Source organism: Narcine bancroftii, chromosome 6, assembly GCF_036971445.1.
Source record: "Narcine bancroftii isolate sNarBan1 chromosome 6, sNarBan1.hap1, whole genome shotgun sequence".
In the NCBI taxonomy this organism is placed as follows: Eukaryota; Metazoa; Chordata; class Chondrichthyes; order Torpediniformes; family Narcinidae; genus Narcine; species Narcine bancroftii.
The window spans coordinates 159,829,623-159,901,711 of record NC_091474.1 but is presented as its reverse complement, the minus strand read 5'-3'; the positions used below and the strand labels follow the sequence as shown (position 1 = coordinate 159,901,711).

Sequence of the window (72,089 nt, the reverse complement as noted above, 5' to 3'; positions counted from 1 at the left end):
CAAGCAGCGGCTTGGGAAATTATTTTCAAGTGGAAAGTTGATACTGTCCAAGTAGTTTTCAGCATTTGACTTTAAAGAATAGTGTGATACTTTGATTTTTCCCTCACCCCGATACCTGTCCTTGCTTTTCCTTCATTTAGTGTCTGATACAGGAACTGCAGGTTCCTTCATGCTGCTCCAGACATTTACCTATTTCCTTCTTCTAAGCTGCCATGACATCCCCCCACTACTCCACCCAGCACCTTGCCATACGCTACTTGCCAAGAAAGGAACTCACAGCTATCAAGATTTTCCGAGACCAATTTATTTAGTAGGAGCGACGATGCTTAAGTCATCATAAATGTTCAAATGATGACTCACAGCACATTTTCATTATTTTTAGACTCCAGTGCATAATTTCCTTCATTAATTTTAACACATGTTTACAGTTATACATTCCCTTGCAACAGTATTTTAAATTTAAATTGAGACATACAACCTGGCAACAGGCCCACAAGCCCATGCCACCCAAATACCCCAATTAAACTACAACTCCCATACATTTTGAAAGGGTGGGAGGAAACCCACACAGAGACAGAAAGAATTTACAAACACGGGATTCGAACCTGTGTTGCTGATGCAGTAATAGCATTATGCTAACTGCTATATTAACCACGCCACCATTTTTCGTAGACACAGATGATAATGTTGCACATGAAAGAAAATAAAGCAGCCCCTTGACTTAAATCAAGGCTAAGTATACTGAGCTCATGCCTTGATAGGTGTTACAAGCTGTTATAATTTTTATTGGACAATGACAAAATGGTTAAATAGGTTCTTTTGAGTTTGCATCTTATCCATCAACCTCATCCTAAACATTACTAGACAAATAGAAATAACCTTCAAGCAAATTAGCTAATGGAGTTAAATGATCACTATAAATGTGACAGTGTACCATGGTCAATGGGTCAAATATAAACAATGGATAACAATGTTATGTAACAGTACCTACTAAGGGGAGTGAAATAAACAGTCTACACACTGTAAGTAGCTTGCACTTCCAATGGTTTTATTTTAAAAAAACCCGCTCTGTGCCTTATAAGGCGGCCCATAAGTCCCGCCCATGCGCGGATGGTAATGTCATGATGCAGCTGAGCGTGCGTGCATGGCCTGTTTGAGCACAGGGGAAGATGTGCTCGATGGCACTATCTTGACACAGCTGCTCCACTGCTGCAACCATAACAGTGTGGAGCTGGTTCGCCTGAGTCTCGATGTGTGCTGCCACAGAAACCACCCCCACACCCCCCTCAGAACCGGTTCTAGAGTTCCGTTATCCCTGAGCATAGTAGGCCAGACATTGGGAGGTCGCCCCTGCCACCTGGGTTGCACTGGCATGACCGGCTGGCTGAGGTAGAGATGTGCAGGAACATCCAGTGTGAAAATTTTGCCTGTGCTGCTTAGAACTTTTTTTCGGGCCCTCATAGGGTCATTGGAGGAGGGAGGAATAGAGTCTGTGGTTGACAAAAACAAAGTCTGTGGTTATTAAGTCGTGAGGAATGGACGCAGACCAGCACCCTTGGAGTGAGGGTGGGTGAGTTGTGAAGTAGGCTAATCTGTCCCATAGTTTCTGGATTACTGCTCTCCCCTCAGCATCTGGGTCTTGGGAGAGTAGAAAGAATTCACCTGACAGGATTCATGGGGCGCCATACACCAATTCCGGGGAGGAGGCCTACAGATCCTCTTTGAGTGCAGTTCAGATGCCCAGGAGGACTGAAGGGAGCTCATCCATCCAGCTGGAGGTGGTTAAACAGGCTATAAGAGTAGACTTCAGGTTACAGTGGAAGCATTTGATGAGGCTATTGAATTGCGGGTGGTGCAGCTTAATGCCCAGGAGAATTGCTAGCTGTGTCCACAATGCCAATGTAAACTGTGCCCCTCTGTGGTAATATGAGCCGATATCCAAACCTCACAATCCAATGCGTAAGCAGTGCCCTGGCACAGAAATCAGTTGAAATGTCTTTTAATGGGATGGCTTCTGGCCATCTTGTGGTGCGGTCTACCACCGTTAACATGTACCAGGTGTCCTTCGGAGGGTCAGGGGTCTTGACATGTCAGTGGACAATGGAGGTCTGACACTGGGTGCAAATGCAGGCCAGTTGGACAACTTACTTTCTTACTCCGTGCCATTTGAACATCTCCGTCACCATACAGGTTGTGATCTTTATGGATAGGTTGGCGAAGTTATTGACGGCATGGAAAACCTGACCTGGCACATCAAAAGTTGTGGTATGACTGGGCGCGGTGAGCCAGTGGAAACATCGCACAGCAATGTGTCGGAGCTGCCTGTCAGGCTGATGTCTTCGAATGGCTGTTCGGAAAGCCTACATTTCCGCGTCCTCTTTTTGGGCTTGCGTCAGTTGGGAATAGCCCAGACAGGGGATGGTGGGTCAAAAGAGGGTGTGTTGGCCACAATGTTGTCCTTACCGGAGACATGCCAGAAGGCAGTGGTGAACTCCAATATGTATGATAGGTGGTGTTCCTAGTGCGCTGACCAGGGATCCTTGACCATAGAGAAGGCGTGCGTGAGGAGTCTGTGGTCAGTAAAAACTGTGAATGGCTTGCCCTCCAGAAAATAGTGGAAATGTCTAATGGCAAGGTAGAGTGCCAGGAGCTCCCTGACAAACATGCTGTATTTAAGCTCTGGGGTGGGGGGCGGTGCATAGATGCCGGCTGTAAAAGGCAAATGGCCTCCACTGACCATCAACAGACTGTTTGAGGATGTCCCTGATGGCTGTTGCTGATGTGTCAACAGTGAGGGCCATGAACACATCTGATCTGGGGTGAACCAACAAGATGGCATTGGCCAGAGCGTTCTTAGTTGCGGTGAAAGCCACGTTGGTCTCCTCTGTCCAAGCTAGGATCTTGCATTTGGCCGACAGCATGGTGAACAACGTAGATTAGAATGATTATTTTGATTGCATTTTTTAATAACTTACTAATTATTGCTAAGCCAAAATTTTACATAGAAGATAGGAGCAGGCGTAGGTCATTCGACCCTTCGAGCCTGCTCCGCCATTCAACGAGATCATGGCTGATCTTAAAGTTCAGTACCCCGTCCCCGCCTTCTCTCCCATTATTGATTGCAATGGACTCTGTGCCCATGATAAATGTCTGGTTAAAAACAAATTGTTTTGATTGAGATTAAGATTATTCGTAGTTGTTGTTTGATGCAAATTTAATTTGGTATTCAGCAAAGGATTTTGAAAGCAAAAGTGTTTGACATTTGGATTCCTCTTTGCTGCTTCAGTCCAGTCAGTGCACATAATTTTAGTAAACTTCTTTGCAGTCTCTTCCCATTTGATGTCCTGCTGCTCTGATAAGTTCAACTCATAATTTTCCAAAATTATTGGGCTTTGTTTGATTCCATAATATTTCCCTGCATTTTTCTGGTGGCACATTAAAATGACCATCAAAAAATAATTTTCAAATTTAATTTTCATCGATTAAATAAATATGAAATCATATTGCAAACATTGAAAAGCCTGTCAAAAGATGTGGGAAATTAATGACAACAAATTCTAAATTTACTCCTTCAATTAAACTCAAAGATGCAGCAAAGATTAAAAATAGAATTAAGCTTTCCAGAATAAGTTTTATTGATTTTCAAACTATAATGCTGCTTTTAATTTCTTTCGCATTAATTAGAACATTCTTAATAAATCAAGGTATCTTTCTTTCGCATGAGTGGCCAGATTATAAAGTTGTAATGGATCCATTAATATAGTTGTTCAAATGTTTGAATCTAAACTCGAAGTTCATCCGAGATGGTAATTATTAAAAAAACTTGGAGTCTGACTGCCAGAATGAGTCATAATTTTTGGCAAATGATTCTTTATTAAATGGAACAGGAATGGGAAGTTTTTGTCAATATCATCTTGTTGAGCACACATGAAGAATTTCTGTTCTATTTTTAAATCTCCAGGCATAAATATTGTTTTGAAGAAAATCCACAGGGCTTCAAATCTTTTGCAGATGCACACGAGTGTGGTTGAGTGATTTTGAAACTATTCATAATAGATCCACAATAGGAAAGAAGATATTGCTTCTTCTCATGTTTTTCCGATGGTTGAATCATCACCTTCTCTGAATTTGAACAGTAGGTGTTCTTGCCAATGTGTCAGTGGTAGTTTTGGAGAGAGCAGGTGTCAAGGGTTTCAGCAACATGTTCATTTATTCAAAGTACATATCCAGCTTTTTCTGAACAGTATCTATTTGAAGATAAAATTTTAAAGGTCATTTTAGAGATACAATGTAACAACTGAATCATTAAATTGATTACCTTAAACCTAGTTAAATCATAGGATATTATTTGACTGGATAATTACAATACATATGGTCTTGTAAATCAGATTAACTTCAAGAACGAATTTTGTGCTGCTTTTAAGCCTCTTAGATTTTGTCAAAAGGTCCTACATGACTGAAATGTGTTAACTACATAATAGATGCTGTAAATAAATGGCAACAATTTGCTTCCAAATCTCCTACATTTACAAATTGTACCAAAATTTAACACCATGCTTGAAGATACACAACAAAATAAATTGACAGCTTCCATCAGGTATAAAGTGCACATGATCTGAACCACAACTCATACTTGGCCAGCCTAGTAACAATGCAAAACATCCAAAAGTCACAGGGCAACAATATTTGTTTCTTTCTATCTTTGAAAATATTAGGATAGGGAACCTGTAAAAGAACTAGGGCGGGTTGGACAGAACATTGTTCATGGATAGGTACTATTTGGAGGTATATGGGTCAAATGCAACAAATTGGAACTAGCTCAGGTAGGCAACTTGCTTGTCATGGATAAGTTGGCTGAATAGGCCGGCTCTTATGCTATATAAATCTAAGGATATTTTAAGTGAGAAGACAGCAAGGGAGAGAGCTAAATGAGGAAATGTCCATTGGTGGATTAATAATAATAGTAATGCACAGGAGGCAAATTTTCATGTAACTAAATTTTCTATGCAAAATGTTGGGGTTGAAGAGATAGGAAGGGGTAAGACCAAAGAGAGGCTGAAAAACAAGGACCAGAATTTCTAATTTGAGCTCAACTTGGAGCCACTGTAAGTCTGTTGAATAATCAAAATCTGCATTATCACAAAGAACAATCAGGTTGGTTCCATTACAATGGGTTTGAAATTTAATCCATTCCGACCTCTGTTATTTTGAACCATATCAGCTATTTCCAGGTCAAACATCTTGATAAAATTTTTTAAATAAAATAATCATAAAGTTTGCTGTAGATAAACAGAGTGTCTAATTATTGGTCCTATCTGTTGTCTGTGGGAGCTGCTGGATTTTGAATGGTAAGTAATTGATAAGCATTTAGCTCCTATAATATATCAATATATCAGAGTCTATCATTTGGTACCTGTGGATAATTTCACACTGCATTTAGGGGCAACAATTCATTAAAGTTCTAAGATATATTTATCACTCATTTTGGAGTGTTTGGCATGAAACATTAATCTCCTCGAAGCCCTGACATCACTGACAGTACAACAGTTTGATAGTACTGGGCATTTTTTAAATATTTGTCTACTGGTTTTCCTTTCTAAATAAGAAAAATGTGACATTTGAAAATCAAACAAATTAGCCATGCATCATCCTAAAGTTGAAGCCATTTGACCAATTATGCAAATATGCAAGTGAAGATTTTTTGAAGATATAATTTTAGGCCAATATGTCACAAAGCACAATGTAATTAAAGCTATTTCTTTGAATAATATTGCAAGAATTTTAGGTATTTTTTAATGGAAAATTTTTAATGGAAAAGATATAATAAAAATGGTTTTGGTTCAAAGGTTCAATTTTTAAAATGTAATCTACATGATATACATCCCAAGAGTCACCATGAGCATTCCCCATCACCTAAAAATAGGAGAAAAAGAAGCAAGAACAAATCCCTTCAGAGACATATGTTTTTTTTTAAACACAGAAATCCCATGATATTTCCAGCAGACCCACCAAATTGTTGGCTTTGGTCATTCACACTGAAACAAGCAAAGCCTGCAATTTTTACACAGCAACCCAGCATTGTGGGAGCAAAAGAGGCGGGAGTTGTAACTCCACTGTGTTGACATCTACTGTGATGTATAACATACGCATCTGACATATCCTTTGAAATGAGATAAATTGGCAGTAGATCTTGATGCACTTATGGTATTAACTGTGAACATGTAAACCACCCTTCGAGTGCAGGCTAATTTTCTGTGCAAAATACATAATGTCATGATACATAGATGGAAGCAGAATCCATGCGAGCAACGTATTCGTGTGATCAGAAAGATATTGGAAGTGAATTTGAAGAGAAGCAGGGAGCAGTGTGAGGCAGAAATGCACGCAGACCTTAAATGCCATAGATGGAGACATTTCCTTCTAGTGAGTCAATTTACGCTGCTGTCAGATAGAAAAATGTGGAGGAGAGAGAGAGAGAAACCACAAGGGGCTGTGTTCTGGTCTAATGTCCCTAACAATTTTGATGAAGATGAGTGATGGAGTCATTTCCATATGTCTCGGAACACTTTTGACTTTGGATTGGAACTCATTGAGCCACACCTGAGGAACAAGACAACAAACTTGATGAATGAGGCCTAGTTCTGCATTTCCTGTTTGAAGTCTTTGAACATTTGTCCAAACCCTGTCATCTCCTCTGAATGGGCACGTCAATCAGCCTCATGTGCTCCACCTCCTGTGCCTTTCTCCTCATCCTCTCCTCATGGACCCTCTGAATCTCCTGCTGAATATGCTCCCTCTCCACATCGTCACGGTTTATTGAGTGCAATCTCCCTAATTTCCTGGGTCATGCTCTGTGCCCTGGAACCCTGGAAAGCAATGGAACGCAAGCTACATTACCAAGACCGCTCTTTATGGGCAGACAAACTTACAAAACACAAGACAAAATTTGTTGATCACAAGAAGAAATGTTTTTAATCTGCTTGTTTGAGAGGCACAGGTCCTGTATTGCAATGCTCTGTTTCCATGCCATTCGTGACCCCAGCATCGGGACTGGTGCTGGAGGAGGGGGATGCAGCTGGAACAATTTCAGGGGATGATGGATCCTGTCATGCATCTGAGTGCCTATGAATTAGTCTCCAGCACATTCACGGCCACAGACCTGTGTTGATCAAAGTTACATTTCCAACATTTTGTTCAACATGGACGCAAAATTATTGATATTCAGAACAATCAAAAAAATTAAAAGCTGTTATAAAAATAAATACAATTGAAATAAAACTTTCTGAATAATATTTCAGAGAGAAATTGTTATTCTACTATTCTAAAAAAGATGTTGTAGTATGCAAATGAATTCCCTGACGATAGAGCATTAAGCATGCTGTTTCATTTAAAAACAGATAAAATGTACTATTTTACCAATTAAGAAAAATTTTGGTCTGGAGATTTCAAAAACTATGTTTAACCAAGAATAAATTATAATTTCAAAATCACTTTGCAGTGAGAAATTGTGGTGATATTTGCCATTGGAGTATTGATACTTAACATACATGTGGAAACTAGTTTTGATAATAATGTGATAAATCTTTACGGAAATGGCCATAGGAGATAGAGCATAGATTCTTAAGGTGAGGTGGGGCTTAAGGATATTTTAGTAGGGCATAGGAATATTTTGGGAAATAATTATAATAAACTTGTTATGTTGGTGTGAAGGATATGACTTGACAACACTCTCAGGACAACACAATTGTGGTAACTTTCAAGTAAAATCACTTTGTTCTTTTTATTTTCATAATGTGTTTTTGCTCTTCCGATGTTTCTCTGTTCTGTCTCTTATTTTAACTGTTGATATCCTTGGTTAACATTATAATTATATTTTTTCTGACCGGCTTTATTATCATTTATTCCATATGACCTCATTGGCGACGAGGATTCCAAATTATCTCAACAATCCATACCCCTTTACTTTTTCAGTTCAGTAGTGAATGAGATCTGTATGTATTTTTGTGCACTAGCATATTGATGGGGTGGGGGGGAGTATGCCCCAGGTGCCAGCCCCTGAAGGGGATGCCAAAATTGGAAAACAATAGGGACTCCAGAAAGTAAAGAATGGGTTTTGATGCACTCTCTGTGAGAAAAAATGTCAGAAATTGTGCTAGTGTTTTTTTCATTTTTTTTTAGGGTCAGTGTTCATCCTCTGATTTGATCATTAATTTCATTACACTTTTCAATTCTAAGACATATAAAATATCTGTTTCAGGGAGCTCAAGCTGTTGTATATTTAAAATGAGCAGATCAAGCAAGCAAAAGGTTCGTCGATATTCAGTGGAGTTCTTGAAGTTTGGGTTTATACCTGCTGTACACGATGAACATGCACCTTTTTGCCTATTATGCCAACAGACTTTGACAAATGAATCAATGAAAGCAGGCCGGTGAAATTGGAATATTTTAAATCACTAAAAAAGAAGTTTAAATATAGATTTAAAAAAATCATTTAATTATTTGCTGCGAAAACTACAGCCCTGAATCATATCCTTGAAGCTACTAGCAAAATATAAGAAGAATCATATGATTGGGGATGAACTGATTAAACCCACAATATCATTGTTTCTAGAAGCAGTTCTGCAAAAGGATGACAAAAATCTCCAAGCAATGCCATTGAGTAATAGCACTGTCTACAATAGAATAGATGACATAGGTCTGGATGTTATAAAAAAAGCTTATTGAGAAATTGAAATCATGAAAGTTCTCATTACAACCAGATGAATCTACTGTTCGGGACAGTGAGGATCTATTATTGGCGTACGTGAAACATATTGATCAGGAAGAGTTTCAAGAGATGTTTTGTGAATCATTGGAAACAACCACTACTGAGGATGATATCGACAGCAAGCTCAAAAATTATTTTTTGAAAATGAAATGCCAAAAGGAAATACCTGCTATGATGATTTTTAAAAAATGTTTAAAATTAATGAAAGATGAAAATCCAAACATGTTGGTTGTGCATTGTGTTATCCACCAAGAAAACTTAGTTGCCAAGAAAGTTCCTCTTGTTCTACACAAGATACTGAATTCTGTGATCAAGTGTATCAATGCTAATCAAAGCTAATGCCAAATGTGAATGTCTGCTTAAGCAGTTTTGTGTCGATAAAAATGCAGAACATGTGAGATTATTGCTTCACAGTGAAGTAAGGTGGTTGTCAAAAGGAAACTGCTTCAAAGGTTTATGAAACTGTTTGATCTCCTCAGTAAATTTTTGAAAGACAAACCTGAAATGAAGCTCTTGCTAACGCAGATGGCAAAGCTTATATGAGTTATTTGAGGGACATTTTTGAGACACTCAGCACATTGAACAAGCAACTCCAAGTTGCAAATATGATGCTCGTTGATGCAAAAACAAAGATATTTGGATTCATGACACTTCTAGAATTATGCCAAAGAAATATTTCTACAAGAAATTTCAGTCAATTCTATTGGTTGAATAAATGTGAGGTAATTAATGCTGCTACAAAAGTCATTGCTGACCATTTGGAAATGTTGGTTACCGACTTCCATGATAGATTTTGAGATTTAAAGGCAATGGATTTTACCTCCTGGTTAACTCAGCTATTGCTGGTAGATTTATCTGAAGTCCCAGTGCAATATCAAGAGGAGTTATCTAAGTTGCAACATGATGAATCTGTGAAAACTCTGTTCAAAGAGAAAAGGAACCATGTAGTGTCTGTCTAATGAGATTGAAAAGAAACTTGTCTATTTTAGCAAGGGAACTATTGATACATTTTCCATCATTTTATTTAGTAGAATGTGCCTTCAGTGCAGTTAGTGATTATCTGCAAGCAAAGAGAACCCAACTGGAAATTACAAAATGTGGAGATTTAAGGTTGAAACTATCAAAATTAGTCCCATGAATCAACAAAATCTGCAGCTAGAATCAGGGACAAGCTTCCCACTGAAGTGACGGCAATTGTTGAATGTGTGTTTGAGATGGTTGACATATTGAAACAGTCGTTGAATATGAAATGTGTGTTCCAGTGTATTCCCGACCTTGCAGTAAATGATTTAATTAAAACTTCTTTTGAATATATAACATTTTTGCTCCACTAATGGTGGGGCATACATTTTTTTGAAAAATTAAAGTAGAGTCTACGGCAAAAAAGGTTGAGAACCACTGAGTTCGAGCAATGGACCTGGGTTTGAATACTATGCTGTCTGCGAGGAGTTTGTACATTCTCCCCGTCTGCCTGGGTTTCTCCAGGTGTTCTGGTTTCCACCTATCCTTCAAAACATACTGGGATTGTTGGTTAATTTGTGAATTGGGGCACAGGGTCGTAAGCCAGAAGGGCCTGTTACCATGCTGTATGTCTAAATTTAAGAATTACAGGATGATTTGTGATTGGTTAGTTAACCTATAGCAATAATTTGTAACAGAAATATATGCTGTTCAAAATATGATTTCCATCTTTATCCATGTTTTTGTTCTGTAACTATTTCCATTGTAAAAAATAAAAATGATCAGATTTAATCAGCAATAGTTTTAGACAACTGGAAGAGAAAAGTACAAGTTGTCCCCAACCTGCAGCAACAGCTTTATATTTATTCTGTGAGGCAAGAATCATATTATAAAGTGGCCTTTTATGGAGTAACATGAACAGTGCTATAGTCGTTTTGAAGGATGCTTGTCCAGATTTTTCAGTTAATATACTTTTTGGCTGCAAGAAACTTTTCATGGAGACGTTTGGTTTCAAATTTTCTGACACTTCGTCAAACTCACGTCAATGGTTGTGACTCAGTCAAACGAAGGAAATGCCAAGAATACTGCAAATGTTGGGTATGTTTCTGATTGCTTTCAGTGATTTTTAAAAAATGTTTTGTGATTGCTCTGTTCATATGCCAGTTTACTCAAAAAAGGAAGATCATTCATGATACATATTTCAAGCAGTTTAAAGATGCCAGGACTGCTAATTAATTATTTCAGTCCTTTCCTGGTCTTTTTTTTCGTAGCTTTGTTTTACTTCTAAATCGTTCATAAGGCAACAAACTTGCTTTTTTTGCACATTTTACATGCAAGTTCAAGGGCTCTAAACCACCTAGTTCACCAGAATGAGGTCTCAAAGTGAGGCAAAGGAGGGAATCACCCTTAATCTCCAAGCATAATAACTAAAAGGACATCAGTAACTGGGATGTATTTGAAGTGTTCTGTAACAATAATTACCCAATGTGCTGACATCATATGCTTGAAGAGACAAAATCAGTGAAATGCTGACCTACATAAATTCTACACTACCCCCCCCCCCCCAACCCCACCACGTGTTTTATGTATATTCTGCTATTACAGAGACAGTCAATTAACTGGTTTTCATCATTGCTTCCTTTCTGTGCTTTACCCTCTTGACTTGCGATTATTCCTTGATCTGGCAAATGTGTGACATTCCAACTCAACTTACTCTTTAGTAGTTGGCTTTGCAGGCACTTCTGGAATAAATTTTGACAACACATTTCTTCAATATGGGTCCCCCACTGCAACCATATGGTCAAACGAGAGACTTGAGATTTTTCTTCAAGTTACATAATGTATTGCTTAGTATGGCAATGTTACACTGTTCAACAATAGAATCTTTGTTCTTTTCTGTTGATCTTAATGATCTCACTTTCTTGTGCTGTCTGAATTGCTTCTCCTGACCTCTTCCCAAGGAATTGTTGTATTCCAAATCACAGTTTCACTTTCATTTCAATTGCTGCCTCTCCAACATGCCAAGGTGTCGTAAATTGAAGTTTGAAGTCTGTGGCACATCAATTGTTCTACAAGGGTGAATTCAGAGATAGAATGTGATCTTGTAACATACCTGAATTTTAAAAAATGACCAAAACAACAATTCTTGATTAAACTTGAACTGCTCTCTTGAATAATTCCTTAAGAATATGTAGGAACCTTTCCGCAACATCACAGGAGCCTGGATAGTAACAAGAAATGTTTGATATTATCGTACCTTCATACAGGAATTATGAGAATTTTGATTCTGCAAAAAATAAATCAATTGGAATGATTCAATTATACATTCTCACATGCACATGATCGCAATTCTAACTTCAATCCAATTAGAATAATGGTTATCATCACCTTTTCCACAAAATTTATTGGGTATTTCCTAAGTTGATCAGTTACCTTCACCACTTTGTTCTGGACTCTTGAATATTGACACTGAATCTCCATGATCTTTATCACTATTTGGTCAGTAATATAATGCTTTCATATTTCAAATTCCATACATTTGGAAAATAATTCATGTAGCATATTCTCAGGAAATTAGGAATGGCTATTCTTTGCTCCCGCTTCAGATAATTCTACCCTCTTTACTGATACTTATCATATCCAGTCTCCAAAGAGAACTCTCAAAGGCTTATTCCAGAAGTTGAGTTGTTTCAGCAATTTTTGCATTTGCTTCTGAATAGAACTTGTTCATGAGTTAAAAGGGAAAAATTGTGTTCCTTCTTACTGTATTAGAATCATTGTGAGGTAGCCTGGATAAAGCTTCTGCAATTATGAAGACAGAAACATGAACACTCTTTCTCTCTCCATAAATTTTGCCTGGCCTTCTGAGTATTTCCAGCACTTTTAATGCTTATTTTGTTGTGTTTTTGGGAAGATCAATACTCAGCTGGTGCATTCATTTTTTTTTCAGATTCAGATTTATTGTCAGAGTAACATACGTGACATCACATACTTGGTAGTGCAAAAATACTATACTCATCATACACACGGAAACAAATAATGAAAAATTAACCAACTGGTTGTGTAATACAGGGAGGAAAAAAAACTCCTTAAATGGGCCCTTAATTAAGTTTGCTGTTGAGCAGTCTGATTCTGGAGGGGTAGCAATTGTTCCTGTACCTGGTGATGTGAGTTTTGTGGCACCTATTCCTTTTTTCTTTATGTTAGTAGTGCGAATAGAGCATGTGCTGGGTGGTGTGGATCCTTGAAGATTACTGCTGCTCTCTGACAGCAGTGTTCCCTGTAGATGTTCTCAATAATGGGGAGGGTTTTGCCTGTGATATCCTGGCTGTGTCCACTTCCTTTTGCAGGGCTCGACACTCAGGGATATTGGTATCCCCATACCAGGCTGTGATGCAGCCAGTCTGTAAACTTCTACCACACATCTGTAGAAATTTGCCATGGTTTCTGATGTCATACCAAACCTCCGCAAACTCTTGAGGTTGTAGAGGCACTGATGTGCTTTCTTGACAATGCAATTAGTGTGTTGGATCCAGGAAAGATCCTCCAAGATAGTGATTCCCAAAGACTTAAATTTGCTCACCCTCTCCACCACTGATCCCCCAATGATCACCGGATTGTTTACCTCTGGTTTTCCTTTCTTGAAGTCAACAATCAGCTCTTTAGTTTTGGTGACATCAATGTTGGTGCACCATTCAGCCAGGTTTTCAATTTCCCTCCTGTAAGCTGACTCATTGCCCTTCCTTTATAGAATCCACTACCATGGTATCATTTGCAAATTTGTAGATGGCGTAGTGTCATACTGAACCACACTGAATTGTAGGTGTATAGCGAGTAGAGCAGGGGGCTGTGTAGAGCACTGTGGTGTTCTGGTACTGATGGGGATTGTGGAGATATTTTTACCAATCCTCACTGATTGTGGTCTAGAGGTGAGGAAATCCAGGATCCAATTCTTGGAGTTTACTGATCAATTTTGAGGGGATTATGGTTTTAAATGCTGAGTTGCATTCAATAAAGAGCATCCTGATGTCTGCATCTTTGCTATCCAGGTGTTCTAGTGCTTTGTCTAGAGCTAGTGAGATGGCATCTTAGCGATTGTCCGTGGGGTGATGAAACTCACGGTCTTGTTATCTACAGAGCTCTCAGAGCGGGCAGCATGGTTTGCACAGCAGTTAGAGCAATGCTATAAAAGTGGCAGCAACCTTGGTTTGTATCCCGCATTGTCCGTAAGGAGTCTGCATGTTCTCCCCATGTCTACGTGGTTCTCTCCAGGTGCTCCTGTTTCCTCCTACCCTTCAAAGAAGTACTGGGGTGCTAGGTCACTTAGGTAAAATAGGGTAGCATGGGCTTGTGGACCTAAAGGGCCTGTCACCATGATGTATGTCTATATAAAATAAATAACACATCAAACAATATTTCAAACACTTCCAATAAACTTTGCAAACCATTCCTTTTGATTGGAAAATATCTCACATGCTGTTAGATTTTCCCCAGATGCTTTGGTTTCCTCCTACATTCCAAAACATACAGGGTTGTAGGTTAATTCATGTGTAATTGGGAATCATGGGTTTAAATGACCAGAATCAGCTTCCACCTTGCTGTAAATAAAATGTAAAATAAAGTTAGATCCAGTAATAATGAAGGGCAAATGATTTATCTCCAAGAGAGCATAATGCCTGACAACTTGCAGGTGAAGCTCCACCACTGCTGCTGCTCTTGTCATTCGAGCTGGTAGAAGACACAAATTTGCAAGATCCTATTAGAGAATCTATGGCAAATTATGGCAGTAGGCCTGATTAAAGGTAGCCATGGTGGTCATTCCACTAGTGCAAGAGAAAGTAGCCATTGAGGAAGGTAGTGCTGCTATGTCCCACATGATGTTGATCTGCCTGTGAGTTGCTAGAGCAAGAGCAGTGGAGAGATTCATTGAGAAATCAAAAGGTGGGTGATTCATCATTAGAATGTTCAACTTTACTGTGCTCCTCCAGCCACAGGATTCATGTAACTTACAGACTTAGACTATTGATTATTAAATCAAACTCAGAATTGTATCTTAACTCTTTCTTGAAATTATCAATAATGATTGCCAATTTAGTAATGGTCTGAACACAAAGCTTTCCAAAACCTATGAAAATTTCAAAGCATTGTCCATCAAACTGACAGTCTAAGCCAGCACAAAGCTTGGAATGGAAGTGGCTGATCAGAAAATCTTTAAAAAATTAGAGGAGATATGTACAAATTTGGCAAAGTCCCAATAATATTAATATTTGTCAGTAGGTGGACAGCAAGAGGAGAGGAAACTACTTTGTGACTGAAGGACAAAATTATGGAGAATTATCAGCCAGATTCTTATTCTGTGATGTGATGTGGTGTAGTTTCATAAATATAAGAAATTTTAATAGTCATACCAGCTAAAGAAAGAATTGGATGGATAGCACAGAACATGGGATAGTTTCTTAATAGAAACTGATTGAAATTGAAATAAATTTTGCAGTGGATAAGAAAGGAATTGTTCCAGAGATATTGAAACCAGATGGAAGTACAGGTCGAATATCCTTTATCTGAAATCCTGATTCCTGAAAAGATCCAAAATTACAAGTGGGAAGTTTCACTCCTGACCTCACTTGGTCAAACCTTAAGTGTCTTGATAAGCCTAAGAGCAGGGCAGTTAGATCTGTGTGGTGACTGATAGTGGACTATCGATGGGAGAGCAGGGTGGTGGGCTGTCGGGGGAGCAGGGTGGTGGGATCAGTATGTGGACTGAGAAGATAGTGGGCTGTGCGTGTGTGTGTGTGTTGGGGGGTGGAACAACTCAACCTGTAATTCTATAATTAACCTGATACCACAAATATACTTAAAAATTAGGGAAAACAGTTAGCATCACGATGAGTGCTACACTATTACAGCCTCAGCGATACGGGTTCAAATCCGGCACTGTCTGTAAAGAGTTTTTACCTTCTCCTGTGCCTGCATGGATTTCCTCTGCATGCTCTGGTTTCTTCCTACCCTTCAAAATGTATGTGGATTGTAGGTTAATTGGTGTACTTGGGTGGCATGGGCTCATGGGCTGGAAGAGCCCGATACCATGCTGTATCTCTAAAAATACAAGGAAACTGAAAAGTTGAGCAGTCAATTGCTGTGAATAAGAATGGGCCTGATAAAGATATACATTTTTAAGAATAGAAAGGACATGGAATGAGACAAAGCTATTTGTCTGAATATATATCATGAGACAAAAGCTAGACCTCATTCTAAGCTTCTTCCACATCCTAAGTGAAATAAACAAGCATCCAAGGGATAACACTACAAGATTTCTCTGACCCTCTTGGACCATCCAAACAGAACAAAAGAATGAATATAATCTTATTAACCTCATTTCTAATAGCTCCATGGTCACCAAAACTACTTGATCACTAGAATTTACTTATGTTTTTCAATCAAATTGCTGAACAAGTTCACGTTCAGAGTTCTAGTTTCTCCATACAAAATACTACTAAATAGACCAGAGGAATGAGGAGCACCCTTCCTCTTGCTGTTCTACCACATTTGAAGTCATAGGTGCTAGTCTCATAGAATCTAGGTGAAGCAAAACAAAACACAAGTTTGCAACATGTTTACCATCTTCTCATCCACTCAATTGTCAAGAGGTTTACAGATTTGTGCTCTCTTTGTTCTTAGGTAAAGACCAGATTAGAAAAAGTGGCATATGAAAAACAATTTTAAAACTTTTTTTGCATTGCATTAAGTTTGCTTAGTTTAATTTCTTTTTTTCTCCAATAATTCCCTTCTGCCAGCTTATTTTTCAAAGGTTCATTTCAGTAGGTCAAATTTGAAGGAATAATAGAACTCTATACAGTGTGGAAGAACTGAGAGATATTGAGGTCATTGCACAGTTTGATAGCAAGAAGGTGCATCATGTGTTGGCCTTCATTAACTGTGGAATCGAGTTCAAGAACAGTGAGGGAATATTGCAGTTATACAAGATCTTAGTTAGACCTCATGTTAATTTCTGTTCACCTCACTAAGGAAGGATGTAGATGTTATCGAGACGATGCAGAGAAGATTTATGAGGATCTTCCTGGATTGGAGAGCATGCCTTGAGCAACTTTTCACCTTGAAATGATGGAAGATGAGGGATGACCTGATAGAGGTGACTAAGATGATGGGGGGAATATATCATGTGGATGGCCAGAGGCTTTTCCCAGGGCTGAAATGGCAAACACGGGGGTGCATAGAAGTAAGTAGAGGGAGGGTACAAGAGGAACACTTTTCACACAGACAGTAATGGATGCGTGGAATGCACTGCTGGCAACAATGGTGAAGGTAGGTAAAAGAGGATATTTTAAGAGACTACACTGAACAACACATTGAGGATTATAATAGACAACGTCAAGCTGAACACAAAGATAATTTCAGATTTGCTGAATCACACAGGAAGTTGGACAAATATTAGATTAACTTGTAAGGTCAGGAAGCATTTTATTGTCATTTTACACCATACTGCAAAGCAGTGCTACAGAATTAAAACGAGACAACATTCTCAAGACCACAGTGATTTTAAAAAGCCACTTGACAAAACAGTGCTACAAACAATTTTTCAGAAACAATGCCACAAGTAAAGACTGGTTACAAACTAGATGCTAAAAATGTCTGCCAGTTCAAGTGGAGAAGAACATTCCCCAAACCTGAGGGGCCACCGCAGGTTGCTAGTCGCACAACCTTCCAGGGTTAGGTTACCGAGCTCTCCAGGACAAGATGTTAAATGTCCACCAGCATTTGGGGAAAACAAATGATTTCATAGTCATAGTTCACAGAGCTCCAAAAAGCTCCAACACTGTCCATCACAAAGGACAATGCATCTCTAGACCTCCGTCCTGGCACAGCTCCAGTCACAACTGGACACTATCTCCCAACTTTGCTGCTCCATTCTATCCACTCGACCCCAAGCAGCGGACTCGCCCAACATTGACCCAAAGAGTCTGAAAAGCTGCAAGGTCACAATAATATAAAGCTGCTCCACCTCTTCCTTAACCTCCTTTCTTAAATGGACAGGTCCTCCATAACTTTACAGCAATAGCTTGAGTCAGCTCCTGTTCAGCTCATCCCATTTGCAATCCTGGACTCACTGTGATCTAGAGTCCAACTTAATCGAATCAAAAGTTGTACATAGCACCAGTTTGAGAGTTCCAGCAAACATAGTCCAGAGCAGCTGCTGCGGGCTGTACTCACGCTGCCATCTTCTTTCCTTTTATTGAATTTAGTATGCTGACACAATGTGGTAGTTCAACTGATCTAATAATGTTTTGCCACTAATTTTTGTTTGTACTCCACATCTGATGCCTCTTGTGCCAACATTGATGGATTCCAGTTGCCCTGATACTGCTTTTCCATGGTCACAATGTCCTGGTGAAACCATTCACCATATTTGTCAATGACTGTACCAAGATCAGTAGGGACAAAGTCGAAATGCAAATTCAGAAAGTGAATTTTCATTGTCATGATCGCACTTCATGGTGTTGCATGCTTGAAGTAGATATGAAATCACAAAAATAGGTTACATCTAAAAAATGGTACGTGATGGGAAAATTTTAATTTGGTTTTCGTGATCAGCAGCCCATAATCCATAAAATACACTCAAAAGTGTTCAGGAAGAAACATCTTCGTCCTGTGCTATTAGCTCCATGGAACTGAGAAACATTGAGGATTATGCAGTAGGCTAGCTGTAAGAGTATGTTATTAGGTCACCACAAGGGATGAAGGCACAGTACTATGTTGCATATTCTACGTTCTAAGCGTAAACGCACCATGCAGATTCCTGTCACATTACAGGAAGGTTCGCTCAAAGTAGTACAGTGAAAAATCATAAAGATGGTGGTGGGTTTGGAGAATTTTAGCTAGGATTTGTCCAATACTAATAATTTATTTTAAGAGAAGGCAGATTATAAGAGTGTGATGCAAGTGTGACTACAATGGTGTGTCAGACAAAATGCAAACCAAAAAAGATGAAAGAGACTACAGATGCTGGAAATTGGAGTGAAAATATAAAACTGGAAGAACACAGTGGATCAAACAACATCTATGGAGGGTATAATGTCTCAGTCGAGATCCTGCATCAGACTCACGCAAACACAAAATGAAAATACTTGTTAAAAACTTGCAAATGCAAATAGATACAGAATTAATCCTAATTACTTTCATCAATCCCACGGGCTTTGAAAGATGCCTGTGCTTAATTTAGCCTGCTGCTTTAAAAGTCCTCACGTGCTTCAAATAGAAAAATCATCTAACTTGGCTCCAAGATGAGAGTTTCATTGCCTTTTGTTGATTTAAATTTCTAAACTACAAAGTCCCTGTGAAATTTTGGCTCCAAGTCAGAAAGAAAATAACTTTTTGACACTTGGAAGTGTGATGTCTAGATTGTAACTTCTGGAATGTGCTTTCTGGCATGATTTTGAACATTTTTATTTAGTTGCACATCAACAGCAGTCTTCAACTTATGAACACCCGACTAATGGACACCACAACATACAAACAAGCTTCCGAAATGTTCTTAATTTCAGAAGTCCAACCTGCACACAAATATTTGTTCTTATGAACAGCAGAACTCTCTCAACTTTTAGTTATTACTATTTCTTATCAGTCTTATTGGCTTTAGGACAAAATTGACTTCAGAATGTCTTTGAAAACCAATATTTTTACCTGGGGCTGGCCTGAATCTAGATTACAGATATAGATATTTAAAAGTTGTTTATTGATTAAGTGCTCATGTTTGCCTACATCAAAACACACATTATGTCCAAGTATGCTTTGATATCAAGCAGCTGATCACAATCAGAAAGCCAAAATATAGATTGAGATGAGAGTCAATGATCATGTTTTTTTTTAAACTTTATTTAAAATAAAACCACTTAGCAAAAATATTACAATATTTTAAACTTACGTCTTTGTTGCTTATTATATTAAAATATTAGCCTTTGAGACTATAATTAGTGTTTATCTGAACAACAACTGGAATAAAGAGCAAATGTCTAAAAAGGGAGAAGGATGAAACAGAAAATACTGGAATTATTCAGCAGGTTAGCAACATTGGTGGGAAGAGATGAAATTAACATTCCAAATCAGCGAGTTTTCAGATTCGGTCTGACCTGCTGAGCATTTCTAGTATTTACTGCATTTACTTCAGGTTTTTTTTGCATTTCAGCTACTGAGAAGTTGTCCAAGCATGACAATTCAAAAAGCTGATTAGTATGAAAGCACATTGTCATGGCTTTAAAATGCCATTAAATTGCATTGAATTGTCAATATTTGAAGATATAAATAAATCTTGGAAACTTTGACAGACAGTGAAGCTAAATGGATCATTGTTATGTGTTCAAAGTTTCCAAAAGGGTCGAAAGTCTTCTTTTCATGGTGGACACAGTCACTCCCAAATGCATGGTCGGGCTGTTGCAGCTGTCCTGTGAATCAGAACATCAACAGAATTTCTGGGGGTGGATCACAAGTTGTTCCCCCAGACCTCCCTTTGGCCTTCTGGCTGCTTGAAAAGATTTTGACAATCAGAACAAATATAAATACCAATCAAGTCAACATTTCCAGAAATTAATTTAAATTTCAAGGAATTAATTTTAAAAATAGATACAAAACATTAAGCTTTACATATGTTTAAAACTTGGATCATATCATCCATCCTTGGCATGAAGCTGAGATACCAGAGTAAATAGCATTTTGGCTACACAGTGATGTTCTGCTGCTGGGCTCACCAATTGATTCAATCTTCTGTGTGGCAATGTGCAGGTGCATAACCTGGGGTCAAACTGACCTGCAAATAGGACTCTGCTGGCAAGTTATCATAGAATCTCTACAGTGAAGTTTGCTGGCCACATCTGTAATTGCTATTTACACATCTACGCTCATGAATCTAAACTAAATGCAACAACCCTGATCCTCGTATTTGGGTGCTGTCTTCACAAATTGTGTAATTATAATTCACATATTGAAAATAACTGTCCCTTTCTTCAAGCACACATTGTTCCCTTGCTCATCTGATGGTGGAAAGAGTACGGCATGTGTTTTGCATTTGCATGTACTGCTGTTATTATTGTATTGTGATCTATCAGACCAGATGATGATTTCTGGGGACTTGGTGTTCCATTAATTTCCTTTACTTCAGATTATGTTTGCCTGATCGGAGATCTATTCACCCTAGATATTCAAATTGCAATGCTGTAAGAGTAGTAGTGGTTAACAAGAATATGATTGCTTGAGTGAACAGATATTTGGGGAACAGAAAGTATCAGAAAAGGAACAAAAACAGATTGCTTTGTGTAATACCATGGGATGCAAGAACCTGATGACAAGAATAAGTTCAGAGTCCGTTTCATATTCAGTACGGCCAAGTGACCCAATTCCTTGAATTTATTGTTTCCTTCAAATCACAAAATCAATCTGTATGTAGATGACTTGACTCGTGGTGTCTCATTTACAACAGATATTGCATATTGTATCACGCTGGACATTTGTTTAGCCAGACTCCCCATCGATAAATTGTCTTTTAGATATGATCATACCTATTATAGAAAGAACTGATTTTTATGGACATTTCTGTGACATATTTAAAATCTTACCTACAAAGCTCACTTTAAGTACCAGAATCTCATTCATTGAGAATTATTTTCATTAGCATTTTGGATCCATCTGTGTAACATTAACCAGGCAAAGGCTGGAAGAAACAGGGTAGCAGGCATGACAGGCAATTTAATAAAGAAACATAAGATTATGAGAAGCATAGGCAGGGTAGATTTCTTTTTACTAGAGAGTGGTGAGTGCCCAGAATGCATTGCCATAGGTGGTACTATAGGGCCACTTAAAAGACTCAGGCACCTACAAGTTCGAAATATAACAGGTTATGTGCTGTGAAGTTGAGAAGGGTTAGATTGAGGATGCAATAGGTTTGTGAAGAGTTAGATTGGCATTGGAAGGGCCTGTACTGTGCTGTACAGTACTATGTTCACATCTCCCTGGCACTGGCAAGCCAAATATAAATTTATTTCAGGCTTTTGCTTCTTCTCTGAATTTTTTTATTGAACAATAAACATCCAAAAAAAAAAAGGGTGCCATGAGTTTTTTAAGTCTGGTGGGCTTGATGGAGCAGAGTTGAGAGAGATAGAGAGATCAACTAGTAAATTAAACAATAAACTACTGTTTTGCTTGGTTTCCACTGAGGCAATCCCAATTGTGACCAGCATTAGACAGCTGTTCAATGAACAAAACTTCTATAAATACACAAACAGTTAACTGAGAATGTAAAAGTGTTATTAAAACATGCCAAGATTTTCACTGGAGGTTTAATTTTATTTCATTCCTAATGAATTTCCCTTTGAAAATTTACTGAGTGCAACTTTAACACCACTTGAAGAATTTTAGGTATAGCCCAAGAACAAGCTTTAGAAATGAGGGAGACTTTAGGCTTCAGGTTTGGGACAGCTGGGCCTCCCTAAGATTTTGAAATATTATTCAATTTCATTATTTATTAATATTTGTTTGAGTTGTGTGTAGTTTATGATATGCTTATATTCAGCAAAGTCCAGTTGAGATTCGATGGTGCACTGGATTAGAAAGCCGCAGGTATCTTAATTGTATTAAAATCCAAGGTGATGTGATGAAACTTTACCCTTTACTTCCAGCAAGTCCTATAGAAAACAGGTTTGGACCATCTCAGTCCACTTGTTAATGATTAAAGGTCTACAGAAAAAATACACCAATGCTGGAGAAACTCAGCAGGTCATACTGTGCCTTTATGTAGCAAAGGGGTAGATACATCACCAACATTTTGGGCTTAAGCCCTTCATCAAGATGTGAGGGAACATGAGAGATGTCTGAACAAAAGGGGGAAGGAGGGAGGGGGTATGGTGAGGGTGGAACATGATAGGTGGGGGGGGGGAGGAATCCAGGCCAGGATATGATGCAGGGTCCTTTGGTGATGTGCAATGAAAGGACATTGGAAATATTTGCAGTGTTATGAGCCCAGAGAACCTCAAAACCCAGCAGCAATAGATATTCACCAAGACAAATTGTTACTGAAACAAAACTTGCTTTTAATCATCTTAAAACATGAAAACAACAGCACAGATCCCAAACATGTCCACATAACCTCCCAATACTAGCTTTACCTCCCGAATTTTGGCAGAATTAGTTGGAGTCAAAAATTCCTTGAAACTTCAAGGGTTAAAAACTTAAATATTATGTTTATGTGGTGAAACAGAATAGATAGCGAGATGACCTGACCTATCATTTTAATTTTCCATTAAAATAACTGAAGCAAGAACAGTCTGAGCATTCTGCTGCCTCTTCAACTTGCCATGCATTGGTGATCAATAGTGAAATATTTATCTGCAGATAACGCAAGGAAAACTAAAACATACTTTGGAACAGTAGTTTTAATCTGAGCCAGTTCAATGTAATTGCTGGAAAACTCCAGAAATAAATGAGCTTTTTAAAAGGATCTATTTTTCCTATATTTACAGATCAGAATAATTTTCTGAAACTCATGATAAATAATTTAGAGTAATAATTTTTTTTAAATGTTCTAAGAATGTTAGTACTGAGTGTATTTAAAATAAATTTCAATGTGACTAGCATTCAACTAAGAATGCAAATTAAGGGGTAATTTCAGATTGAAGAGATGAAATTTTCTAAAAAATGCAGCCAACCTTATATGCGGGGTAGGAGGTAGAGAGTTAATGACAGTTTACACACAATTAAAGAATACACTCACTTGTTTATTTCAGCACAAAATGGTCAACTTCTTTATTCTCTTCAAACACAACTCTGCATTTTTCAACTCCCCAAACACCACCCAGATAAACCCTTATGAATTTCTCATTGACTCTCATTCTCCTCCTCCTGCATCCGAGATCAACCCCCTGTAGGTTGATTGCTTAATTAACCTGTGCATGCACACTATTACTCCTGTGTGTCACTTCAGATAACCGGCACTGCTCTCAACGCAGATAAGTACGCAACCCCTCCCCCATCACCTCAAAGCCACGGAAGGTGACTGAATGGATCTGCTATGTAATGGTCTGGAGGGCTGACAGTCCACTCCCGATCTCATACGATACTGCGACAGGTGATATACGGTCCAACTGGCAGGGATACGAGTGGTCCATCCTCTGACTCTGGCCCTGACACAGAATACGGACCGTCGATTTATGCTGGCTTCAACCTGTCGATGGAAATTTGTCAGCTTTTCCATTCCTGTTGATCTCAAAAATCTTTGGGTGGTGTCATAACACCTGCAAAGGGCCATCATAAACTTGCTGAAGTGGTTTGCGAACAGCATCATGCCAAAGGAACATGAATACAGCGTTGTAATACATTTGGTACATACACTGCAGGTGATGCCTGCCACATAGGAGTAGGTTGGAGTAACCTCATGCTTTCATGAAGATGATCAATATAACTCCAGATCATGGAGCGGTGCCGCTGGACTCGGATTCACAAACTTCCCTGGCAAGATTAATGTAGTGCCATATAGTAGCTCTGCCACTGAACATCCAAGATCTACCTTAACAACATTACTCACTCCAAGAACCACCATGGTTTGCTCCACGTAGATGCATCACTACCTGCTATTAATGCTTCCTTTAATTATCAATGGAAATGCTCGATGAGGCTATTGGCCTGCAGATGGAAAGTTGCAGTGTGGATATGGGTAGTGCCCAAAAGATCAATGAGAGCTCAGAGCAACACCAACTCGAATGGAGACCCTTAGTCCATTGTAATAATGCCCAGAAGACAGAAAGATGGAATCCAACATTTCATGAAAACGTGAGCGATCATCTCCACAGAGATGTCAGTGATAGGATTGGCCTCCTGCCACCTGGTAGTCCAGTCCTCACATGTGAGCAGGTAAGTACATCCCCAGGATGACAGAAGTGGGCCTACCAAGTCAAGGTGCACATGGTGGAAACGGGAATCTGGAACAACAAATTCCCCCATCTTGGATTTCATGTGTCTGCCGACATTACAGCGTTGACACAGCAAGAAGGTCCTTGCCCATAATCTAACATTCCATTTAGCATGAGGCCAGGTAAAATGTTCCATAACTAATTTGACTGATGCTCTTCTAACAGGATGTGATAGATTATGAAGAGACTCAAAAATTCCCTTCTTTGCAGCCGGCATAAAAGGTCTAGGCCTTCCTGTGGAAAAATCACAGACTAACATTTCACCCGATTCATCCACGCTCACATCTTGAAGATGGAGACCAGATCTGGTGATACTGGATAAGATCAGGATTAATGCGCTGTGCACGAGTCAAGGGGGTGAAATTGATGCCCGTAGTCGTATGTAAGGCGTCAGTGTCGAGCATGGACAGGGTGTTGGCCATGGGACTCGCTTTCTCTCAGATGTGCCACATGTCCGATGAGAACTGTAAGATGAAGTCCAAGTGCCAAATTTCTCAGGGCAAGAGGAGATGCATACTTCTACTCATGGTACGCATAAGAGGCTGTACAAATGGTGAAAAGACAACCTTCCAACAAAAAGTGGAAATGTTTCACTATGAGATAAATGGCTAATAGTTCTCGATTAAATGGACTATAAACAATACATTACCTGAGCCGGTAACAGCTTGCCAATAGACTTCTTGTCTGACAGATGCATCTGTGGTAAGAGGGAGCTTTTGATGTACAAGCATTAAGGCATTCAAAAGCGCAGTCTTCACATCATTGAAAGCATGTAGGGTATTGTCTCCTGTTGTCAAGGTCATTTGGACGTTCAGTAAGGAGTAATAGAGATGCTGCGGCATTCAGGACAAAACGGCAATAAAAATTCATTCTGCCTAAGAAGTGTTACAACTGGCCAAGCGTAATAGATGTAGAAAATTCTCAAATTTCTCACACTTTCAATTAATCAGACAAAATACTATGCTGCATAACTCTATGTCCCCAAAATATAAGATTAGCAGCTCCAAAAATGCATTTACTGAGATTAATTACAATGCCAAACTCATCAAGCCTCTGAATGAGATGGCACTACGTCATCCACACTCGCAACAAGAATATCATTGATGTAAACAAATACAAAATCAAGGCCAATGACTACAAGATCCATAAACCACTGGAACGTCTGAGCTGCACTCCATAGACCAAATGGCATTCGCAGAAGTTCAAATGTGCTGTAAGGGGGCAATTACTGCCGTCTTCACAACATCAGGAGGCTCAACTGGAATATGATAGTAAGCACGTTCTAGATCTATTTTCACATACACATTTGCCCTGGAGGTTTGCTGAAATGTCTTGTAAATTGGGAATGTTGTATTGGTCAGGGCAAAATAATCACCACAAGGCCGTCAATCCCCAGGAGATTTTTTTTGGAACCATATGCAACAGTTAACCCCCCAGCAGCTATCAGATCTGCGGACTATTCCCAACTCTTGCATGTGGTTGAATTCCACTTTTGCAGTTTTTACGACAGTCCAGGGTTACCAGTGGAGGAACCCACTGGTGGGTTATTGTATGTTTAATATCTGTATGACAATATAAATGGGGTCACTTGGTGTGAAAAACACGAGAGCAAGGCTCACAAAGAGTAGGGACCAAGTTGAAGAGTCATCAGGTGGCTGACAACACTGGAGGGAAGACAAATTCAGCTCTCTTCATACAAGAGCTGCAATTCACAACACAGTGATTTCAAATCCACCAACAATTTTTCAAATGCTCCCAAAATGGAATTTTCCACATTTGCAACTGTGAAAACCCACGAAAAGAGTTTGTTAAGACCAAAATCCAGCATGAGAGACCTCTAGCCATATGTTTGAAAAATTAGAATCATTTGCGGCTGAAAGAACACATGACATATTAAGGTGTCCGCGTTCCTCAGAGATTGGAGGGATCACAGGACTATCTGCACTGGAATCAACAAGAAATTGAACACCTGAGAGATAGTCTTTGAGAAAGAGATGGCAGCCGTTGTGACCATAGGCAGCTGTTGCCTCTACTGCCAGCCTGGCCATTTATCACCCTTAATGGGGCTATTAGCACAGACTATCAGTGTGGTATCTCATAGCCACTAGCCACTGCACAAAGATGAATATGAAAAGGTTTCAGTTCATAATTCATAAACAGCGGAGACCCTTTAAAATGCAGGGTCCGTAGCATACACTACATTAATCTGGCCCGGGTGGAGAGAGATGGGTCTGTCCAATCCACCCAATTAACCTATCAACTCTGTGCATTTTGGAGGGTGGAAGCAAACTGGAGCACATGGAAAAAAAAGCCCACGCAAGTCATGGGAGGATATTCAAACAGTGCTATATTTGATCCTGGGTTGTTGGTATTATAATAGCACTAAATCATCCTGCCAAGGTTCGATTTTGAAAGTGGCCTTTATTTCAGTAATAGAATCAGAATTTATTGTCATTACCAAATCATGAAATTCATTGTTTGAAGCAGCATTGTTACTGCAAATATTTCCCTAAACATTAAAAATAAATGAATTGTTGCAAAAATAAGAGAAAGTGAATTACTGTTTGTGGTTCATTGACCATTCAGAAATCTGATGCCAGAGGGGAAGAAGCTATACTTGTGCCACTGGGTGTTCATTTTTGAGCTCATGTACCTCCTTTCCGATGGTAGCAGAATGAAGAGGGTACGGCCTGGGTGGTAAGGGTCCTTGGGGATAGAGGCTGCTTTAAGACACCACCTCTTGTAGATATACTCAATGGAGTGGAGACTGACACCCATGATGGCATTAGCCAAGTTCACATCTCTGTAGTTTTTTCCTGTCCTGTACATTGGCACCTCCATACAGTGATGCATCTAGTCAGAATGCTCTCCATCGTGCTCCTGTAGAAATTTGCAAGGGTCTTTGGTGACATGTCAAATCTCCTCAAACTCTTCGGAAAGTACAGCCACTGGCAAGCTTTCTTTGTGATTGCATTGAAATGGAGGCCCCAGAACAGATCCTCAGAGATGTTGATACCCTGGAACTTAAAGCTCTTAACCCTTTCCATTGCTCAATGAGGACTAATTTGTGTTCTCCTGATTTCCCCTTCCTGAAAACCACAATCAGCTACTCGGATTTGCTAACGTTGAGTGCAAGCTTGTTGTTGTGTCACTACTCAACTAGCTGATCTATCTCCCTCCTGAATGCTGCCTCATTGGCACCTGTGACCAACTATGCTTCTCAAATGTTTACCAAGTGTAGTACAGGAAATGTCAATCAATTTGCTCTTCTTTCATTTAAAGTTCTCCTTTCTTCAAGATCAGAATCAGTTCATCTTCATGCAATACTATTTAATTTCCTTGGCTCCTGGATGGAATAAATTGATATTTGGTTGTAGTATTTGCCTAAAGTCTGTTGTCAATTCGAACAGGTGAAGTGAACCAAGGCTAAGTTACCTGACAGGCTTTGCAGATGTTTCCAGTGAATTAATAGCAATTAATTGTTGAGATCACTGTGAAAGAAGATAATAATCAAACAACCTCATCAGTCATTTAATATCTACCTTTCAGAAAGGCTTCCCTTTTGATATTACCTTCTTCTAACCCATGTTCCTGTCATGAAATCAGGACTATTGGCAAAATCCCACTTATAAGCATTGATGCACTCATTTGAGGTCTAGGAAATTAAATGGCACTGCATGCAGAAGAAATGAAACATCCCATTAATAACCAACAGACTTCGTTATTTCCTTTTGGAATGCAATTAACCTCTAACACTGATGGGATTGACCAACTTAAAATTGCATTAAGCTCAAGACTTTGCACAATATTGTTGCTGTGATTCCTATTACGTCAGATTAATGGAAGTTTAAGCATAATGATTTGAAGCAAAGTATAAAATATGAACCTAATTTCACATGTTAGCCTGCCTATCAATTGCCAAAAACAAGATAAAAACACATTTATTTGGATTCCAGCTGAATCCAAGTGAGATTGATGGCCAAATAATTATTTCATTCTTATGATCTTTCATCCTCAGACCACAGCTGAAATTAAATTGTCTTCTGCTTCCAAAGTCAATAATCTTCAACTAACCTATTGAAGAATTAATAGCAGAAAATGGCCATTGGCCCTCAAATGCCTGCTCCAGCATTCAATAAAAAAAATAAAACAATAGTTCTGAATGCATATTTATGTGAACAATATTATTGAAAATACTTCTAGAAAGTTATGATTCCAAAGTAAAGAAACCAAGTGATCATCCCTTTTCATGAATTAAATATATTGAGAAAAGCATGAAGCAAGGTATTTGCATTCATACCTCAAGTAGTTCTCCACCCATTATTCAAAATTCAGTGCTCAGCATTAATTTTCAGGCAGGCTGGGAACAGCATTTTATATTTTCTGGGCCCAGTGATCACTTGGAAGGTCCATATTAACTGCTGTTAAAGCAAGTGATTGTTGGCCATTGCAGAGGGCATTTAACATATTGGTGAATCTGGAGTCACACAAGACAGACATTGCAAGAATGGCCTGAATGAAATTAATGAAATAGGTGAGTCTTCAACAACAATCCAACGTTCTGCTGTCATCATTACCAACAAATTCAAAATCTTTTGCAAGAGCATGTTTTGCCAACTTTTTCCGCGTCACAATCCATTGATTGCATTGTGATTCCTTCAGTAACTTGTTCCAAATTAACATGTTTAATATATCAAATGAGAATGTAACCTAAACAGATTATCATGTTAATCTACATATCAGAGCCAAGTATAATCCACCCTCAGTCACTGTACGCAAATACACACTTGCCAGCACAAAGACTCATTGTACAACAATCAACAATTCCAAAACCCAAGAGCCATGACGCCAACCATAAAACTGCCAGAGCTAGTGGGATTAGCTATCATAACACAAAATGAGAATTGAATTGGGAAAGGTGCAGCTATCCAATACCTTCAGCATTTTGAACTAAGTTAATAGATAATCCATTTGTTAAATATTGTATGAAAACTTGGGCACAGTTTAGAAAACATTTTGCATTTCATAATTTCTCTCTTTAAAGCCCAATCCTATCCAATCACTTTTTCAGCCTTCTTTACATGATGCTATATTTCAAAGATGGTACAGAGAGATTATTCAGAGTTTTAAAGATCCGGTCATTGATGGATATTTTGCATCATTTGAGCAGATTTCTGCTAAATTTAACCTGCACAAATCTCAATTTTTTAGATACTTGCAAGTCGGCATTTTCATGAATCACAACTCTTATTTTTCAAGAGAGTCTAAATTAAATTTTGTTGGAGTTTTTTTAGCTTAATGTCTTCTTGTAAAGGATTAATATATGTTATTAATGAAAAATTGTTATGTTTAAATCAGCCTTCTTTAGCTAAAATTAAAAATGCTTAGGAACAGGATTTAAATTTGTCTATATCAGATGTGGATTGGGACATCATTCTTCAGTTGGTTAATAGCTCTTTGTTTTTAGTCCATGGTTTATTATAATTTAAAGTGGTGCACAGAACACATTTGTCTAAGGCCAAATTGTCTCATTTTTATTCTGATAAAAGTCCCTGTTGTGACAGGTGTAAGAGCAGAGAAGCATATTTAATTCAAATGCTCTGGACTTGTCCTAATCTAGAAAAATACTGAAGAGAGATTTTCCATACTTTTTCAAAAATTTTTCGTATCAATTTAATACCAAACTCTTTGGTCACCCTCTTTAGAACAATGGGACGGAATGATCTTTTTTTGTCTTTGGTTCAGTCATGCTATCTTTTTTGTCTTTTTTTGTCGAGGAGAGTGATTTTACTTAAATGGAAGGATGCTGCCCTGACTACTCGTGATATCATGTCCTGTTAGAATATGGAAAAGATTCAATATTCAGATACAAGATTTCAGACTCACTTTCTTGCTTTATAATTTTACTTCAATGTAATTAAATTCTCTGACTTGTATCTTTACCATTTTCACTTTTTTATACCTTTGTTTTTCTTTTATTGCTAATCATATAGAGCATCTGGCAACGTTGTTAGGCCGGAGTTTTGTGTTTTTCTCCTTTTTACTTTTTTCCTTTTTTTTTATTTGTTCCATTTTTCTTCTCTTTTTTCTCTTTCTTTTTTTCCTCATACTTTTTGTTATTAGCTTTATTAAATAAAAATATATGGTACTTGGAATATGAATTAGGGATATGATTTTCAACTTACATATGTTTTTGATATATTGAAAATTTTAATGATTTTGTGTAACAATCTTTATCATTTTGTCAAATTGTATTATTCATACAAGTTCTTTATTAAAATCAATATTTTAAAAAGAAAAAAAAAATTTGGACAGATTTAAGAATAGGAAGTGGTTAGAAGGATATGCAGGTAAATGAGACAAGCCAGAATCCCAACTTGGACAGCATGGATGAGTTGGGCTAAAGGACCAGTACTGTACTGTATAACTATATGATATATTTATTCTTGCAATGAACTATAGAAATGTAGAATGCTAACTTTTCTAACACAGTAATTATAAACTTGAAAGCAATAAAATTTAATGTGATAGTTATTACAAAGATCTCTCAAAATGGCAAAAATTGAGGGGAAAAATTTAAAATCTGCTCATTTTCTCACTTTCCCATTCTCTAGTGAATCACTCAGGGTTTAGGTATAATCTGACAGTTCTTATGGATACTTATTTTTCCTGAATACCAGTCTCCCAAAAATTTTGAAATTTTTTTAGAACTTGCCACAAAAGTGATTGGTACACTTAAGATACATGCTACATTATATTTGATGACACCTGTTATGTCAAGGAACAGTCAAATGTTCAGCCAGCTCTGCTCAAATCCCATCATCACATAAAAACCTACTTCACTAAAACAACAACCTTTTGACTTTTTTATTTCCACTTACAACTAAGCTTGTTGGAATGTGCTTTGTTGCAAATCCCTTGCACAACTTTAATTGCATTAACTTACTTTTCTCTTTAGTATAAATATAGAGTGATTCTTGAATAGCAATCAATCTAAAACATCACATTTGTACTATTTTAATACCAACAAAAACTAAAATGATCTAAGTGCCCTGTCTTACCACCCTTAAGTGCTCTAAATCTGTAATTTTCCTTTTCTGTTATGAAGCCAATTTGGTTGGCAGTACACTCAGTGGAATGTCTTGGTAATCATTCTCTATTTTTGTCACACATGTCCCTATTTGGTTAAAGAATGATTTCCTAATTGATGCATTTTCCCAAATAACATAACATAGAAATCTGCCATAAGAGTCTGATATTGGCCCAATCATTTGTTGAAATGCTTACAATCACCACTTTATATAGTTAGAATACTGTTTAATCAACTATCAATGCACAAATTGAAGTGAAGCAACTGGAAACTCAGCATTACATTTTCAGCTTGATTGGACATATTCTGAAAGGTGACCACTCAATAGACTTTTGGCTTCTCTGGTATATAGGAACCTAAACCACAAACACCAAATGCAGTCTTCTTAGTAAGATACTGCAAACTAGAGCAACAATAGCTCACTTTTCCAAGGCTCACAATGTTTACTGTGACAATTACTTTTCTCTGTCGCTCACCTCATGCAAGTCCTAAGACTGAATATTGCTCAAGTGATCATCTGTTGGAAGTTGCTGACCCCAAACTCTGGCTCCTCGCATAAAGACATCTCCCAGTAACAGGAATCAAGTGGTGGAATCTTGAAATTACAAACTAAAAACAATAACCATAAAGACACCACATCAATGCCTCTATTGTTGGAGTCTGAGGAGATTTCGCATGATGTCAACTATTCCATCAAGCATCTTCAGGTGCGCTGTGGAAACTATGCACCTTCCAATGTACATCATAACTGTTTGGGTTGTCATGGTACCAATGGCATACAGTAGGTAGGAAAAGGGAAGAGGTCCTGATTAGAGGGAGTAAGGAAGGGGGTTGAGAAGCATAACTACAAATATAATAATCTCTGGATTATTGTCTGTGCCAAGACACAGTGAGTATCGGAATAGAATGAGGTGGAGGATAAAATGAATGGCTGAGGGATTGGAGCAGGGGCCAGGAATTCAGATTTCTAGATGATTGGGACTTCTTTTGGGGCATTTGGGACCTGTACAAAAAGGTTGGGTTGCACTTGAATCCCAAGGGGACCAATATCCTGGCAGGGAGGTTTACTCAGGCTACTGGGGATAGTTTAAACTAGAATTGTTGGTGGGGGGGGGGGGTGTGGGACCCAAACTGAAGAGACTGGGGAAGAGGAGGTTGTTTCACAAATAGAGAAAGCTTGGAGACAGAATGTGATGGAGGATAGGCAGATGATAGAGAAGTGAGGGAGGATAGGTAGATGATAGAGAAGTGACACACATAGACCCAGAAGATTTGAGATGTGTCTATTTAATGCAAGGTGTATTGTGAACAAAGCAGATGAGTTCAAATCATGGATTAATACTTGGAGCTATGATGAGGTGGCCATTACGGAGACTTGGATGGCTCAGGGACACGATTGGTTACTTCATGTACCACGTTTTAGAAGTTTCAGAAATGACAGGGAGGGAGGCACAAGAGGTGGTGGCGTGGCACCATTGATCAGAGATAGTGTCACACCTGCAGAAAAGGTGGACAATTCCTAATGTTGGGATTTTCTACAGAGTCTCTGTGGCTGGAGCCTTATGAAAACAGGTTGAGTGAACTTGGCCTTTTCTCTTTGGAACAGCAGAGGATGAAAGGTGACCAAATTGAGGTGCATAAGATGATGAGAGGCAGAGGCTTTTTCCGAGGGCTAAAATAGTTGCCACAAGGGGACACAGGTTTAAGGTGCTGTGGAGTAGGTACAGAGGAGATGGCAGGGGTACTTTTTTTAAAAAATATAGAAACGCAAAGAGTTGTGGGTGCGTGGAATAGCCCATCAGCAATGGTAGTGGAGGCAGATATGTTAGGGTCCTTTAAGACACTTTTGGATAGGTTCATGGAGCTTAGAAAAATAGAGGGCTATGAGAAAGCCTTGTAATTTCTAAGGGAGGGTCATGATCAGCACAGGTTTGTGGGCTGAAGGGCCTGTATTGTCCTTTATGTTTTCTATGTTCTATGTTATCACATTTATTCCTCATACTCCTTTCAGTGCTAACCAAACAAGGCCTCAAAATCTGTGTTTCAAAACAGAGTCTCATTTGCATTCCTCCCTAATTCAATTTTCAGCATAACCTTAAACTAAGGTACAAATTGTTGTTTTGGAGTGCGATAGTAAAGTCATTGATTCAATTGCAATTCTGGAACATTTAGACTGCATGCATTGTGCAGAAATCTCTTTCCTGATCCATGTCACTTTCAAATACAAATGCAACTCATCGTACATTTCAGTATTGTCTCCTCACAATAGACATGTCATCAGTGATTTTCTTAGGAGTTATTAGTAAAATTTCCAAAGTCCAAGTGCCCACAGAGGGATTATCTAATGTAACTTCTGATATAAATGGTTCACTGTGCCTCACCGTAAACCTTGGATTGAACATCAGACCTTTGTAGTACAATGACACACCATTCTCCAGTCCATTAGAAATACATTTATTGTATAACCTGTTGGGTTTCCGTGTTGAAAAGAGAACACCAAATTATTTTAAAATAAAGCAAGGGGACTGGAACACTTGATCGATCAATCAGCTAATTCTTTTATATGGTCTCAAAGTGTTAGATCATGAGTCAGAGTACATTTAATGCTTTAACTACAACTACTTATTTGAAATATAGGTGCAGATTTTCACCTCATTTACAAGACCATAACCCATCGAGTCTATTCCACTATTTTTATCATGGCTGATGTATTTTTTTTTCTTTCAAATCCATTCCCCTGCCTTCTCCTCATAACCTATGATGCTTTATTAATCCCTTACTAACATTGAAAGGCCCAAGAAATTTAGTGAGAAATCTTAGCTCCAGAAAGTTAATAATAGTACATGGGGAAATCTCTACAAATCTCAATATGAGTGAAGATTGTTTTGACAACTGTCAGTAATTTGGGCAAGGGGTCCAATTTCATATTAGGAAATCACAACATATACTTGAAATAATTTGAAAGCCTTTTCCAACTAGAATTGTAACTCAAAACATTAAGTAAATAAGTAAGTAAATAATCCAACTGGAAAATTACATATGATTCATAGCCAGTCGAGGCTGAAATGCCTCCTGACAAGTACAACCACATCCATTTTGGGTTTAGTTAACAGTTTTTGATATTGTGGGCAATTGAATAGGAAAGAACTAAACATAAATAGTGCAAAAATGTTTAAACCCTTCCGTAGATTTATGGAATAATAATAAGAGATTGCAATCTTATGTAAATGGTTCAGGAATTTTTGATGCAGCTAGCAGTTGTTTCCACCACAAATACTTCACATAAACCACTGGTTTTATTCACATTTGTCGTGGTAAGAACAGATGGCTCTGAAATATAGGGGTGCATGGCTTCTCCTTGTAATTAGACCAGTAGTTCTCAACCTTTTTCTTTCCACTCACATACCACTTTAAGTAATCCCTATGCCACAGGTGCTCTGTAAGGGTTTGCTTCAGGTGCTTTGTGGGTGGAAAGAAAAAGTTTGAAAACCACTGTTTTAATTATACTAATTGGCTCGTTATGTGCATGGTTTGATAACTCCAAAGGAAATGGGCCAAAGACCATTTTTCCCAACCAAAATATTTCAGCAACATTTGGGTCTAGAGCAGTAGTTTTCAACCTTCCCTTCCCACTCACGTACCACCTTAAGCAATTCCTTACAGATCACAGGGCCCCAATGGCATAGGGATTACTTAAAGTGGTATGTGAGTGGAAAGAGAAAGGATTTAAACCACTGAGTTAGACCCTAGGTAGCATCAGCTGAGAGTTGATATGCAGCAAACTGGAGGAACAACACCTCATCTTCCATCTGGGCACCATCCAACTGGATGGTATTAACATTGACTTCACCAGTTTCCATTAGCCCTCTGCCTTCTTTTACCCCCTGTGGCCTTTACACGAGCTCTCTCTCTCTCTCTTTCCTTTACTTCCTGTCTCCTTTCCAAAATCAATTTGCACCTCTCCTTTTATCATATCATCATCAATTAACACCTTTTCTTGGTCTGCACTCCTCCTCCAGTCAGCCTTCAGTCTTTATTCTTACACCTTCTACTCTTTGCTTATTCCTTGAAGAAGGGCTCAGCCCTGAAATGTCGGTAATATATATTTTCCTCCTAAATATGCTGCAAGACTGGCTGAGTTCCTCCAAAATTTCTCATCACATTCGGGATTAGTTCAACAGATTGGCGAGGGATGGATAAAGTAAAAGAGAAAAGTATGGATAGAGCAAAAGCAAAAGTTAAAAATGAGAAAGGCAAGAGTAGAGTATAAAAGTCAAATGCAAAAGGTAAAGATTACCAAATTTTAAAAGCATAATAATATAAGGGCTATTTATCTAAATGGTCATAGTATTTGAAAAAAGGACAGTGAACTTGTGGCATAAAGGGTTTATCAAAATGTGAGAGGATTGGGTATGAAATCACCAGGGGCATAAGGTAATATGGAAGGACATGCAGAAAAATAAGGGTAGTGGGTTAACACTCTTAAGGATGAGATCAGGAAAATAGTAGCCACTTTCAGGTGGCCACAATACCTGACTGTAAAGCAGCCTATTGTAATCCTCTGCGGCAGTCGGATGGTTACCTGAAAGTGGAGAACCTGGCCAAGAGGTTTACCTACCTAAGCCTTCTTCTGTAAGTATAATATCCTGCTCAGAGAATCCCCCGTTGCACCTGAAAGCAGCATCAAGCAAAGCTCCTAGCAGTTTTCAGGTGCCTAGCGGGGGGAGGGCTGACGACAGTCAGCTGGCGACCCAACTCCGCTCTGCCTGACAGTCCCCCAGCAGGGGACTGTGGGGCTAGGGTGGCCGGCGGGGGACTGCAGGCCTGGGAGGGGACAGTGGAAGGGAAATGTCAACCTCCAAGGATTCACTTCAGCACAAAAAACAAGATCACAGATTTCCGTCACAGTTCAGCAGTCGGACGCTGACCTCTCCATCAGGCAGCAGCGATGGATTGTTTGAAAATTAGGTTTTAAAATAGTGCAGTTCAGAGCAGGTTCAGGCACCTCAGCCCCCACATCACAGCCGAACACAATGGACAGTTGAAGCCTCTAGTCCCCCACCGGCCAGCCCAGCCCCGCAGTCCCCCGCCAGGAGGGCTGTCAGGCAGTGGGGAGACGGGCTATCAGGCAGCAGGGAGGTGGGCTGTCAGACGGCTGCCCCTGTCCAGACTCAGGAGCCAGCGTTTGCTCTGCAGCCCCTCTCCCTGCTTCAGACCTTTCAGGTGGCAGAACACCTCCTTCAGCACGGCCACCTCAATGTCCCTTCGCAGACACCCGCAGCCTGCTCTGGAGCCAAATTCTCCAGGTGATTCCACCTGAAAGCAGCTAGTGAGAGATGAGCTAAGATCTAAGGAGCGAAATATTGAATTCATCTGGGTAAAGATTAGGAATAGTAAAGGGAAAAAAAAAATCACTGGTGAGAGTTGTTTACAGACCATCCAATCATAAGATTACAGTGGCACAAGCAATAAACCAAGATATATCAGAAGCAGGTAAGTATAGAACAGCAGTTATCATGGGGGACTTTAACATGCACATAGACCGGGAGAATCAGGTTAGTTGAAGAAACCTTGAGGAGGACTTCATAGAATGCATATCTGATGGGTTTCTTTTTTTAAGTTTGTTTAATTTAATTTTTACAGGTACAAAGTAATTACAATATATCCTAGAGTAAAAATGAGAATCACAACTAATGATAGACAGACAGAATTCAATATTATGTCTCTTGTTCCTGCAGAAAAATAAGAAAAACTATAACTAATTAATCCTAAATCTATAGCCCTGAAACTAAAACCACCAAAATAATGGTACGTTGGTGAATTGTCTTATATGCAAATAAGCAAGTTCAGAAGATATTATAAATGTTTTGTATGTAATATACAAAATAGTAAACCATTGTATTATTCATTAAACATTTAAAAACTCCATAAAAGTGTGCCTCATTTTATCAAATTTAACCACTTTTCAAAACATTGTCTAATTTTTTTCGAGGTTGATGGCTTTTTTGAACAGCATGTTACTGAACCTACAAGGAAACATGTTGTCTTGGATCTGGTCCTGTGCCATGAGACAGGTAAAATTAGCAATCTTGTAGTTAGGGATTCTCTTGGAAACAGTGATCATAGTATGATTCAGTTTCTCATATAAATGGAAAGCACAATAGTTCATGCCTAAACAAAGGAAACTACAAGGGGATGAGGGAGGAGTTGGCCAAGGTAGGCGAGGAACAAAGTAGGTTGGCTAAGTAACAGTAGAAGCTTTTCAAAGAGATTTTCACAGTGCTCAACAAAAGTATATTCCAGTTAAAAGCAAGGCCATGAAGGGCGAAGGCAGCCAACCCTAGATAACTAAAGAAATAAAGGAAGGCTTCAAATTAAAAGCACATGCGTACAAAGTTGCCAAGAGTGGTGGGACAACTAGAAGATTGGGAAAACTTTAAAAAGCAACAAAGGACCATGAAGCAAGCAGTAAGGAGAGAGAAGGTAGACAATGAGAAAAGATTAAGACAAAACATTAAAACAGACAAAAAAAATTTTATAATTATAGAAAGTGCAAAAGGATGGCTCAATGAAAGTTGGTCGCCTGGAAGATGAGAAGGGGGAATTGATATTGGAATAGAGTAAATGGCTGAGGCTTTGAATGACTATTTTGTGTCAGTCTTCATGGTGGAGGACATGTCAAACATGCCAAAGACAGATGTTATGGATGTGATGGGAGGTGAGGACTTGAATGTAATAGCTATCACTAAAGAGGAAATACTCATAAAATTTGAGGGTCTAAAGATAAAGTCTCTTGTTTCTGATGAATGCATCCCAGGGTACTGAAAGAAATGATAATCAAGGCTTTGGTGATAATTTACCAAACTTCTCTGGACTCTGCACAGGTCCTGGTTGATTGGAAAATGTTGAATGTCATAGCACTATACAAAAAAGGATGTAGGCAAAAGGTAGGGAACCATAGGCCAGTTAGTTTAACATCTGTAGTTGGGAAAATGCTTGAAACAATCATAAAAGAAATAACAATGAATCTAAAGCGAAATGGATCCATCAGGCAGATTCAGGCATGGATTCAGCAAAGGTACATCCTGTTTGACAAATTTACTGAAATTCTTTGAGGATAGAACAGGTGTGGTAGAAAGAGGGAAGCAATGTACCTGGAGTTCCAGAAGACGTTAAATAAGGTGGCACATAAAAAAACATACAGAAGATAAGAATACATAGAGTTGGGGGTGATGTATTACCATGGATGGAGGATTGATTAGCCAATAAAAAGCAGAGAGAGGGATATAGAGTTTTCTTCTAGTTGGCAAACAGTGGTGAGCAGTGTGCAGCAGGGGTTGGTGCTGGGCCCCTAACTGTTCATGATCTGCATAAATGGTCTGGAAGAGGGGACAGAGTGTAATGTATCTAAGTTTGCTCATGACATTAAATTGAATGGAAAAGCAAATTATTCAGAGGATCTGGAGAGTCTACAGAGATATGGATAGGTTAAGTGAGTGGGCAAGGGTCTGGCAGATGGAGTACAATGTTGGCAAATATGATGTTATCCACTTTAGAAGGAAAAATAGAAGATCAGAATATTATTTAAATGGCAAACAATTGTAGCATACTGCCATGCAGAAGCATTTGCGGATGCTTGTGCATTAATTGCATAAGGTTGGCTTGCAGGTGCAGCAGGCTACCAAGGCAGAAAATGGAATATTAGCCTTCATGGCTGGGGCTATTGAATTTAAGGGCAGGGAGGTTAGGCTGCAAGTGTACAAGGCAGTGGTGAGAAAGCATCTGGAGTACTGCGTGCAGTTCTGGTCTCCTTACTTGAGGAAGGATAGACAGGATTTGGAGGCAGTGGAGAGGAGGTTTATCAGGTTGATTCCAGATATCAAGAGGTTAGCCTATGAGTCAACTGGGATTGTACTCACTGGAATTTAGAAGAATGAGAGGGGATATTATAGAAACATATATAATTATGAAAGGCATAGATAAGGTAGTGGTAGACAGGTTGTTTCCATTGATAGTGGAAACCAGAATGAGGAGGCATAGCTTCAAGATTCAGGGTCGTAGATTTAAGACAGAGATGAGGATGAAATGCTTTTCCAGAGGGTGGTGAATCTGTAGAATTTGTTGTCAAATGAAGCAGTGGAGGCTTCTTCAGTAAATATATTTAAGACAAGCTTGGATAGATTTTTTTACATAGTAAGGAAATTAAGGGATATGGGGAAAAAGGCAGTTAGGTGGAGATAAGCCTATCATCAGATCGATGAGCTCATTGAATGGCAGATCAGGCTTGATGGCCTACTGCTGCTCTTGCTCCTGTTTCTCCTATCTGCAGACTCTCTGGGAACTGTGCAGAACTGAACAGTTTGTGAACAGGAAAGGACTGAATAGTATAATTCTTTATTGATCTTTTAAAAAAAATTGTATTTTTATTTTAAAAATATTTTGTTCTTTTTTTATTTAAAAATAGATTCCTCATCCCTCTCACAAACTCAGAACAAAATAATTAAACAATCACTGACAGGTTGCACCTGGATCGGGAGATAACAACAAGAAATAAACTGAAATGGGCATTACATAGTTTCTTTACATTCATTATTTTTCTTTAAAATTGTAACAATATCATGTCTTTGCTTCTCACTGTGACATTTCAGCATATAAGCCATGGGTTGCAGTTTCGGTTCAACATTTTTTATACATTTTGAAGAGAAGAGAAGATGAAGAACACCACCTGTAAACCAACCTTGCACATCTCCAGAGATAGATCAGGGTCTAAAGTAGCTACATAATATATTGGAGGCCAAAGGTAAAAAGCCAGCAATTGCTATTTATTATCACTACAGGTAAAAAAAAATGGAACAAATTTCTGCAAGATGAATTTGAGGAATTATAGGAGAACAATTTAAAAAATGACCTCAAGAAGTAGTAATCTCCAGATTACTCTCATGACAGTAAGAGGAGAATAAATCAATGAGTGGGTGGCTGGAAAAATGGTGTAAGAGAGTGAAATTTAAATCTTAAAGACAATGACATTTATACTTGTATTAGGTGGTCGAAATTAATAACAAACTGAAGATTAGATGCATTCAGAAACCAAAACCAGAAAAGGAAGACTAATCATTCAAGAAGGAGAAAAAAACTCACAATGAGAGCTCCTTTTAGTACTCAAATTTGTCAAAAAAAGGATAAAGTGAGCATATACCTGGACAATGAAGCCTGATATAAAGTTGCATGGAACAAGGAAATATCAGAGTTGTTTAACAGATATTTAATATCAATCATTACAATGGAAGATAAAATGAAAATCCCATTAATACTAAAAAAAATACTTTGGGGGCAGAGGATTAAATACCATCATAACTGGAATATAAGGCACACTAATGGAACTAAAGGTTGACAAGTCCTTAGGTAATGATCACTTGAAACCTAAGATCCTAAAAAAAATAAACTACAGAGATAGTAGATGCACTGATTGCAAGCCGACGACAATCCTTGGCATTTGTAGAGGTAATTTTTGGAAAACAGCCAGTGTGACACCGTTATTCAGAAAAGAATAGGAAGCCTAAAGTGGGTAAACTTTGGTCAATTAGCCTAATTCTACTACTGGAAAAATGTTAGTATCAATTATTGAGGAAGTAAGAGTAGAATATTCAGAAAGTCACAATCTAATCAAGCAGAAATAGCATGGCATCAAGAAAGGGAAATTTAGAGCTCTGGCAGAAAGTATCAGCTGGAATGGATGGAGAAAAACCAGTAGAACAAATGTCTGAATTTCTAAACAGCACTTCACAAGTTTCCACAAAAAGTTTATTTACAAGACAAAGACTGGCTAACTCGTAGAAAGCAAGAAGAAATTATATGTGGTTCATTTTCAGGATGGCAAGAAATAACCTGTGGGATTTGTTGCATAAAATATATATTGATGATTCAGAGGAAGAAAATGAATGTACTGCGGCCAAATTTATGGATGCAAAATTAGGTGGGGCACTTACACAAAATATTAGCAGAGGTGAAGGGATAATAAAGACAACATTGTCCGGAATTAAATCACTCCGAATGACATCACATTAATGTCAGAAGCTGATGGGCTGCAGCAACTGCTGATTTATTACTTACCAATCAAGATAGAGAATTAAATATAAGGAAGTACATTTAAATGGAGATTACAAAGTCTGTATAGATGTATTATTTTTCTTTAAACTAAAAATGTGAACTCTCAAATTTAAACCATGAATGTAAAATTTAAATACAAAGTAAGAATAATTCATTCAAGGGAAGTGTGTTTCCGAATAGAGAAGCAATGTCAGGTTTAGAACAGGGGGATGAAACTGAACATCATTGCTGAGAAATCCCAGACACGTGTGAACATCAAGATGCTTCTTGTGTTCAGGTGAATCATGGATGAAGAGAAGTCTTTCAATGATGAAACACAAGCTCAGGATACAAGGAATGTGGGCCAGCTTGAAACATTTTAGATTGCTCAATGGTATACTGCAAGAGTTCATATTGCAACCAGAGTGACCTCAGGGTAAACGAGGGACAAATCTGGAAGGACAAGAAGAGATAGGGAGTGTAGGAACCCTTCATAGTTTGCACCATTCTCAAACAGGTACTCAATGTGAGCAGTGGGCTGGAGTGAAGACAGCTGAGGAATATATTCCAGAGCATGGCACCTTGGGACAAGAAATGAGCAATGGAGGAGGCAAAGTATAGGCATAGGAGATTCCATCATTCAGAAGGCCATCCTGTCTACCTGCAGCCACCAATGAATCCCACATGGTGTACCAAGTACAAAGGTAAAGGACGAATCAGAACACACGGCTTATGTTGGTACCAATGAGAGAAGAAAGGCAACACATACAGAGGCTAGGGAAGATGTTTAAAAGTGCAGTCTCAAAGGTAGAAAATGCTAGTTTTGTCCAACACCTCAGCAAGAATCAAAATAGAAAGCCAGAACATATGAATCCATGGCTAAAGGAATTGTGCAGGAATGGTGGTGAAGAGAAATGGCCATTGCATGAAGGAGCACAATTCTGGGATAGAAGAGACCAGTCCAAGTTGGATTTGATCTGTTCTAGTGTCACCAGTGTCCATTCCATATGAGATCACCAATATGGTTGGGGAGGATTTAAAGTAAATTGGAAGAGTGATGGATGCCAATGAGCGATAGCGAAGGAATGGGAATGGCACCATGGTGAGGGAGTAGCACAACAGAGGGAGCAGTCAGCATAGCGGTTAGCGCAATGCTGTTCCAGTGCCAGCGATTGGGACTGGGGGTTGAATCCTGCGCTGCCGGTAAAGAGTTTGTACATTCTCCCTACATCCATGTGGGTTTTCCCTCAGGGCTCTGCTTTCCTCCAGCCCTTTAAAAAAACACATTCCGAGGGTATAGTTCAATAGGGTGTAATTGGGCGGGTGTGGCACAACAGAGGGAGTGGCCATAGGCTCAGTCCTTACCTGCTGCAGTCGCGGGGGTCAGCAGTATCCTCTGGGTTTCCATTGACCTCTTCCAGTTGGTGTATGTATGATGGTCAACACCATTTAAGGAGCCAGAGCATGACAGCATATACGGGTTGGTTCACCCCTGACAGCGGCAGCGTCAGCCAGGGGTCGGTGTGTCAGCCAATACGCATGCACCATGGAGCTTGATGATGCACGCACACTCGGATCAGCCTTGGCAGTGCAGCGGTTAGAGCCGGGGCCAGTGCACCACATCAAGGAGTGTGCACAGAAGTTATGCACATGCTTAAAGTGAGGTCCCACAGTCAGTGTTGGCAGTTGGAAACCAGAAGGTGAGTAAGTTAGGAGTTGACTGCTTCCAGAATTGTTTAAGTATCTTTTAGGCCTTGTTAACTTTTATATGAATGTTTTGTTGTTAAAAATCTACCTCGTGGAATATCAGAAAAGAAGATTAACAATAAAGGATTTAAATACAACTGAAGTTGTACTGGAAATGATTGAAAATGTATTGCAGGCAACCCCCTAACTTAGCCTCCAAATGACTATATAAGTGAACAGGAAGGAAGTTGCTACAGAGGGAGTGCACAACAGAGGGAATAGCAGATAATACTAGAGCATGAAATTGTCCAGATCAGGTGAGACCTAGGTGAGAATACAAGAAATAGGGTCCATTTGGAATGAATGTGTGTAAATCCACAAAGTGTGATGAGTTCGGCTGGCGACCTGCAGGTACAGCAGACAGATGGGCAGATAATGCAGTGAGAATAACTGAAACATGAATCAAAGAAAGGAAGGGATTTAGTACATATTCCATATAAGGTGCTTGGAGAAGATGGGGAAGAGAGAAAAGGAAGCAAGGTGGCAATACTGATTGTGAAAGTTATCATGTTGGAGAGAAATGTCCTCAAAGGATAAATAATAAAATCTATTTTGTAGCAGGTAAGAAGCAAGGCAATAGTGATCACATTACCGGACATACTTTGTCGGTCACCAAATTGTAAGAAGGAGAAGCAATTTGTGGTTTCATGTGTCAAAAAGCATGCAATTCCACTATTGATCCCCTTTACCTGATGTGTCCCACAGTACCCTGTCCGAGACGCAAGCGTCAGAGGTTGATGAAGGCTCAGCAGTTGAAGAACATGATGATGTTGCTGGACAGGGAGGATGGAGAGAGGGATCGCCTACGTGTGCTGAGATGCAGCTGAATCAAGAGAGAGCAATGCTTGCCGATCTGAGGGAGGAGGAGGATACAGCACAGAGGATGGATGTTGCCAAGCAGGTGTAGGCAGTGTCTGGGTTGTCATCTGAGCTGCAGGAACTCATTGCTGTAATGGACAGGCAGTCCACCATTTTCAAGAACATGGTCACTCAATTCGACAATGCCTACCCCCCTCAGCAACTGTACCCGCAGCACTATAGTTTCCCTTATACCATGTACCTACCCCCTGCCATATCATTCCACACAGGCATGTTATGGTCATGGCCACATGGAGAGGAGTAAGATAGAGGAGTTATTTCACGAGTCTCCCCCACCCCCCCCCCCACCCACCTTTGCTTGGTTCTGACTTAAATACAGAAGAGAGTAATGTTTACGCTGCTCAGTCATTTGCCACTTTGTTTTTAATGTGCATCATTTTTTGGAATTAAACACTGATTTGTACAAAGTGCTGTGCATTATTTAATGGATTAACGCACTGCTGAGTGCAACATGATGGGAACGGTTTGTGTGTTAGCTATTTGCACTGTGTATATGTTCTTTCGCTGATTTTTAGCTAGGAAGTAGTTATTCGTCATGATACGCATGATGTTCACAAACGATTGAAGAAAGCAGCATGTGTCAAATTGTTGCCATGTCGTATCTTTAACATAATAATCTAACTCTAAGATTTAACAGACCATACATGTGCCATAGAAAACAATTTTTATTAAACTTCCAAAAGGTCATACACTGTCTTGTGTTTTACTTCTTTCACACTGTTTGCTTTACAAGATTACAAGAACAGATAAGACAGCATGCCGTAGGCTTATGTCACGGCATCTGGGATAGGGGAGAAACAAGCGGGGATGGTGGGTTTGGTGGGTGGGAGGGACATACCCCGTTGATACTGTGATGGATTATGTTGTGTTTGTATTATATATAGATATGTTTTTGGGAGATAAACTGGGGCAGGTTTTGTAGAGTAGGTCACAAACAAATACTCTAAAACCGATCATTTAAAATACTGGAGTTCGGCTCATGCTAGACATGTTGGTGCCCAGAGCCTTTGCAAAAGCTTTGGAAAGTGCCCAAGAGACTTCACTAATGGATTGTTGTTTACGAAAAGGCAACAGGTGAAATAACTTGTCGGTGCCACAGACTGTCTGGAGTGGAACTTGCTGTTTTAGGAGGGTCATGTGGTTTTGTAAGTAGAGAGAGAGAGAGGAATTCAGTTCTACAGTCTGACATTCAGCAGCAGAAGCTGGGACTGAAACAGGACAAGCTGGCAAGCTTGTGAAAACCCCATTTGGAAGATGCTGTGTGACTGCTTAGTTCAGCCTGGTTAAAGCCCTTGTGGTTCATGCAAGAGGAGAGGACTGGCTATCTAATGTTTCACTTGAAATAAGCAAAACAAAAAGCAACTCTATGGTGACCAGAAAGAAAGAGATAATCATCTGGAGAACCCTGAGGGGGCAAGTTTCTTCAGCAAGATACTGAAGTGGCTGATTGTTGTCCAGCGAACAGCAAATCTCTCTCTGAAAACTGACAAGAGCCTTCCTAACCATTTACCTTTCAAGCACAAAAGCCAGGTGAACTTTATAAATGTTCAATTCTGTGCACAGTATAAGAATTGCCTGCAACCAATGAACTTGGAGGAATGAGAAATGACATTGGATTGTGAATCAAAGAACTTTTCTGAACTTACACATACATTACATACACGTGCGCTTAGAATTAGAAGTTAGGTAAGTTAGTTAGTTAAAGTGTGTTTTTGCTTTCATGTTTAAAGATAATTAAAAACAACTTTTGTTTAAGTAACCATTTGTCTTGGTGAATACACATGAATGCTGCTGGATTTTGGGGTCTTCTGGCCTCATAACAATAGAGACAACTCCTGAGACCCCCCTCCCCTTTACAGAATGGACATAATTGCCTCACGGATGGCCTGGTGCCCATGTGCCTGCTGATCATTACAATTTTGGCTGTTGGGTGCAGGGAGATCAATTGGAACAGACGTCCATTTTGGCAGAAACTTATCCTCAATGAGCTCACATATATTGTGCAGTACGCAGCAGGCAAACTTAACATCCGGAACAAAAGTGGTACAAATATCAAGGTGCTTGGACAGACACCGACATTGGCCTCTCAGATGACCGAAGGCATGTCACACCACTATCCTTGCAGAACTCAGGGCTTTGTTAAATTTTCACTGTCCTGGATGCAGTGCGCGGTGCTGCATGAACCCCTTCATCAGCCACGTTCTGAGGGGGTACGCTGTGTCACCCACTGGCTTAAAGGCAGTTTCCTCCTCACCGTCCTCAGGATCCTGAATGAAAGTTCTTATGCTACCCTTTTGTTCGTACTAATTGATTTTTATATTCTGTAATGGTGCTTTTTCTTCTACTTTATACAGCGATAAGTGGCTTGTTAGACTGCTCATGAAAGAAGACTTCTCTCTGCACCAGGTATAATGTGGCAAATAAACTTAACCAATAATGATGGTTGGACGGTGTCTATCATTCTGACTTTGCAGTCACCTCTAATGACTCCATTCTTTTTTAATTCCCTAATTATAATCATTCTCCTTTATCATGCTGTGGTGGTTAGTTTTCACATTTCCTCTGCAAACACTGCTCTTCTCCACACAGGCTTCAAGAATTTCATTATCTATGGAAGAGGTGCAGAAGCTAAGGTTTCTCCAATACTACCTTCTGGATCCCCCTACCTGACTCGCATGTAGTTAAGCTTTTTTAACTGGTCAGCTCTGCAGTCCTTCATTTAAGGCAAAGTGTCCAGGAAACCTTGGCTCTCGCTAATGCATCAAACAGTTCGAATCGTAGACTCCCCTCATCGACAGAATCATAGACTCCCATCATCAACACTGAGTTGAAGTTCTTCGAGCTGCAAATTGTGGGTACAGATATGAAGAGGCAGAAGAGGACAGGGTTTCAGCTGAAATCTAGTATTTTATATCTAGTTTAGCAGCTGGATGAAAATTACAGGGCTTCTCAGAATGTATCTAATATACCCAAGCTTTAGGCTCAGGTTTAGGTTGTACGAGTATGATGTTCCTGAGGAGTAGGGTTGAAATAGCTGGAAGACCAGAAGTATTCTATCAATAAAACAAACTGCTGGAAAATCATTGTGCCCAACTGAATAATGCCTGCTACTTTACATTCAGTAAGCACGTCTTAATCAACTGATATCCAAATCCCTGAAGGTTAGCTCTTTTTAACTTCAGCCATGGGGCATGAATTTTTCTCTCTCTCTCAATACATATAATTATGATAAAAATAGCACACTATAATTGTTCTTTTGTAAAATTAAGTGTATCATAAGAATAAAAGGCAAATTCTGTTCAATTATCTTTCTCTCCACAGATAAGATAATCAGATAAGCATTATCTCTCTCTAATCAGATAAACATTCCAACATGTTTTTAAATATTAAAAATAGCTTCACTTTTACAAAAGAATGCAATGTGCTTATCCAAAATCATTAATTATTGGTATTTCAAATATGACAGGCAAATAGATAAATTGTGGCATTAAATACATTCACCCTGTGTTTTATGGAACATTCAGAACAAATAGATTGGTGGTGTTGGAATGGGTTCCGACTCAAATTAACGATTCATCCAATGCCACTTGTAATGCAGAGATTATACATATTGATAAGAGGGGATCTCAACCATATCCTTCTGGTTCATTTCAGTTTGCTTCACAAGTTAAATCTTGATCACAGAATAACCTAATTGACTGAATATGATACATTGATTTCTTCCATTCAAAGAATACCAGAACAACTAATATTCCTTAGCATGAGAAGAGCTACAGTGAGTTTATTTCAAGAGAGCTTCACTGAGAATAAGAGACAGCATTATGTGCAGTGGTGTAATGTTTAGCAGATTATGCCTGACTCAGTCAGAGGTTGTGGCTTTTTCTAATCAGGTGCCAAGTAATTAAATCCTGCACTGGTCATTACTTCAGTGTCCTCTGATATCAGAGTCATGATTACAAGTTTAGTTGTGAAATATTATCAGGAACTGTACTTAATGATAACTTAGTCAACTCTTGTGTGCTTAACATGGACAGAGCAGAGGCACATCTAATAGGGGCACTGCCTCATTGCACATGAGACCCAGATAAAGTCTGTTTCCAGTACTGTCTTCAGATATTTGTGTGCCTTCAAAAAGCTGATGAACATAGTAGTTCTTCTCAATTTGGATGCATTCCCCTCATTTCTCATGACTCAATACAGATAATTCACTCTTCTCCCCTTTAAGAAGTGCCAGGATTTGTGATGATGAATATCAGTGACAAAATTTAGCAGGAATGTCTTCTTTGGATTTTGTGGATCAGCTGATGATAGGTCTGTAAAAAAAGATACAAGACTGACTGGTCAGAGAATGGAAAGAGTAAGAGTGATGTTTGAACCATCTGACAGAAACCATTTGGGACAAAGGAAGGAAAAATTTGAGAGGGTAGATTGAACGTGAGCAGCTCAAGAATCTCTAATACCCTACTGGGCAATGACTCTGTGACAGTGAAGCCCATGATTGCCAACATAATATCAAACATTCACAGTTTTAAAAATCAGTAATTATGTGCTTAGTTGAGCCTCTGGATATTGGAAGAATAGGTGTGAGTGTGTGTTCATGTATGTATGCATCATAACAAATCCTGGCACTTCTTAGAGGGGAGAAGAGTTAATTATCTGAATTGAGTCATGAGAAATGAGAGGAGTGCATCCAAATTCAGAAGAACTACTATGTCCATCAGCTTCTTCTCAAGCAAAATATTTCATTAACAATTGGGTCTACAACAGTGATTCTCAACCTTTCCTTTCCACTCACAAACCACCTTAAGCAATCCTTTACTAATCACAGGGCACCAATGGCATAGGTGTGTAAGTGGTTGAGAACTACTGGAATAGATGGTAGGGTAAAGAATCCATGATTGAAACGAGGAATGCAATAGCTAGTCAAGAGGAAGGAGGAACTATCAATACTTTTGGAAAGAAAAAGTCAGGAAAGGGTCTTGAAAATTATATGATAGCCAGGAGGAACTGAAGAAAGCATTTAGGAGAGCTATAAAGAGACACAATAAGGCTTTGAAAAATAGAATTACATAAAACCCTGAGGCATTCTACTTGTATATAAAAAAACAGAAGAATGGCCAGACTGAGAGTAGGACTGATTAGGAATAAAGGGGGAAACATGTGCCTGGAGGCAGAGGGAGTCTCAAATGTATACTTTGTTTCAGAGTTCAATGGAGAGAAGGACCATGGTGAATTTAAAGTTAGTGTGGAACAGACTAATGTTCTGGAACATGCAGAAGTTAAGAAACAGGAAATTCTAGATCTTCTTGAAAATATTTGGATAAATAAGTCCCTGAAACCAGATTTAATATAACCCAGATTACTACAGGAAATGAGGGAAGAGATCGCTGGGGGCATTGACAATTACTTTTGCCACCTCTCTGGTCAAAAGCGCAAAACACGCCCAGAAATAACTCACATGCAAACAATACATGTGCAGGACAAGTATTTAATCCATACAAATAAATAAGTAAATATTGTTTCATAAATATAAGAGTCTCAGATGGTTAGTGTGAGCAGATCCTCTGGTCATTCAGTACTCTCACTGGTCTTGGGAAAAAAAAAACTATTCCTCAGCCTGATGGTACTGGCTCTAATACTCCTGTATCTTTTCACCGACAAGCAGCTGAAAATTGCTATGTGCAGGGTGGAAGGTGCCTTCAACGATTTTACGCACCCTCTTCAGTCAGCAAACCTGGTAGATCACATTGATGGGGTGGTGGGGGTGGGGTGCAGCCAAAGACTCCATTGATCCTCCCTGCCACTCTTGTGGCCCAGTGGATTGATGTCCAGTCCATTTCTCTGCAGCAGCCATACCACAGCTGATGCAGGACACACATAATAGAGGTCCTATTCAAGGTTGACATCATGGAGACCAGTAGCCTTGCCCAATTCAGTCTTCTCAGGCAGTACAGTCACTGTTGCACCTTTCTGGAAAGTGAGAAGGTGTTGAATGTCCATGATTGGTCTCTAGTTAAGTGAACTCCAAAGAACTTGGTGCTATCCATTCTTTCTACAGGTAGTCCACAACTTATGACCATCTGTACATATGACTGAAAATAAACTGTATAAATTTTTAAAAATAAAAGAAAAATATACATAAATATAAAAATTATGCATTAGAGTTGAAAGTAGGGTTCTATCTATAGAAAATAAAGCCTACGGCAGGGGTAGCCAATCTCTCGCAAGAACTGGCCTTGGTGGTCACCATGTAGTATTTCATAAACAATAAAACAAATACAGTGAATTTTCAACTTGTGACCATTTCAAGATATGACCAGTTGGTCAGAACAGAACTCGGTTGTAACTTGGGGACTACCTGTACTACATCATTGTTGATCTGTAGTGGAGGGTAGTCATTCTTAGTCCTTCTGAAGTTCATGACATCTCCTTCGACTTGTCCATGTTGAGACTCAGGTTGTTACTCTCACGTCATTTTGTGAGATTTTCCAGCTCTTCTCCGTGGTGGGACTCATTGTTGTTGCTGAGGAGGCCAAAGTACTGTTGGGTCATCAGCAAACTTGATGATTCTGTTGGAGCAGGATCTGGCCATGCAGCCATAGGTCAGTAGCATAAATAGGAGCTCATCATGATGGTTCTCGACATTCTGCTACCAACCTGGACAGACTGTGGTCTTTCCATTAGCAAGTCCAGGATCCAGATAGAGAAGGTTGATGAGTCCCAGCAAGGACAGCTTCTCCACCTGCCTCTGGGGGAAGATTGTGTTAAATGTTGAGCTGAAGTCAATGAACAGCAGTTTGGTGTATGAGGTGTTGTTTCCAGATGGGTAAGGACAGAGTGAATTTATAAGATTATAGCTTTGTCTTTGGAATGGTTTCTTCCATAGGCGAATTGAAATAGGGTCCAGCATCTCTGAGCAGTGCATTTTGATGTGCTCCATCACCAGACACTTGAAACATTTCATAATAGTGGAGTCATTGAGGCCCGATGTTATCACCCTCTTGGGTGATGGTGGCTGCCTTGAACTCAGCACGAATGATGCACTGATGCAGTGAGATGTTGAAGATGTTCATAAAGACCTATGCCAATTGATCTGCTCAGTCCTTCAGTAACCAACAAGGTATGTTGCCTGGTCCCACCGCCTTGTGTAGATTCACCTTGGATAAGGTTCTCCTCATCTCGGCCGGGGCTATGCAGGGGATCGGTTTATCGGGGGACATGGAGTATTCTTTGGTGTCTTCCTGTTAATCTCATCAAATCGTGTATAGAAGATGTTCAGACTATCAAGAAGAGAGGCATGATTGTCCTTACTTCGCAAGAATGAGTTCTGATACATAATAGTCTTGATCCCTTCTCATGTGCGCCCCATGTCACTAGTGTTGCACAGCTGTCTGTGGATCTTCTATGCATACCTCTACTCTGGCTTCCAGATTGCATGGGAGAGTTCAGTCCTGGCTGATCTTAGTACCATTCTATCCCCTGTCCATGAGCTCTGAGAAGTACCTGGACCTCTGTTCCAACCATGGTTTCAGGTTAGCCCTAATTGTGAAGCATTTGATCTCGGTGACGTCTTCAATGCACTTGCTAATGTAGCCAGTTACTGAGCTCATGCAGTCAACAAATGTCATCCTTTTGTTTCATAAAGGCAATAGGGAGAATCCTGGGAATTTTATACCAGAGAGTTTTACATCAATAGCAAACTATTGGAGATAATTTTTAGCAAAAGTGTTTAAAGAATTATGGTATTTTTCAAGGATATTTAGCATAGCATTATGAGAGGCAGATCATAACTCAGAGCCCAACTAAGGTTTTCAAGGAGATGACAAAAAAAATGAAGGTAAGGTGGTGACGTATATGGATTTTAGTAAGGGGTTGACAAGGTATTCACTGGTAAGATCATTCAGAAAGACAAGAGCCATGGGATCCATGGAACATTGGTTGTGAGGATTTGGAGTTGGCTTTGCCTGCAAAAAGCAGAGAATGGTAGTAGATGGAGGATATTCTGCTTGGATTTCAGTGTCCAATGGTGTTCCACAGGGATCTATATACTGGGATCCCTGATCTTTGTGATATTTATATATTACATGGACAAAGAAGTGGAGAGGTCTCCAATCTCGTATTTGACTTTGACTCTTCGTCTGTCTCTCATAATTTTGCGAGCAGTTTTAGATTTCCTATCAGCCTCTGACATTCCAGAGGAAGCAAAATAAGATTTTCCAACCTCTCATTCTAAGCAAAAACTATCCATTCCAGGAAATATATACCATTGTGTCTCTTCCGCACTCTCTCTAATGCCACCACAACTTTCCAAAAAAACTCCAGATGCAGTCTAATTTATGTTTTGTAACATTGCAAAATGACATCTTGTCTCTTATATCCAATGGGTTCTTCACTCGTTTATCCTTCTGTGTTACCATTTTCAGGGAACTTGAACCCAAGTGTGAACTACAACAAAAATATTACATGGATTTAACCAAAAGTAAAAGCACTGATATATTTAAACTCATGAATTGTGCTGAAGAGTGACCAACAATGTCCATTCAACAAGCCAACACCTCTGCCTCAACCACTAACTGTTAACATGGCACTTCATCTTTGCAGTTTTCAAATGTATAATTTATGTTTGATATTTTTCCTTCATGTAAGCAAAAGGTTTTCTCAAAAAGTTTCTTCAGCTGTTTCTCGTAGGCTATAATAATATATTGGAAACTCTTAGTAAGCTCATCATTCTCATTATACTTAGCATGACAGTTTTGTATTAGTTACAGATGCTGGTTGTGCAAATTTGTTTTGTACTTTGGGGCTTGCTTGTGCTTAATCATTTGGATGGGCAAAGCAATGAAACGCCAGAATGCTATAGATATTTGAAACTTTTCATCACCTCTGTTGTTTTGAGGTGCTACACCCACAAGATACTTCTCAAAAAATAATATGTTAATTCAACTTGATACATAAGTAAACTCAAAGCAATCAAATCTGGTTTAGGCACAACATAATCAGGCAAGTGGAGATGACAAGCAGCCATATTGCAATGGACATGAGGCACAAAAACAATTCTAATTTCATGAAGGTAACAGTGGTCCATTAGAATATCTGCTATACACGATAATTCTCATGGAAGCAGAATTGTATTTCCGCTGGCATTTCTCCATACAACATAATAAATTTAAACAGTCAGATCACAGGAGTTCAGAAGGACTGAGGAGGCACAGCAAATCTAGTTAGTATAACTGAAGGGGCTCCACATGTACTTTAGTGATGACAACTGATGGAACTAAAGGTGAAAATGCTGACAGAAATGATTTCAATATATACTTAGGATATGATATTTTTTAATGCTAAATCAAGGTGCACTTCTCCCTCCTCTCACTCACTCTCTTTGGCCATTTCTGTGGGATGCTTAAGAATGGAAACTGTGGATACCAGGAAACCTTGCCGTGATTTGGGGATGAATGGAATATGATGATAAATAAAAGCACAAGTAATGTATTAGATTTATAATGCATAATAATGCAGTTCAATCTCCCCAGCCATGAGTGCCAATGGAACAAGTGAGCACTCAAGAATACCACCAGCTGCCAGAAAATCAGCAACTTCTAAAAGGACAAAACTGTGGAAACTTTATGTTAGATTATAAAATTAGTCAAAAGGATGATTTTTATCATTTGTCAACATTTGATTTACTATATATGGTATATTACAGCAATCAGTCCACATAGCAAATGGGCTAAGGAACTGTCTTACTGAAATACCCTTTATAAATATGATCTTTAGTTGCAAGTCCTCAGTGCCAACATTCCTCCCTCAAACAATTCAACTCAAACCAGACCAATTCATCATTCAACTCTTTGCTATTTTTGATGCATTGATCATGAAGACTGGCTGCCACATCGATCTACATAATACAGGTCATTACATATTAAAGTGATTCTCTGTAAGTACATTTAGACAAGAAGATACCATTGTTTTCATTGATCCAGTAATAGCCTGGTTTCTGCATTAGCCAATCGAAAGATGAAGTGTACTCTCAACTGCAGAATACAGTAAACGTATGCCCATTATTTATGGTGGGCTGCCAGAGCTACATTTTTGCTCCATCTTACTGCACTGTGAAAAGTGGAAAATACATTGGGTAAAGTGCAAAGTTAAATAAGTGTGCACACATTGTGAGATATACCTGTAAGGCTATACAGTCCAATCCAACAATGTGATCACCCTTTCTCAGAAGTCTAATCATCTTACACACATGATCACAGTTGAGTAATGCATTTTCAAATGCAAAATGCCACTAAACATTCCTTCTTGATTCTCCAGACATCTCACTCCATCACTCTTCAAATTTTCAAGTATTAACTGCGACTGCCAAAGTGTTGAGAGCTTTAGAAATTTGTTAAATGAATTTAGAAAAGTTTTCTCAAGCAATATGCATATGGTCCTGCCAGAGAACTTGACTTTCCTTTGGGAAATAAGGCTGGGTAAGTGACTGATGATTCAGTGAGGGAGTAATTTGGGACCAGAGACCATAGTTCTATTGCATCTAAAATAGTTATGGACTATTGACTAGATAGATCCACAAATTAAAGTCCTAAATTGGGGCAATACCTATTTTCATGATTTTAGACAAGAACTTGTAAAGGCTGATTGGGAGAGACTGTTTACAGGTAAAGGAACATCTGTCAAGTGGGAAACATTTAAAAATGAGATAGAGATGGTTCCTGTTAGAGTAAAGGGTGAGGCTGGCAGGAGTTGAGAAACCTGCATGACCAGGCATATCAAGGTTCTGGTCAAGGTAGGAAGGACCCATATATTAGATATAGACAGCTACGATCAAGTAAATCCCTTAAAAAGAACGGGATGAAAGAAAACACACAAGAGTGAAAGCTTGAGGGGAAAATCAGGACATGAGATCACTTTGGTAGGTAGACAAGGTAAAGGAGAATGCAAAGAGATTCCACAAAAACAGAATGTTAAGGGCAAAATGGAAAAGAATTGGACCAGGACCAATATAGTTGTAGATGGGTGGAGCTGCACATTTAGAAAGCCACATGTTAGATTCTCAATCTTTGCTCAGCTTACAGAACAGATCAACTCAATATTTTAAATTTAGAGAAAATTAGAAACTCTGTCTATGAATCCCCTTCTAAGTTTGAGTTAACCTGGCGACCATTTATTCAATATTTTCATTTGTGGTGAGTTGATCTGGCTCTGTTTTCTTTTTATGATTATGTATGATAATTGGGCTGCTAGATGAGATCGGAGTGATCGGCGTGGTTTAGCTATATCGGTAGGTATTTTTTAAAATTATTTTTTAAGTTTTTAATTCAGATTTGTTTTTTCTTCCTTTTTGGGTTTTTTTTCTCTCTCTCTTTTTTTATATATTTTTATTAATTATATCTTTTTTTAGAGATAGTTCATACTCTAAACTGATCTAAAAAAAATTTTTATGATATATTTTTATTCTGCAATATTACTGTTTAATATCTCTGTATTAATTCATTATTTACTATGTATTTTTCATATCTCTGAACTGTATGTGTTTATAAATTATAATAATAATAAAAAGATTGGAAAAGAAAAGAAAGATCAACTCAATATTGTTCATGGTAATAACCAAATGGAACTCACTGATTACAATTCAATTACAAATGAAAATACCAAGACCATCCTAGAACTTCAAGAACATTTATTTCTGAAAATTCTATTTATTTATTTGGAGAGGACAGGTAGAAAATGCAAGGTTAATATTAGGAAATATGAAATATACTTTAGCTACACAGTTAAATTTATCATTATTCTTGATATTAGTGAAATCAAATCCAAAAATTTAATCCAATTTTAGTGTCACAAGCATTGGAAACTAAAGCATGTGGCACTTGGAGCAGCTGGAGAAAAACACAGTCACCACACCAGAGATTTTTAATGGCTGTTTTTATTCAAATTCAGCATGTGCCCTTTTAAGGGCAGCATGAGCTCAGTCACCTTGTGCATTGTGACATCATAATCACTGCCCTGGGCGCACGCTGGGCAGGAGACTTGAGGTAGGGAGAAAACCCTGACAGCATCATCTTTCCATGGCTGTCTCGCCACGTGGCATGACACGTGGGGCCAGTTCGCCATGAGGATGTGCGCCGCCACAAGCCTATAATTATTATCAAATACCCCTTGCAGAGAATCAATAAAAGGAAACCTTCAAAGCTCAATACCTAATTTTGTCAGAGAAGCAGCCAGGTGAAGAATAGAACTTGGTTGACCACAGTAGTAGAATACTTTTCATTCAAGGGTGGATTAATTCTCCTTGAAATTCTCAGCAACTGTTTTAAATTTACATCTGACCAGGAAGAGAAACCAGGAATAAATGTTTACCTGTGACCACTATCTGGAACGATTATTGCATATCATGCTTAGAATTGATATTTGTTCTCATTAAAAATCATATAATAAAAATAAATAATTAATAACCATGTAGCACAAGTGACCAAAGCCATGATTCTATTTCATTCAATTCATTAATGAAGAAGCGGATAAAAATGGATCTGGACTATTGTATTCAGATCAATAAATTAATTTAAATGCCATAAAGTTAGACTGCTCTAATCACTGGGAAAACTTTTCATTAAAAAGTGAAATAGCTGTTTGTAAAAAATGATGCTACACTATATTATGATGGGAATAAATAATTTTAACACCTGTTGCCATTGAGTCCAAATTTGTGGTATTAATCACCATAATCACACAGCTTCAGGCTTCAGAAGAAAAATAAATCATATAAGAATAATTACGCTGAACAGTAGAGGGCAGCTTAGTGATTATTATATGGGACAATGAACTTACTCTTCCTTTAATCAATGCACATCAGTATATAGTGTTCCCCTGACAGCTCTGATGTTCTTCATGCAGCCAATGACATACAGTATGTTTAAGTTACTGTTAACTGTCCTTTATGGTACTATAGAACAAGCAATACAAATATTAACTCCAACTTTGAGATCACAGACCATTGTCCCTTGAATTAGTGTGCAAAATGGTCCTTGTCCTTCAGTTAAAACCGAAAACCACAGGAAAGATTTTATAATCTTAATGCCACAAACACTATCACCTTTGATTAAAAAAAAACACCATTTAACTATCAAATTGACAGCAACTTCAGGATTTGTCTGCATTAACTGTTTAAGGCAGAATTTTGTGATGGCAATTCAAGTGAAGGTTCATTGCCTTCTCCAATAAAATTAGGGAAAATCACTCAAGATATTTTTGTGAACTCATTTCCTTGTAAATTTCTCTTGAGATTTTACACATTGTTGACTATGAGACCAGTATTTCATTTATTTTGTGATGAGAACCATTCTAAGATTGCTATTTTATTATAAACTATAATGGAAAAAATGTGAATAATTGCATAGTTATTTGTCATTCAAATTTATTGTTGTTAACATTTACTTATAATTTTTGAATATATCCTATACTGAAGTATAAATATCAGCTCAACTCTGAGATGAAATTATTAGCTTATTTCAACAATATTTTTTTCAAATGTACAATCAAAGAAGCCTATGAAGACCATTTGTTCTAATTGAGAATGTCATCAAATGCCAAGATGTTGAATGAACTTTGTATGATCTTCAAGAAATGTTAGACAATGATTCTTTATCAATAAATTCAAGATTGCCATCTGTTTTTCTTAATTAAGATAATACAGCCAAGACATAAATTCAGCCACTCTTTTTGTTGTTGTTTTAATATACCTACAAAAGCACATGAAGATATTAGGTGTGTTTTTCCTTTGTCATCAGCACCTCTGCAAAGGATACTGTGTTCAAATTTGTCAATAATGAAATAAAAAAGTAAAAATTTGTGGTTAAATATTGAGGCATATTTTACATTCATTCAGGCATATTGGACTTCTTTTTTACTTGCCCAAACAGAATAAATTATTGGAAAGCAGTGTATACACAAAGATATTCATGTTGAATAATTAATCACTTGACCAGCTGAAAGTGAATTATTAACTACAAACAACTAAATATATGGAAGCCTAGGTTGCTCTATGTTGATACTTAATTTTAAAACATCTAATTTAATGATTTGGTTTCCTTTAACTTTACACACAGGTAGATTTTCCTGCCTCTGAAACCAATCATATTGGAACAGCAAAGATCAGAAAATTGACTGTTCAGGATGTCTGCACAGGATCCCACCTGAATTTTTTTTCACTTGGCCATTGATGAATAACATAAGAACAGATGAAAGGGGAGAGGACAAAGAAGATCTGATCTCTGCCTCAATTGTACTTTCCTGCCTGTTCTCTAATCAAAATTCTATCGCAACCTTGACACATTCAAGACTATCGCCTGAGCACCTCCTTGAGGGGGAGAGTTCCAAAGATGTACAACCCTTTGAAAGAAGATATCCCACCTTGTCTCCTGATGCACAGATCAGCCATAATTTTATAAGGGTGGCCCCCGGTATCTTTCTCCAATAATTCACCTTTTTATCCTTCCATTAATCGCGGTGAAGAAAAAAATAGGAAAGAGAAGCCCCTTATTCTGAGATGAAGTTCCATGGTTCTGGAGAAGTTCTGCCAAGCTCCATCAGAATCTGATACATTTTGTAACATTATTTCTCATTCTTCTGAACTCTAATTTCAATAAAATAGTTTCAATTTCGAAAATAAAATTTTGCAGAACGGGCTCGAGAAACACCTGCATAGATCGCGGAGTTTACTTTGTATTGAAGTCGATGGAAGATAAATTTAGATACAATGTATAAAGTGCCGATTGATCGATTTCTATCGGATTAACGCCCCACATGTTTGATTTTTTTTCTGATGTGAAGTGTCTGCCGGGCAGACCTTCTTATCTCCGCAGTGAAAAGGCAGCAGCGAGCTGCAGCCTGTATCAAACGATCCCAGCTCGTCAAATTAATTCTGGCTAGCACTTACAGCAATCGGCTTTTTTTTCCCTGAACAATTTAATAATATAATTAAAGGTGCCGTGTTTTCATGAATCCACTTAAATCTGCAAAATTATGCTGTAATGCTGTTCCAGTAAATATTATTTCAACACATTGTTCTGGAAAAAAAAGTTTGGAGATAATGATTTCAAGGGAGAGTCTCTTATTCTTGAGACAGACACGAAAATAAGTTTACTGTTGAGCTATTATTCACCATCAAGTAGTTTAATAATTGAATTGCTGGGTGATGAACCTTCATTTCACATTTGTGAGCAAATCTCTCAGCCCGGGCCCTGGATATACAGAATAAATAAGTGGCCACACTTTGAGTTAACGCTTCCGTCTTCTTCCACGTTAAGTCAATTAAAAAAAAAGGTTTAAAACAAGAATAGATCGGAGTTAAAACCTCTCGTGATGGTGAACAGAATCCGAGATATGTCCATTACCTCAGTAATTTTTAAGAAATAACAATTGTCCCACTAATTAATTGGCGCCTGTGTCTCCGGACTTGATATCTGTCAGTCGGTCACAGACGCCCTTTATTTAGGGAGCTCAGGATTGTCAGTTTCCCAAGCGAATATTAAATACAATAGTTCTCCATTCTAAACCTTAAAATTATAACATTTGGCATGAAAAGATCAATGGCAATGATGAAATGCTCTATTTTATAAGGCCAGAGGGTGGCGCGGTGTATTCATTTTGGAGTTGCTTGAGCGAATTGTCCGGTTTTCACCTTTGTAAACACAATTGAAACGGCGTTCTCAAAAGGGTTATTGGAAAACAGCAAATTATTATCATATTTGAGCATATACTTAGTTCACATTTGATTGCAATTAACGATAAAAAGGAACCTGTCGTTATTACCTGTAATAATTATTACATGGGCATTGATGTATTGTAAACATCAACGGGCCAGCGATTTATGGCAATTGTAAAAATTAATTCCTCAAACAGCCTCGTCAACTTATTGCTTAATTTGTGGGTTTTTAAAAATAAATACCGTATTTGTTTTTAGGATGTGGGTTTAAATGAAAATTACTTATGGACGTGAGGGACTAAACTTTGCGAATTTTGACACAACGACTATTGAACAAAAGCAGAAGAACTATTTACACGCTAGATTGTATGTTTTGTCATAGCACATGCGATGTGAAGTGTGCGTATAAGAGAGTGAAAGGCTACGTACCGTGTCTCTTGCTCCTTTGCAAACAGGAGCATCTTATTCATTCTTGATTCGCTTACAATTCCAGATTTTATACAGAGCACGAAACAAATTAACTAAAACATTCCACGCCTTTCGTGTGACAATGTTCTCTGAATTATAATAAGCCAAGAGAAAATAATCTAACGTGTAACTCTAGCAGGCTAATCTATCTTAATTGTAATTTGGAGGGCAAATTAAATAATCGTTTAAAGGGCTGGAACGTCTTGAGTTCTGTTTGCTACAACTTTCCAACTCGAGGTGACGTCTGTGTATTTACGTTAATTATATTACCTTAGAGAATGGTTTGTTTTGTATTTATAACTAAAACAACAGGTTATTATGTTACAGGGAACCCCAGTGGGTCTTGATTTGGGAAAAATATTTCTGTAACGAACACAATATCATTTTTTAAAGTACTGCTATTTAATAATTGTCAGAATAAAGTGCTCACAAGAGTGTGAACGAAATGAACATCAGTCAAAAGAGTAAGAATGTTATTTACCAAATGATGGCATATTACACGAAAACAGAATAAAGTCTCCCAGGGTACAGGCGCTCTTCAGTTTAAACGATTGACTTGAACAAAAAAAAAACAATCTGCCCCTTTCATGCTAACATAAGACTTGTTTAGTTTCAATTGTCATATTTTGTTTTCATTTTCTCGGTACGTTGTTGATCTAAGTAACCCTTTTTCTTTTGGTCAGGTTCCAGGGGGAGGTTGAAAATAAGCTGCTTATCTTCACGTACATTTTGATATTTCTTGATAAAATGCTATATTTCAAACTCAAACTCAGAAAAATGTGTTTGGCTACGAGCCAGGGATGGTTGGTGGTTGGATTGCGACGTATTTGGAAGGGTGAACAGTGGCGATCCTGATTACATTTCGGCTTGAATAAAACCAGGCGCACTCGACTCTCCGGATGAATCAGACACACTTGCTCCAAATCGTGGTTTTATTTTAGATGAAAGAGTGGGTTGTCAAGAAAGCTGCCATCTCCCTTTATCTCCCATTAACGGAATGAAAATTGGGAAATTGGCAAAGAAATGAATGAGATAACACGAAAAACAGAAAGGGAATCATGTTCACGGCAGTGTTTGATTAGGGAAGGGAGATCCCACATCCTTCCAAGATGCTGGGCAAGGAAGATGCTTGGGAATGTCAAACTAAATACATTAGAGAGCTTAATCTAAAGTCTTCTGTTAAACATATATGTAAATCATTTTAAATTATCCATATTAGCTATATGAATACTCAAAATACAATAAAGGAATACGTTTGAATTCGATTTCGTTAACTGAATGTGTGTGTGTGTGCGCGTGATTTGTGCGTGTGTGAGATTTGTGTGTGTGTGAGTGTGTGTGGGTGTGTGAGTGTGGGTGTGTCTGATTTATTTGTGTGAGTAAGAGAGTGTGTGGGTGTGTGTGATTTATTTATGTGGTGTGTGTGAAAGTGTGTATGTGTGAGTGCGTGTGATTTATTTGTGTGTGTGTGTGCGTGATTTGTGCGTGTGGGAGATTTGTGAGTGTGTGTGGGTGTGTCTGATTTATTTGTGTGTGTGTAAGAGAGTGTGTGGGTGTGTGTGATTTATTTGTGTGGTGTGTGTGAAAGTATGTATGTGTGAGTGCGTGTGATTTATTTGTGTGTGTGTGATTCATTTGTGTGTGTATGAGTGTGTGCACGCTGTTCCCTTGGGTTTTCTTGGTGACACTTTGAGTCTTTCCTCCTTTGTGGAGAAACGGAAATCTTTCGGCGAACAGTTTACTGGATTTATATTTCTGACCTATTTAAGTTTTTTTAAATGAACCGATCATTTAAAAATAATAACATAAAGGAACGAGATTTGGCCTCTATGAGTATGCTTTTATTTTATTTTCGTGGATCTTACAGTGGTAGTGGTATCCAGATCTTCTCTAGGATTTTCTTCCTTCCGTGACCCCTTTGAACCAACGAAAACAGAAAATGTCCTTTTACTGCTGATTTTATCGCTTTTAATAAATACCCCAATCTCAAAACCCCAAACATATGTCGCTATTAGTCTGGAGTGAAAAATTATCTGGTAGTTTCAATTGATTTTTAAAATAGCCCAATTATCATCGAGGCACCATCAAGGTCAGAATTAACTGTCTATATCATTTCCATTTGGTGACCAGGCCGGGTTTATTTTCTCTCTCCAGAAAGACACTGCACATTTGCTTCGAGTTAATTGAATATAACATTAAACATGTTCTTGTCCAAAAGAGTCGGGTAACATTATTACAGTTTTCAATGTTTTCTTATCATCTCCTAAGCCGAAAGCGGCGTGAAGTTCCGCAGCCCCTGTCTCCCCGGCGATGCTGTGAACTTTGCGGAAAGTTTATTGACTTTGTGTTGGTGGGGCCGTCCGGCTGCGCAGTGCGCCTGCGCCGTCACTGGATTTCTCCCAGGACTCGGTTGAAATAGGAGGTGGTTCGAGGGTCTGGAGGAGTCGGTCTGTGTTCGGCATCTCCCTCCGAACAGAAAGGCGAGCTGCTCAAGGGCAGTCTGACTCGGTCTCGGTAACTCTTGGCTGGTACCACCAGCTCCCTCTCCCACCCCCTCCCCCCCACCCCATCACCCCACTTCGTTGCCGCAGCGCCATCTCCGAGTTCAGAGCATGCCAACTTGGGTATGTGCTTGTGCCACAGCCGCCGCCCCCTCCAGCTCTACATCTTCCATTAGTTCCAGCGAGAAAGCGGCCACCCTCGCAGTGCCCGCGGAGTTCCCCGGTGCAGGTAACTACGAGACCTTTAAATCGAACCGCATTAGGGGAATCGTGGCTGCTGGGACGCGGGGGATTTCGGTTAGTTTGCATGGAACTGACATGTTTCAAAGACAGGTTTTGATTTTCAGATGGACTGTGAGACTAACTTCAAAGTTTTATTTAATACATATCGAGTCGACCTACTTGCACGTGAACGCCTTGGGTGTCCAGGTTCACTGCAGTGACATTTTCCATCCATGTGACGATGTGTTTCGGAAAGTAAGATGAACATGTCAAATGAAAGTTCGAATGACTCTGTTGACGGGAGTGTTTTACTCTGCACGGGGCTCTGAGTAAAGTGACCCTGAAAACAAAAGGGATCCACTAGAACTAAGTTTAATCAGACCTCGGGACCCAACATGAACTCCTGCCAAAGAACAACGTTCACGGTGGAGCCTCCGCGCCCCATCAGCGACCCTTGCAGCTGATACACAGCGGACGCATTTATTTACACTTTTGGTTTAACTGGGAGCGTTAATACGATGCTCCTGCACAGTATAGAACGAAACTAACTACGTTTCCTCTTTGCTGAGTCGAGTTACATGTTTTTAGTGTTAAATTCCCTCGGCAGATTTTGCTTAGCATCTGCAGAGACTTGTGCCCGGTGTAGCACGTGCAGGCTGTATATAAACATATGTGCCGAGCTCCAACACACCTGAACCGACTCGGTCCAACCAGACTGAGCAATGAGTGGGGGTCTGCCAACATGCTGTCAAATCATCACATCGATTTTTTTTTACCGTGAGCACCGTTTGGAAGCTACGTTGCTTTTGTGCAATTGTTCAGATGCAAACACGGCTGCTTTCTGCTCCAGTCAGCTGCGAGGCGCACAGTATACTAGCCTGGCTGCAAAATCAAGTCCGGCGCTTGAGTTGCTCCCAGCTGTTTCCGGTGCAGCGAGCAGTTTACTCTTAATAATGTTGATGAGATGCATTCAGTAAGGTCTCCAGTGCGGTCAACGGTACTTGTACTGACAGGGTCAAATGAGCGGAACACTTTTTTTTATTCCCAAACTGTCTTTTTCTATTTCCATAAACTAAGGAGTTCCAGCTTGATGTGGGACGGATGGGAAACAGTGTACTAAAAGGATAAGAGAATTTGGTTGATTTTGTGAGCCTAACTCAATCTCTCAGTTCAGTTGAATGTAGGATATTTGCAATAAGATGGAAAACGTCATTAAATTTGCAATAGTTGAAATGCTATTCTGTTATCTTGCGTTTTCATTTCAAATAGTATCCTATTACGATAAAGACTGTAACAGATGCTTCATTCTATAACATGTTTGCCGAAATGGGTCGTTCTCTGAATATTTTCACACTATTATTATAAAGATTAAGATTTGCACTTTTCGAAAGAAAAATTAATTTCCAGAAAACCTCGAAATGCTGATCTATAAATTTGATGGTGAATTCACATACGGTTATTCCTTCAATCAGAAGTACACTGTAATCCGTGAAGTGCAGATAAATATACAAGAGAGCGATCGTTCCTCCGAAAACATACCCTTCTCGAAATTTGGATGTAAAACAGCTGACTGTTGAAATCCGTCCAACTACTCCACTTCATTCTGTACACAAACTGCATAATGGACTAAACATTTCCCAAAGTCATTCCCCTTCCCCCGTTTAAAAGCCAACTCATCCATAGTTTATGCGTAGAAACTGCTTGTTTGTCTTACTCGGTGTATTAATCAACACTGGCAGCTAAAAAGTGCTTTGAGTTCTTGGGTTCTCCAAACACTGTACTCATTGTGATATTGTGATAATCCGATGAATAATGATGCCCCCGAAGCATTTGGGACATTGATCTAAAAGCAAACCCCATTTGATATGTCGCAGCTCGCCCAGCCGCCCAATATTCCTGCACTCAATTAGAACGAACGTTTCTTATTAGGCTGCCACTGAGGGCGAGATCGCATCGTACTCAAACTAGGCTCCAGCTCAATAGAGCATAAGTTAAAGCGGGATGGGTGGGAAAACTGTGAAGGGAAAGAGATTCCAGACAGATGCGCCCTTTCAAGTTTATGGACATAATTGTGGGGAAATTTATCTTGGCAGAATGAAGGTTTTTTTTCGATAGAGCGTCTGTAGATAAGTGGCCTGTTCTCAATTACTCAGCGACTAACCTTCGCTGTTTCTATTTTTTTTAAAACAATGTGTGGCATTTTCTTATAATGGGAGGATGGTGTGATGATTTATTTAACTTAATGGGAATCAGTACCGGCAAGCCGACGGAATAAACAACACCCGTCGCCCACAGATCCTGACCAAACAAGCCTAACCATATCATATAGTCAGTACTTCGCGGTCAGTCGAATGGGCTCCGGCTCCTTGCTTCCATTCTCTTGTAGGCCATAAGAAAAAAAATGCATTAAATGTTTTCCGCGGCAGACTTTGAACTGGGAGGAGACATTTTCTCGTGTATCATTGGTGAAGAATTGACACGTTTCTTGTGTGGCTCCACATCTTCAGCAATCTGCCTTTTTATTATCGCTCGTACATTGACACTTAATCCCAGTGTGTATATTATATATATAAAGCCCCGAATACCACTCCCTTGTAACAATGAACCTTTTGGATGAGGCTCTGCGAGAAGGCACTGCAACGATCGGTGCATTTTTTGTGTTACTGCTTGTGCGCGGGATAAAAATGAACAGATGAGAATAAAGGTGCACGCTCTATATTTCATCTCACACAATATGATCTGACAAAAAGTGAAGTAATAGATCAGCTGAAGGTTGATCAACGTGTTTATATCAATCGGTTATATTTGTGACCGTAATGGCCAGAACGTCGAGTAGCATTTCTAACAAACTATGGCAATAGGAAGTAGAGAACGAAATCGTTGCTCTGTCCTCAACTGAATTGTCCGGCTGCTTCAGTTTATTTTTGTCGACGTTTGTGGCTTTACGTTAGAACACCTAAGAAATAGGCACGAAACGCCTCTTGGCACCTTCATCCTGTGGAAATATTCCTCGTTAGCTCAGTTATTGTTGAACAGCTACGGAGATTATTTGAAACATCTTTCTGCTGAATATTAATGTGCCCTTTCATGTTTAGAGCTGTGCAGACTTTAAAAAAAAAACCAGATTGACTCCGTCCGGAAATATTGAGTTAAAATATCCTACTTTGCGAGAAAATAAACGTGCTTGCTGGAAGATTACGAATTCTACCATTATGTGGGTATTCGGTCTTTGGTTCGTATAGTTAGATAGAATGAGTGGCTCATTCAAAGCGCTAGCCAGTAATAGGCGCGATGCACCTGCTGTGTGTAACTATTTGCAGATCTCTGCGAAGCACGTTGTTTTCCACTTCGGTTCTATGTCAAACAACCGGGGGAGGGGACACGTGATGTAATCCAACAATAATGTGTCATAATTGTAATTACAAGACGAGTATTTTAGACCAGATATAATTTGTCTATTTTAAGCTATTTACCAACGAGTCTCCTTTGGAATAGACCCTTTATCAGGACCTCATTGGTCAAATTGGTCTAAAAAAAAAGAATTAATGAATAACAAGGCGTACTTTTATCGACTTAACAGATCCCTTGAGTAAGACCATATTCACTTGTTCTTTTAGAATGCTTTTCTTTTGTTCAATGGTGTCAACAATCCCTGATTTGCTCTAGTTCTACTGCGCAAGATAGGTAATAAAAGTAAAATATGAAATTTCCGTTTACCGCATGGCAAATGCTACCTAAAACCGTTTCGGGTGGGACTTACATTTCCGAATATATTTGTTGACGCGGAGATATACATGTTCCCGAGGGATTGTACACAAACATCATTAAAAATGAAGGCCATTTACTCAATGTTCCCGGCTGCCTCTTGATGCCAGTTTATTTAAGGGGAGATAAATGTAACCGATTTCAGTTGCTTTGGAAATATTGTACTAAACTGTAAAATTCAGTCTGGAAATTTTCCAAAAATATAACTGGGATGCAAGAGATTTCATGGTAACGGGACAATCTTTCTTTCCTTGCACACAGCATTTCCCGAACCGACTGTATTGTGGCCAAGCACCTTGATTACGTGTTATGTGCCAGGTCACACCATGACAGAGCAGATTGCAAACAGATTTTTGGCGTTCTCTTTCAGATATTGTGTGTGTTTAAAAAACAAATGACGAATTTTTAAAATAAATTAAGTGTGAGAATAATATGGCACTTTGCATTAATTCATGGGAGGGATAGATGTTTGAGGCATAACGCTCGGCTTTGTTCTGTTTAAATATAATTGAAACATTTGCAGTTCCTTGGGGGCATTCCTCAAAGCTTAGAGTACGTGACAAGCTCCAAATATTTTAAAAAGCCCGTCGATCTAGGCCTATCGGTGTGCCGGAGCACCGATGTGACAGTTGAAGTTATTAAGGGGGCATGTTCCCTCGGTCTTTGAATGTAGAGCTAGTGACTTGAGTAAATCGGCCCTTTAGTTTCAGTCAGTTAGAAACGATATCGGGTTTTTGGCGGCATTGAAATACAACTGGACATAATAGACCCTAATCAGAGGCTAGGATAATTGCAGACACATAACCCCGCACTGGAACGCCTTTCGTTGAGCTCACGCTGACAAATTGCTCGTGACTAGTTTCACAGAGCGTTATCTGCCATGACTGTTGAGAGTTAAAGGAGATTTCTTTTGTGACTTTCCTTACCAACACTAATGGAAAGTCTCACCAATTAGCAAAACCAATCTTTGCTAAATGTCACTATTTTATTCTGGGTCATTGCAGAGGAATTCTGCATGATGTCAGTCCGCTTGGTTTGCCAATTCCTTTCAAATAATTTCGACTGATGATCGCTCAGATCCCTTCTTGGTGCGTTTTATTGTTTCTGAAACTAACCTTAACGTGGTGTTAAGTTGCTCGAAATGTGCAATGTTAGGATGGGCATTTTTATTGAAGTAAATGCTTCATGCTATCTTGTGCGAAAACTGATGGGATCTTTCAAATGATCTGAAATGGGGTCAATTACTTCTGCGCCATGACCATAAACCACTAAATCCCTGGTGATCTGAAGACTAGAAATACTAATTAGTCTTATCTCACCTTATTTTCCCAAATGGCAACAACGAGTGATATTCACCGATCCGTTTGTGACGAGATGTTTAGGGCAGCGTCTTAAAAAGAGCAGGAGGACGGCAAAGGCGCACTGGAAACGCAGCAAAGATGCTGCTACTCCTCACCTCTACTCGTTCGCACCTGAAACCCAGGGTTATCTGCGCACATCTTTTTCAATTTATTTTCGAGTTTATGCTTTAAAAAAAATACAGCATAGCTTCGAGAGCTGGACTTGATAATCAACGACAAAAGGATCCGTTTTGGTTGGCATTTACCTTCACGACAGCAACAAGATTTCAGAAATGTTCCGAAATATTGATCAAATAGGAAAACGCCGCGAATCTGTCTCTTTCCGAAGTTGTCCCTCTGATGCGTCGCTGCGGTGAAAGGTTACGATGCATGGCCGACCCAACTCGCCTCCACATGTTCCTCTTGTCACGCGATTGCAGGGCTGCAGCTGAGTTTCTCCAGCACTTGTGCGCCGCCGCCGCTCCACATTCCTTCCTCCTTTGCTTTAGTGGAGTAGGAGAGTTTCCTCGTTCACGTTGCGGATCACAATAATGTTTAGGGGTGTTCGAGGCAACAAAAGCCAATTTCTCCATCTTAGTGCTTGCATGCAACCCTTCTACCTGTCCTGTTTTTTTTTTATTAATGGCTCCTGTAAGGCTGCAGTCGGAAAATGTTTTCTTTTTACCTCTGTTTAAGGCCGCAACGGGGCACTTACTGGCCTTCTAAAGTCCTCCAGCAAGAGATATAAATAAACAGTGTTGCGGGTGGCGGTGGCTGGTATCGCCATATTTTACTGGTCTGGGTGTTTATTCTGTGAAGCTCGGTAAACATCGACTGCTCTCAAATAAAATGCTAGGCTGTGTTTGATGAATATGTTTACACTCTGTTAGTTAGACATGTGGATTTTACTGTTCTTTATGTCAGTTTACGTTGAAGTCGTGTTTTAGGGGTATGTGTTCGCGTTAGTTTCGTGTTTGATTACTTGTTGAACTTTTTTATAAGAATAGAAGTAAATCACGTTGCCACTCACTCCCTGTTCTTTTTCTTGCACAAAGGTTTCTGCAAGTTGGCCAGGTCTGCTGCAACCAGCGCTCTACCTGCGAGCACCATGGGCAGTAAGACCATTCCGGCTCCAGTGCCCATTCACCCCTCGCTACAGCTGGCGAACTACGCCTTTCTGCAAGCTTCCAACGGCATCCCCACGCCATCAGAACAGCTGCACAACCTCTATGGTTTCAGTACCCTGCACACCGTCCACCTCCACCAGTGGACCCTGGGCTATCCTCCGATGCCTATGCCCCGGTCATCCTTCTCCAAAATACCTGCTGTTTCGGCTCTGGTAGACACTCGGTTCCAACTGCCCACCATCCCGATTTTCCCCCACGTGTTCCAACCCAAGCAAGAATCGAGCAATGTTCCAAACAAGACAAGGCCCAGGTTCGACTTCGCCAATTTGGCCATTGCGGCCACTCAAGAGGACCACCCTAAGATGGGACAAATAGAGGAACAGTGTTCTCCTTCTGCCATTGGTTCTCTGCTGGATGTCACCAAGCTCTCGCCAGAAAGGAAGCCCACCAGGGGCAGGTTGCCGTCCAAAACCAAAAAAGAATTTGTCTGTAAATTCTGTGGTAGGCACTTTACCAAATCTTACAATCTCTTGATTCATGAAAGGACCCACACCGATGAGCGGCCTTACACGTGTGACATTTGTCACAAGGCATTTAGAAGACAAGATCACCTCCGCGACCATAGGTAAGGTTTCCAGTGGTTTCACTGGAAAGGGAGGGGGCTGGGAGCCTGTGCTGGAATAAATTCAGTTTATTCCAAGTTCTGCTGTGGAAGTGTCAGGATCCTCCTGCATTACCGATTGTAAACAGTAGGGGATCAGAAGCTTTGATCCGAATCCCCTCGAATGACCGATGGTTTATTTCAAGGCGTTTGTAACAATGAGTCTTGATAGCACCTTAATCCCTCTCCCTGAACGGCGTGGGATTTCTCGTTGAATCAGAGATGGGGTCTTAAATGGCTGAGTGTTCACAATATTTATGAAAACATATAGATAAAATAGCTTGTCAAGTGATCTTATAATGTTGAGGATCTGGTATAGCAATTATTCAGTGCAGCTGTTTGTTATTGATAGGCTGTTCCATTTTAATTGTTTTCTGTTATTCTGGTTTAGGTATATTCATTCCAAGGAAAAACCCTTCAAATGTCAAGAATGCGGCAAAGGATTTTGCCAGTCCAGAACATTAGCTGTTCACAAAACACTACACGTGCAGGTAAAAGAGCTTAAAACCTCTAAAATTAAATGCTGAGCACAAGCCTGCAAACAGGACTTTGAGTGGAACATTGACGAACGCCTGTAATGTGGACTTTTTCCGTCAAATTTAGAAGCAGCATAGACTATATCCATTTTGCCGCCGTTCTTTTCTGTTATTTTAATTCCAGTGCGAACAGATTATATGTATCTGTGGCATTCCACTGTCAGAAAACCCGCGTTGTTTTCTAAATGAGATGCAAGAACCGATTTGTTTCACTAGATTCCTTACGATAACACAAGGGATGGTGACGATCTTCACCGTGAATTTGGGAGCTGGAAGGTGATGCCTTGCCTACTGTATTTGACAGGAAAATCCGCACATATGTCCGACGTATGGCAGGGAGTGTGATTGAAGAACCCGTCTCGTTATCTCCATCGACCTAATGTGCCGCCAGTATGCGGAGAAACTGACGTGAAGCGCCTTCACCTCGGGCACAACCCCAGAGACAAGCCAGGACTCAGAAAGGCCCCGCACTGTGGATAGTGTCAGATTCTGATTTCATTCCGCCGAAATGTAGGGAATAGGGTGGAATTATTTTCAAAATTTCGGCTAAAGCCAAAAAGAAAAACAAAGCATCAGTGAGGGAGGGAGAAAGGTGGAAACTTGGTGATGTTTGAATGTATCTGACTGGGGCCTGGGGGTAACGTACCTGTGTAAAGTAGAGAGGAAAACGCCAGCCCCATATCTATCTCCGCTATATTTAAAAAATGCATGGATAATCTGTGGATGAAAGGAAATCTGCACCTCAGCGCAGGCTGGTGACCTGCATTGCCCGAAACGGGACAGAGGTGGAAAGATGGCAGACCATTGATGCAAACAACAGAAAGTGAAGCAACCAAAGGGGCACACAACCGCGCAAGAACATTTTAAACTACATTCCATTCTTTGTGTTTTTTTTTAAACACAAATTGTTCTTTGTAAATGTTTTTTTGGCACTTTACGCTATTTTTATTAACTATTTTCATGTATCACTGGATTTCTAATCTTTTTAAACAAATAAATTGCCATTTCCTCGGCAGTATTTTGTGCGCCGATTATTTCAAAACAGGGTTATGTTACATACACGAGGGCGTGTTCCTTTCCATCGCCTTGAGGCTGGGGACCATTTGGACAAACCACAGATTACCCAAACCTATACTCCTCGTAATAGTTCCAATAGCCCGCGCCCCTCACCAGTTTCGGCTGCTATATTTTTAATTGAATTTTGTCACATTCACTAAAACATTACAACAAATGTGGCAGGAAAAGACAAATTGAGATTTGGAATTC

General features: G+C 39.2%; 1 protein-coding gene across 1 annotated transcript; it reads left to right on the top strand.

Moving 5' to 3' along the window:
- Nucleotides 1–63,070: 63,070 nt before the first annotated feature.
- osr1 (odd-skipped related transcription factor 1) lies at nt 63,071–71,839 on the top strand. The gene is made up of 4 exons (XM_069886478.1): nt 63,071–63,401; nt 69,555–70,251; nt 70,679–70,778; nt 71,128–71,839. The coding sequence occupies exons 1-4, from the start codon at nt 63,284–63,286 to the stop codon at nt 71,170–71,172; spliced, it is 960 nt and encodes a 319-aa protein (XP_069742579.1). The 5' UTR covers nt 63,071–63,283; the 3' UTR covers nt 71,173–71,839.
- The last annotated feature ends 250 nt before the right edge of the window (nt 71,840–72,089 follow it).

Excerpts from the sequence above, each read along its gene's own strand:
- osr1 (XM_069886478.1), top strand. The coding sequence starts at position 63,284 with ATGCCAACTTGGGTATGTGCTTGTGCCACAGCCGCCGCCCCCTCCAGC. Across the intron at positions 63,402-69,554 it reads CGCGGAGTTCCCCGGTGCAG|GTTTCTGCAAGTTGGCCAGG; the intron begins GTAACTACGAGA and ends TCTTGCACAAAG. Across the intron at positions 70,252-70,678 it reads GATCACCTCCGCGACCATAG|GTATATTCATTCCAAGGAAA; the intron begins GTAAGGTTTCCA and ends ATTCTGGTTTAG.